Source organism: Ranitomeya variabilis, chromosome 1, assembly GCF_051348905.1.
Source record: "Ranitomeya variabilis isolate aRanVar5 chromosome 1, aRanVar5.hap1, whole genome shotgun sequence".
NCBI classification, from domain to species: Eukaryota; Metazoa; Chordata; class Amphibia; order Anura; family Dendrobatidae; genus Ranitomeya; species Ranitomeya variabilis.
Genome location: NC_135232.1, coordinates 383,093,255 through 383,165,343, shown reverse-complemented (window position 1 = coordinate 383,165,343; position 72,089 = coordinate 383,093,255). Strand labels below are relative to the sequence as shown.

General features: G+C 43.8%; 1 protein-coding gene across 2 annotated transcripts; it reads left to right on the top strand.

Annotated features, from left to right (window-relative positions):
* The first annotated feature begins 20,192 nt into the window (after window positions 1–20,192).
* LOC143760590 (annexin A1-like) lies at window positions 20,193–56,951 on the top strand. Of its 2 annotated transcripts, none has more exons than XM_077249037.1 (13): window positions 20,193–20,303; window positions 25,722–25,802; window positions 25,955–26,042; window positions 27,280–27,374; window positions 28,740–28,853; window positions 29,355–29,445; window positions 36,989–37,068; window positions 37,383–37,439; window positions 42,256–42,349; window positions 46,020–46,115; window positions 49,644–49,702; window positions 52,384–52,506; window positions 56,636–56,951. In XM_077249037.1, the coding sequence occupies exons 2-13, from the start codon at window positions 25,737–25,739 to the stop codon at window positions 56,690–56,692; spliced, it is 1,020 nt and encodes a 339-aa protein (XP_077105152.1). In that variant the 5' UTR covers window positions 20,193–20,303; window positions 25,722–25,736; the 3' UTR covers window positions 56,693–56,951. The 2 variants fall into 2 exon arrangements, with proteins under 2 accessions (XP_077105152.1, XP_077105153.1); XM_077249038.1 differs by lacking the exon at window positions 20,193–20,303 and adding an exon at window positions 25,028–25,135.
* Window positions 56,952–72,089: the final 15,138 nt, after the last annotated feature.

Here is a 72,089-nt window from a genome sequence, read left to right as displayed (position 1 = left end):
TACTTCAAACAGCGGCAGGACAGTCAGTCTAAGGCGGGCTGTCTAACTTAAATCACCTATGCAGTCTTGGGGGGCAACTTGTGGAGAGGGGCGACTCTAGGGTCCCGGAAGAGCTCCGAGCCTACCCGTCAAACGGGTGCCGTCCCAACCAGAACACCAGGGAGGGACGGAGGATTAGCAGAACATCATCTAATTGAGTTGTGAGGGAACTTAAGAAACAGACACAACAGTTGTGGGGACTTTCCGTAAGCACAGCAGGGAAGGACCGCAACACATAGCGCTAGAAGGAAGGCACCGATTTCCACCTGTGAAGAGAACTCTGGAGGTGCCATTGGACCGGCCGGACTTGCGCAGCCTGGTGAACCGTATTCTGGACTGAGGACCCAGAGATCTTCAGTAAAGAGGTAAAGAGACTGCAACCTGGTGTCCTCGTTATTACTGCACTGCACCACTACAGCCTCATCACCATCATCTGTTATACCCATTACACTGTGTGCCCCTCGGCAGGGTCACGGACCGGGCCCAGCCACCGTGACAACCCCGGAGCAGAGACTCAGAGGCCCGGCACCGGGTACCCCTCGGCCCTGCGGCAGTGGGGGCGCTACAAACTTGGCGTCACGAACAGGATCTACTTAAGCCTGAGGAATCAGGTCATGTGTGCCTTGAAACTGTGATTTACTGTACTTTATTGAGAGACTGAGTGCTGCGCCATTTACCGCCAAAATCCGCCGCCATTGCAGCGCTGAGGAGAGTGCAGGAGAGAGGAGGGGCGTGGAGTAGGCGTGGGCAAGCTGGAGAGCGCGAACAGCAATGGCCGCCCAGTCTAAATATTTCTGTGTCCTGCGGACGTGTCCGTCAACAGCCGAGGTCAGCCTCCTGATCCTGTTTGGAGGGTGGAGACCATGGAGACGGGGCCGCCCACGAAAGAGACCGCGGGAAGAAGACACTGGAGAGGAGATAAAGATGGCGACGCTGGAAGCACCGCATGGGAATGATCGGACTCGGAGAGAGGCTGGACAGCCCGATGTGGCCCAGGGTACGCCGTCTGTTGGGAATTTGGTTTTTGGGCTCCCCCGGTGGTCACTGGTGGTACTGGACTTGTGTGCTTCACTTTCTCTGTTCACCTGTTTCCATCAGGATATGGGTGTATCCTATTTAGCCTTGCTGCTCAGTTATTCTAGTGCCGGCCATCAATGTAACCAGAGCCTTTCTGTTGCATGTTCCTGCTCCTAGACTACTATCAGCTAAGTTGGACTCTTAGTCCTAAGTTTGTTTTGCATTTTTGTTCCAGTTCACAGTTATGTTATTTTTCTGTAGCTGGAAGCTCTTGTGGGCCGAAATTGCCACTCCGGTGTCATGAGTTGACACATGAGTCTTAAAGTAATTTCGGGATGGTATTTTAATAGGGTTTTCAGCTGACCGTGAAGTTCCCTATTGTATCTTCTTGTTATCTAGTAAGCGGACCTCGCTTTGCTGAACCTACCTTCATACTGCATATGTCTTTTCCTCTGAACTCACCGTCAATATATGTGGGGGGCTTCTGTCTCCTTTTTGGGGGAATTTCCCTAGAGGTAAGCCAGGTCTGTCTTTTCCTCTATTAGGGTTAGTTAGTCCTCCGGCTGGCGCTAGGCGTCTAGGGATAAAACGTAGGTACGCCACCCGGCCACTGCTAGTTGTGTGGTAGGTTTAGCTCACGGTCAGCTCGAGATTCCATCACCCAAGAGCTAGTCTGTTGTTTAAGTTCTCTGACGTTCCCTTGCCATTGGGAACCATGACAGCCGTCACTGCGGGAGCTGACCCTTGCAGAGCCAACGATGGGCCGACCTCCCCGGCCGCCGTCGGAGGAGTGTATGGCCGCGGCCGAGGCCCGACAAATAGCACGCCGCTTAGAGGCTGATGCCCGCGTGCTCGCTCGGCTGGGCCAGCCCACGGAGATCCGTCTGTCTCCAGTGTCCCCGACTTCTCCCAACCCGGCCGCGGCTGAAGATACGCTGCAAACACAGGGCATGAGGATCCTGCCGGAGGCCGAACACCTGCGGCACCTGATGACGGCGTGGCGGAGCCGGCCCCAGCCTGCAGCTCAGATTGATCTGACCAGCGTTGCGGAGATCCCCTCGTCCCACTGGGGTGTAGTGGTCTCCTTTAACCCCCGATATGGGAGAGGGGTTATCCAGGAGATCGGGGAGCCGCTACAAGTCCACGTGGACCGAGAGGAGGTGGAATCTTGCAGTGGAAGGTTCGATCGCGACCTGGAGCCAGGTGATGCCGTAACTTACACCAGGTGGAGGAGAGCAACCGGCGAAGCTGGCTGGATGGCGCGGGGCGTCCAGCGGTGCGTCGCGCTCCAGGCCGCCGCTGCAACCCCCGAAGATGAACCTCCCGCCGAAAAGACAACGGAACCTGATCCTGCGGAGCAGCGGGGGACCCGGACCCACCATGTACCTTGGGGGCGCGCCGGAGCCTCGGTGAAAAGAACATCCCGGCAAGGGATCCTGTCGTTGTTGGGGCGGGACCCGATCCTTGAACCAACCGGACGACCCGTTGGTCTGGTGAGGCCCAGGAGGAAACCACCTTCTTCCCCGAAGAACGAGTAAGCATGACTGCTTTAAATATGTACATAGTTCTTAACTGTTGGTGTGTTGATTTCTGATGCTGCTAAAACCCGTCCAGGGTTAACTCTTAAGGGGATCCTTCTGTTGACCCGGGATCCCTATTGTTTTGTTTTTGTTTGATTTTTCCAAGTTTTTGCACAAAGTTTCCAGAACTGCTGAAATCATGAACAGTGCATGATCCGAACTGCTTGTACATAGTTTGCACCTTATTAAAGGTGCTCCCTACTGGTTTTACTTAAAGAAGGACTCTTTGTGAAGATACCACACTGGAACCTTTGTTGAGTACGGACTGGTAGCCTGAGAAGGTGTGCTACCTCAAAGAGACTTAGTTCCCTCTTAAAGGGGATGTTCATTTGTCGCACTTAAACGATGATATTGCTTTAAGATAAGTAGCAATAATGTTTTGACGCAAGAAAATGATGATAATGTTTACATGAGTGAGTTATATGTGTTCAACTAGTTAATTGTGAAGAAATGCTGATGATGTTCTCTAAAAGGAAAAGTGAAAGATAGCAGAAGGATGCAGTGGGCCCGTAGGGGTAGACGTAGTGTCCAGCATGCATGTTAGTGAGAAAAATAATGAGAAGGTTTGATGTTGTGTAAAGAAAATGGTTAATTACGTTGATAGATAATTAGGATAGAAGGTAAACCCTGAGTCCTCATAGGAGCCATACAGAGATGGCTCAGCGCTCTTAAACTGAAAGTATGTTATGTTCTATACTGTGTATAGTAGTTGAAAAGACAGAAGGCTCGGGCTGAAAGGAGCGGTCCTGTAAGAAAGGAGAGGCAGTAGGTCTGGCGCCGTTAGGACAGGCGGTCCTGCAGATTTAAAGAAGGAGAATGAAAAAGTTAAATTACCTTATAATGTGATTATAGGAAGGTCTTTAGTGGATTTAGAGTGTATGTCCTTAAAGGCAATGTTAAATTATTGTTCAACAATTTTGCACTTAGTAGAATACTCGGTTGGGTAAGAAAAGTTATTTGTAGCATGTTGCTATGATATTTAACCACGTTTGTAACGTTCAAGTGTCCTTCCACGTTTGTAACGTTCAAGTGTCCTTACCTCCCATAAAGGGAAGCCTGTTTAAATATGCTTATTGTTATTACACTCAACAAAACTGTATGTCTTTTTGCTAACTTGTATTGTTGTTTTCTTCCCAGTCCCAGAGTACTGTGTTTAACCAGGGGGAGTGCAGCGCCCCAGAGTCCTGGTCGTTGCAGTGCTGTGGCTCCGCCACTAAGGGGAGCTATGGTGCGTCTGATGGCACTGAAGGAGTTCATCTGATCAGGTATCACAGACCAATACATTTCACAGTCGGGCCTCCGGGGGGAGCTAAGGGTTCTATTCACTAGGCCACTCCCCACCATAGTGGGTGAACTGGGGGTCAGGCAGGAAGTTAGATCAGAAAGCTGACTGGGTTGGAACCAGGCAACACCTTGTGGCAGAGGGTGTTGTGGGGGAAGAAACAGTAGGGTCTCTGTCAGGGGTGGGATCCTGACAGAGGCTTGGCAACTTGAACGATCGTAACGGGACCGTGCCTGCTCCGGGTAGCGGCGGTGCCCAAGGAAGGACTAGAAAAGAGATAGATTGTGCTGAGTGAGAAACGAGATCACGCAAAATTAGAAATACCAGTAGGGGTCGTGCTGTAAGACCGAGGCAACATCCTACTGAGGCGCACTACCGGTGGCCAGAACGCCGAGGGAGTATAATAACATTCAGCTTCAAGCAATACTTCAAACAGCGGCAGGACAGTCAGTCTAAGGTGGGCTGTCTAACTTAAATCACCTATGCAGTCTTGGGGGGCAACTTGTGGAGAGGGGCGACTCTAGGGTCCCGGAAGAGCTCCGAGCCTACCCGTCAAACGGGTGCCGTCCCAACCAGAACACCAGGGAGGGACGGAGGATTAGCAGAACATCATCTAATTGAGTTGTGAGGGAACTTAAGAAACAGACACAACAGTTGTGGGGACTTTCCGTAAGCACAGCAGGGAAGGACCGCAACACATAGCGCTAGAAGGAAGGCACCGATTTCCACCTGTGAAGAGAACTCTGGAGGTGCCATTGGACCGGCCGGACTTGCGCAGCCTGGTGAACCGTATTCTGGACTGAGGACCCAGAGATCTTCAGTAAAGAGGTAAAGAGACTGCAACCTGGTGTCCTCGTTATTACTGCACTGCACCACTACAGCCTCATCACCATCATCTGTTATACCCATTACACTGTGCGCCCCTCGGCAGGGTCACGGACCGGGCCCAGCCACCGTGACAACCCCGGAGCAGAGACTCAGAGGCCCGGCACCGGGTACCCCTCGGCCCTGCGGCAGTGGGGGCGCTACATATACACACATACAGTTGAAACCAGAAGTTTACATACACTATATAACAAGACACATATGCATGTTTTTCTTAGTATCTGATATCTTAATATCTTAATATCCATTTTAGGTCAATTAGGATTACCATAATTATTAATATTTGCTAGATGCCGGAATAATGAGAGAGAGAGATAATGTTTAAAGACATTTTTATTACTTACTGCAAGTTAAAAGTTTGCATTCACTAAGATTACTTTGCCTTTAAACAATTCTGGACTGCCCATATGATGTCATATGCTTGGAAGCTTCTGATTTTTCTGGGGGTTTTTTGGCAATAGCTAAGTTACCGTATATACTCGTGTATAAGCCGAGTTTTTCAGCACTTTTTTGTGCTGAAAACGCCCCCCTTAGTTTATACCTGAGTCATGGTCCCAGAAAGCCGGTGGGGGAGGGGGAGCAGCAGGTCACAGAGGCCGGAGCTGGCGGCTGTGGCTAAAGCCTGTGCTGCTGCTGTAATAGCGCAAAGTGCCAGTCGCAGCTGTCGGCTTCCAGCACTCATCATACTCATCTACCGGTACACCCTAAGTGCTGGCACTGCATCTGCATTCTGGCCGCCGGCGCCTGCAGCTCTTCCAGCTGAGTGATCACGTGACACAGCTCATTAAAGTAATGAATATGCATGCCTCTCCACTCCAATAGGGGTGGCACGCATATTCATTACCTTAATGAGCTGCTGGAAGCCAAAACAAGATGAAGTGCCACAAAGGGTGCGCAGGCAGGTAAATAAGATGTTTGTTTTTTTTACAGGAATAATACATAGGGATAAGGGGATAAAGCCATGCACACCAGGACAGGTACTGGGGAGCCATGCATAGCAGGACAGGGACTTGAGATCCATGCATGCCAAGACAGGGACTGGGAGCTATGCATACCAGGACAGGGACTGGAGAGCCATCCATACCAGGACAGGGACAGGGGAGTCATGCACAGCAGGACAGGGACTGGGTAGCCATGCACACCAGGACAGGGACTGGGGAGCCATGCACACCAGGACAGGGACTTGGGAGCCATGCATACCAGGACAGGTACTTGGGAGCCATTCATGCCAGGACAGGGACTGGGAGCTATGCACACCAGACAGGGACTGGGGAGCCATGCATATCAGGACAGGGACTGGGGAGCCATGCACACCAGGACAGAAACTGGGGAGCCATGCACACCAGGACAGGGACTGGGGAGCCATGCATACAATGACAGGGACTGGGGAGCCATGCATACAATGACAGGGACTGGGGAGCGATGCATACAAGGGCAGGGATGGGGGAGCCATAAATACCATGATAGGGATGAGGGGACAATGCATACCCGGCTTATACACAAGTCAATAAGCTTACCCAGTTTTCCATGGTAAAAGTAGGTGCCACGGCTTATACTCAGGTCGGCTTATACTTGAGAATATGCAGTAATTAGAGACGCACCTGTGGATGTATTTTAATGCACACCTGAAACATACTACTTCTTTGTGTAGCTGAAAGCATGTTGCGGGATGCAGTGACAGGCAGGAGTGAGAGCAAGAGTTAACAAACTTAACAATTTACTTAAACAGGGTATTAACTCCTCGCAGAGAGATAAATGGTTAAAGAATAGGTAGAAGAAACAACAAGTATGAAATATTAGCAGTCCAGTTATTAAATTTATCATGTTCTTAATGCTCCTCCACCGCAAATGATCCCACAGGGGTTGTAGCACCGGCGACGGCCAGTAAGAAGTCACCAGAGGAAGTCCTTTGAACAATGATCCATCTTCTGGAGGCAGCAGTCAGTCTCCAGTACCTTCCGCTTAGCCCCTAGTCCATCAACTTGTGCGGCCAGAGCAAACCAGGCCGCAGCACTCTCGGGATGGAACGTGGGCTGTCATCCAGCAAATGGCAGAGTAGGCCGCAAACGAATGTCCGATACTTGGCCGTCTCTCCTCCGCACGTGTGCAGTACTCACAGTCTCTGGGTGCACGACACCTCTCTCTTTCTCGGCCCTGCTGGTCATCATGGAAGCCGACAGCCGCAGGCTATCACAGCACCGGTGCTCAGCAGACGGAACACACTGCTCACCCTGCTGCACGCTGTCTGTTTATGCCAAACTCCCGCCACTACATGCGCTTTTTCTTTTATCGCACCCCTCCTACCCGGGTCATGAGGTCGGTACGGTCACTCATTCCTTCCCCCAGGCAACATGGGAAGCAGACTCTGGAACCGGCTCGGTACAGGTACCCACAGCCCGGTCTTCCTCCTTACATAGGATCATGGGAAAGTCTCAATAAATCAGCCAATATGTCAGGAAGAGAATTGTGGACATGCACAAGTCTGGCTCATCCTTGGGTACAATTTCAAGATACCTGAAGGTGCCTGGTTTATCTTTACAAACAATTATATGCAAATACAAAAAAGATGGGAATGTCCAGCCATCATATCACTCAGGAAGGAGACGGGTTCTGTGTCCCAGAGATGAACGTGCTTTGGTCCGACATGTGCATATCATCCCAAGGACATAAGCAAAAGACCTTGCGAAGATGATGGCAGAAGCTGGTAAGATTGTGTCAATATCCAAAGAGAAACGGGTACTGTATTAACATGGGCTGAAATGCCACTCTGCCAGGAAAAAGCCATTACTCCAAAAGAAACATAAAAAAGCCAGATTAATGTTTGCAAATGCACACAGGAACAAAGACTTAAATTTTTGGAGACATGTCTTGTTGTTCTGATGAAACTAAAATTGAACTTTTTGGTTATAATGACTATCATTACGTTTGGAGGAAAAAGGTAGAAGCTTGGAAGCCTATGAACACCATCCCTTGCAACAGGAACAGAATAGCCAGTCTCAGGAGCACAGAAGGAGAACACAGACACCATATTTGTACACCTGAAGAAGACCGCGCACGCCGTTGAAGCGCGTTGTGGTTTTACCCCAACTGGTGTCTGTGTTCTCCTTCTGCGCTCCTGAGACCGACTATTCTGTTCCTGTTGCGTCTTTCTCCCCCATTATGCGGTATCCGGCTGGAGCTGAGGGGACCTGCGCACTTATTTCCACCTCATTGTGACGGCCGCCAGCGCTCCTTCAACAAACTGCCATTTGTTGTTTTACATTCACTATGAACACCATTCCGACTGTGAAACATGGGGGTGGCAGTAAGGCGGGCCCTGGGCAGTGGGGTACTCGGTACCGGGTCCGGTCGCACTTAAAGGGGAAGTCACAGTGGCTGCGACTGGACGCTCACTTAAAAGGGGAAAGGTCTTTTAATGGGAATTTGGTAATAAAATCTATTCATGATGCCACCTGTGGTTCTCGGACAGAGGGGACCGACGCTGCCTAAAGGGGTCCTCTGGGGTGATGCTGTTGCAGCAAGATGGTGACGCTTCCAACAGGTGAAGCGGGGTCCCCAGGGCTCCCAAGGTGTATGGGCAAGGACAGTTTATGCCAGCAAATAAGTGGAGGGCACAGAGTTGTATAGTCTTTACCTGGTTTACTGACAGTAGCAGTCCATAGTCCAGGGTACCAGGAACAGGTGATGGCAAGGTTCAGCCTGCCTGGAGGCAATAGAGAATCCCTCTCCCAAGTGAGGTCCATAAGCCATCCTACTAGTGCTAATATGTGAGGTCCCTGCTGCCTGTAGCTTGCTGGCAAAGTCCTCTCTCTCCTGTCCTGAGACAAGTAACCATCTCTGATGGGCAGCTTGAGCCATTTTATAGGGTCTCTATCACGACCTGGGCTCTTCAGGTGATGCTTCGCCCCCAGGCGTGTGTTGTGAATTTGGTTTTTGGGCTCCCCCGGTGGTCACTGGTGGTACTGGACTTGTGTGCTTCACTTTCTCTGTTCACCTGTTTCCATCAGGATATGGGTGTATCCTATTTAGCCTTGCTGCTCAGTTATTCTAGTGCCGGCCATCAATGTAACCAGAGCCTTTCTGTTGCATGTTCCTGCTTCTAGACTACTATCAGCTAAGTTGGACTCTTAGTCCTAAGTTTGTTTTGCATTTTTGTTCCAGTTCACAATTATGTTATTTTTCTGTAGCTGGAAGCTCTTGTGGGCCGAAATTGCCACTCCGGTGTCATGAGTTGACACATGAGTCTTAAAGGAATTTCGGGATGGTATTTTAATAGGGTTTTCAGCTGACCGTGAAGTTCCCTATTGTATCTTCTTGCTATCTAGTAAGCGGACCTCGCTTTGCTGAACCTACCTTCATACTGCGTATGTCTTTTCCTCTGAACTCACCGTCAATATATGTGGGGGGCTTCTGTCTCCTTTTTGGGGGAATTTCCCTAGAGGTAAGCCAGGTCTGTCTTTTCCTCTATTAGGGTTAGTTAGTCCTCCGGCTGGCGCTAGGCGTCTAGGGATAAAACGTAGGTACGCCACCCGGCCACTGTTAATTGTGTGGTAGGTTTAGCTCACGGTCAGCTCGAGATTCCATCACCCAAGAGCTGTTCTGTTATTTATGTTCTCTGACGTTCCCTTGCCATTGGGAACCATGACAGTATGGCCGGCCAAGGGTTAAAACCGTTGGCAGAAGAAAGGAGAGAAAAAGAAGTCTGCAGATTTTTTTTTTTCCTTCTGAGTTTGCTTTTTAGTTGACTCAGTTGCATTTCTGCTCTAATTGCAGCCTTTGTCTCTCTCTCTCCTTCTAATCCTTGAATGGCTCTGATCTCACCTGATTAAAATGGATTCTCAGAGTTTGGCTACAGGTTTGAATAATCTTGCTACGAAGGTTCAAAATTTACAGGATTTTGTTATTCATGCTCCTATATCTGAACCTAGAATTCCTATACCAGAATTTTTCTCCGGGGATAGATCTCGTTTCCTGAATTTCAAAAATAATTGTAAATTATTTCTTTCTCTGAGATCTCGCTCCGCTGGAGATCCCGCACAGCAGGTTAAGATAGTAATTTCCTTGCTGCGGGGTGACCCTCAAAACTGGGCATTTGCATTGGCACCTGGGGATCCTGCGTTGCTCAATGTGGATGCGTTTTTTCTGGCTTTGGGGTTGCTTTATGAGGAATCTAACTTAGAGATTCAGGCTGAAAAAGCCTTGATGGCCCTATCTCAAGGGCAAGATGAAGCTGAAATATACTGCCAAAAATTTCGTAAATGGTCTGTGCTTACTCAGTGGAATGAGTGCGCCCTGGCGGCGAATTTCAGAGAGGGTCTCTCTGATGCCATTAAAGATGTTATGGTGGGGTTCCCTGCACCTACAGGTCTGAATGAGTCCATGACAATGGCTATTCAGATTGATCGGCGTTTGCGGGAGCGCAAACCTGTGCACCATTTGGCGGTGTCTTCTGAGAAGGCTCCAGAAAATATGCAATGTGATAGAATTCTGTCCAGAAGCGAACGGCAGAATTTTAGGCGAAAAAATGGGTTGTGCTTCTATTGTGGTGATTCAACTCATGTTATATCAGCATGCTCTAAACGTACAAAAAAGGTTGATAAGTCTATTTCAATTTGCACTTTACAGTCTAAGTTTATTCTGTCTGTGACCTTGATTTGTTCATTATCGTCAATTACCGCGGATGCCTATGTCGACTCTGGCGCCGCTTTGAGTCTAATGGATTGGTCCTTTGCCAGGCGCTGTGGGTTTGATCTAGAGCCTCTGGAAGTTCCTATACCTCTGAAGGGTATTGACTCTACACCATTGGCTAGTAATAAACCACAATACTGGACACAAGTGACTATGCGTATGAATCCAGACCATCAGGAGATGATTCGCTTCCTTGTGTTGTACAATCTACATGACGTTTTGGTGCTCGGATTACCATGGTTACAATCTCATAACCCAGTCCTTGACTGGAAAGCAATGTCTGTGTTAAGCTGGGGATGTCAGGGGGCTCATGGGGACGTACCTTTGGTTTCCATTTCGTCATCTATTCCCTCTGAGATTCCGGAATTTTTGTCTGATTATCGTGATGTTTTTGAGGAGCCTAAGCTTGGTTCACTACCTCCTCACAGAGATTGCGATTGTACCATAGATCTGATTCCGGGCAGTAAATTTCCAAAGGGTCGTTTATTTAATCTATCTGTACCTGAACATGCTGCTATGCGAGAATATATTAAGGAGTCCCTGGAAAAGGGACATATTCGTCCTTCTTCATCTCCCTTAGGAGCCGGTTTTTTCTTTGTATCTAAAAAAGATGGCTCTTTGAGGCCGTGTATTGATTATCGACTCTTGAATAAAATTACAGTCAAATATCAGTATCCTCTGCCACTGCTGACTGATTTGTTTGCTCGAATAAAAGGGGCTAAGTGGTTCTCTAAGATTGATCTCCGTGGGGCGTATAATTTGGTGCGAATTAAGCAGGGGGATGAGTGGAAAACTGCATTTAATACGCCCGAGGGCCATTTTGAGTATTTAGTAATGCCTTTTGGTCTTTCAAATGCCCCTTCAGTCTTTCAGTCCTTTATGCATGACATTTTCCGTGAATATTTGGATAAATTTATGATCGTGTATCTGGATGATATTTTGATTTTTTCGGATGACTGGGATTCTCATGTCCAACAGGTCAGGAGGGTTTTTCAGGTTTTGCGGGCTAATTCCTTGTGTGTGAAGGGTTCTAAGTGTATTTTTGGGGTTCAAAAGATTTCTTTTTTGGGGTACATTTTTTCCCCCTCTTCCATTGAGATGGATCCTGTCAAGGTTCGGGCTATTTGTGATTGGACGCAACCTTCTTCTCTTAAGAGCCTTCAGAAATTTTTGGGATTTGCTAATTTTTATCGTCGATTTATAACTGGTTTTTCTGATGTTGCTAAACCTTTGACTGATTTGACCAAAAAGGGTGCTGATGTTGCTGATTGGTCCCCTGCTGCTGTGGAGGCCTTTCGGGAGCTTAAGCGCCGCTTTTCTTCCGCCCCTGTGTTGCGTCAGCCTGATGTTACTCTTCCTTTTCAGGTTGAGGTCGATGCTTCCGAGATCGGAGCTGGGGCGGTCTTGTCGCAGAAAAGTTCCGACTGCTCCGTGATGAGACCTTGTGCGTTCTTTTCTCGAAAATTGTCGCCCGCCGAGCGAAATTATGATATTGGTAATCAGGAGCTTTTGGCTATGAAGTGGGCTTTTGAGGAGTGGCGTCATTGGCTTGAGGGGGCTAGACATCAGGTGGTGGTATTGACCGATCACAAGAATTTGATTTATCTTGAGTCTGCCAGGCGCCTGAATCCTAGACAGGCGCGCTGGTCGTTGTTTTTCTCTCGGTTTAATTTTGTGGTCTCATACTTGCCAGGTTCTAAAAATGTGAAGGCGGATGCCCTTTCTAGGAGTTTTGAGCCTGATTCCCCTGGTGATTCTGAACCTACAGGTATCCTTAAGGATGGGGTGATATTATCTGCTGTTTCCCCAGACCTGCGACGGGCTTTGCAGGAGTTTCAGGCGGATAGACCTGATCGTTGCCCGCCTGGTAGACTGTTTGTTCCCGATGATTGGACCAGTAGAGTCATCTCGGAGGTTCATTCTTCTGTGTTGGCAGGTCATCCCGGGATCTTTGGTACCAGGGATTTGGTGGCTAGGTCCTTCTGGTGGCCTTCCCTGTCTCGAGATGTACGAGTTTTTGTGCAGTCTTGTGATGTTTGTGCTCGGGCCAAACCTTGTTGTTCTCGGGCCAGCGGATTGTTGTTATCTTTGCCTATTCCGAAGAGGCCTTGGACTCACATCTCTATGGATTTTATTTCTGATCTTCCTGTTTCTCAGAAAATGTCTGTCATCTGGGTGGTGTGTGACCGTTTTTCAAAGATGGTTCATTTGGTGCCCTTGCCTAAGTTGCCTTCCTCATCCGAGTTGGTTCCTCTGTTTTTCAAAATGTGGTTCGCTTGCATGGTATTCCGGAGAATATCGTTTCTGACAGGGGGACCCAGTTCGTGTCTAGATTTTGGCGGGCGTTCTGTGCTAGGATGGGCATTGATTTGTCTTTTTCGTCTGCGTTCCATCCTCAGACTAATGGCCAGACTGAGCGAGCTAATCAGACCTTGGAGACTTATTTGAGGTGTTTTGTATCTGCGGATCAGGATGACTGGGTTGCCTTTTTGCCGTTGGCGGAGTTTGCCCTCAATAATCGGGCTAGTTCTGCCACTTTGGTTTCTCCTTTCTTTTGCAATTCGGGGTTTCATCCTCGTTTTTCTTCTGGTCAGGTGGAGTCTTCGGATTGTCCTGGAGTGGATACTGTGGTGGATAGGTTGCATCGGATTTGGGGACAGGTGGTGGACAATTTGGAGTTGTCCCAGGAGAAGACTCAGCATTTTGCTAACCGCCGTCGTCGTGTTGGTCCTCGTCTTCGTGTTGGGGACTTGGTGTGGTTGTCTTCTCGTTTTGTCCCTATGAGGGTTTCTTCTCCTAAGTTTAAGCCTCGGTTCATCGGCCCGTATAAGATTTTGGAGATTCTTAACCCCGTGTCCTTTCGATTGGACCTCCCAGCATCTTTTTCTATCCATAATGTCTTCCGTCGGTCATTATTGCGCAGGTATGAGGTACTGGTTGTGCCTTCCGTTGAGCCTCCCGCTCCGGTGTTGGTTGAGGGTGAATTGGAGTACGTTGTGGAGAAGATCTTGGACTCCCGTGTTTCCAGACGGAAACTTCAGTATCTGGTCAAGTGGAAGGGCTACGGTCAAGAGGATAATTCTTGGGTGACAGCCTCTGATGTTCATGCCTCTGATTTGGTCCGTGCCTTTCATAGGGCTCATCCTGATCGCCCTGGTGGTTCTTGTGAGGGTTCGGTGCCCCCTCCTTGAGGGGGGGGTACTGTTGTGAATTTGGTTTTTGGGCTCCCCCGGTGGTCACTGGTGGTACTGGACTTGTGTGCTTCACTTTCTCTGTTCACCTGTTTCCATCAGGATATGGGTGTATCCTATTTAGCCTTGCTGCTCAGTTATTCTAGTGCCGGCCATCAATGTAACCAGAGCCTTTCTGTTGCATGTTCCTGCTTCTAGACTACTATCAGCTAAGTTGGACTCTTAGTCCTAAGTTTGTTTTGCATTTTTGTTCCAGTTCACAGTTATGTTATTTTTCTGTAGCTGGAAGCTCTTGTGGGCCGAAATTGCCACTCCGGTGTCATGAGTTGACACATGAGTCTTAAAGGAATTTCGGGATGGTATTTTAATAGGGTTTTCAGCTGACCGTGAAGTTCCCTATTGTATCTTCTTGCTATCTAGTAAGCGGACCTCGCTTTGCTGAACCTACCTTCATACTGCGTATGTCTTTTCCTCTGAACTCACCGTCAATATATGTGGGGGGCTTCTGTCTCCTTTTTGGGGGAATTTCCCTAGAGGTAAGCCAGGTCTGTCTTTTCCTCTATTAGGGTTAGTTAGTCCTCCGGCTGGCGCTAGGCGTCTAGGGATAAAACGTAGGTACGCCACCCGGCCACTGTTAATTGTGTGGTAGGTTTAGCTCACGGTCAGCTCGAGATTCCATCACCCAAGAGCTGTTCTGTTATTTATGTTCTCTGACGTTCCCTTGCCATTGGGAACCATGACAGGCGTGGTGCGGGCAAATTACATACAGTGCTATGCCCTCTGGTTCTGCTATGTGTCCTAGAGTACAACACAGGCTCGGGCTCCCAGTGCCCGGTTTTTGGCTCTGATGGTGCCCGGTCACAGTTCCCCTCTGAGCCCCTTGCTTTCTCCACTGTGCTTATTTCCTCAATAGCTCCACTACATTCAACCCCTCGGGTTCATGTCCTTCCCTGGACCTGCAACTCAGTCCTGGCTGCATGGCTCCGCTGTCTGCTCTCTGTTCCAGACTTCCTTCTCTCTCCTCTCCCTCCAATAGACTGCTCTCTTTGGTCTCCCTGGACCAACTGACTAACTCCTCCTCCAGACAAGGATATATCTATCTAAGGGAAGCTCCCCTGAATCCGGGTCCTGAGCTCCCCCTTCTGGCCTGGAGTTAGAATATGTTGTGTGTAGGTGCGTTACCTGGTAAAGAGAATCCTCCTTGCCTCCAAGCATGATATCGCCCTCCCTAAAAGGAAGGCAACATCACTGTAACAACCAGTTACCTGGGGTGTTACACTAGCATCATGTTGTGGGGTTGTTTTGCTTCAGGAGGAACTGTTGCACTTCACAAAATAGATGGCATCATGAGAAAAGTAGATTATGTGGCAATACTGAAGCAACATCTCAAGACATCAGCCAGGAAGTTAAAGCTTGGGCAGAAATGGGTCTTACAATTGGACAATGACCTGAAGCATACTGCCAAAATGGTGACAATGTGCCTTAAGGATAACAAAGTCAATGTTTTTGGAGTGGCCATCACAAAGCCCTCATCTCAATCCTACTGAAAATGTATGGGTAAAGCTGAAAAGGCAGATGCGAGCAAGGCGACCTACAAACCTAGATCAGTTACACCAGTTTTATCTGGAGGAATGGGCCCAAATTCCGACCAACTATTGTGAGAAGCTTGTGGAAGGATATCCCCAGGGCAGTTTCTAGCCCAAAAATGACACAGGGCGAGAGTAGGAAATTTCTCCCCCCCCCCCCCCCCCCCGGCACCGAAAATAATAAACATTATTTTTGTGGGCTTGAGTAATAAATAGAGAGCAGGCTTGTATCTTCCCTTTTTTTAATAAATTATAATTTGCCTTTAACTTATATAGAACTTGGGGAAAAGGGACAAGTATGCTAATTATTAACGGTGAGAACAAAGTTGTAGGTAAATAATATCTATTAATTATTTTGGAAACAGATCCTAAAAATTGTAGGTTGCAGATTTATGAGAAACTGACTCTTCTAGATTTAGCCGCTGCAAAAGCATTAATAGCTTCCGAATAATTCAGCTTTTCTGCCAGTTCATTTTCTAATTCCAGGTCACATTTACTAATCTCTTCTAAAAGGAGATTGGCGAGACTTTCCCCAGATGTATCAGTAGCAGGACGATAGCCAATAAAATGTTCCTTTATTGCTACGTGATCATCATCTATATCAACAAATCTTAAGGTGTATGACAACTGTTCAGTGTGACCTGCATCTTGTGTGCAGTCCAACATTATTGAAAAATACTTAGATCTTTTGGCTTTTTCTAGAATACATTTCTTCACCTGAGAGGCCATCAAGCAGATAATTTCATTTTGAATTAAATTTCCACAGTAATGTGTATGGATTTCCTGGGAAGTAATTCGTTTTAAATGATCTCTCATTACTGGTTCAAATTTTCCAAGAAGCTCTATAAGCCCAAGGAAATGTCCATTATTTGGTGTAAACAATGTATTTGACGATCCTCGAAAAGCTAAATTATTGGTTGCCAGGTATACAGTTACTGCCATAACTCTTTCCAACACTTCTCGCCTGGGTGAGGATGCCACCAGACTGCCAAAGATGAGGTAAGTCAGCTGGGCCCCCTCCCGGGTTTCATGCTGTGGGGCATGCCAAATCAGCATGCCCCAAGGGTGGTTGGGGGGGGGGCAGGTGTGGGGGTCCCCATCCAAAAAAAAAGGCTAGCCCAACCCATCCCATCCCTCAGACCCCCTCACCTGTTCAGTGTGTCAGTGCCCTCTGCCCTCTGAGTCTGAGCGCGCTCAGACTGCTAAATGGGGCTGCTGGGAAGGGAAGGACTAATCCATAGGCAGGGGGTGGGCATTTTTGCTATACTGCTACCACTGTCAGACTAGACTGCAGCCTGTCCTGTCCAGCATTGAAATTGGCAACAGCCAGGCAGCCTAGTCTGACAGTGATAGTGTGTGTGCTTAGCTCTTTGATCACTGTCTCAGGGAGCGCCCGTGCTCAGCCGAGAGCGCGGCGCCCCTGCTATCAGTGTGGGAGTGGCCGAGCTGCCTCATCCTGGCTGTTCATTCTCGCTGTTCATCCAGCGCGGAGCGGAGGTGAGTCATACCTCCCAACTTTTGAAGATGGGAAAGAGGGACAAAGTTTGCGGCGCGCTTTGCGCGCCGCGGCAAATTTTAGGCCACGCCTCTGACCACACCCATTCATAATTAGTCACACCCATATCCACATCCCAACCACACCCATTTAGCACTGCCGATCACACTGTTTCATATACAATAATTATAAACAAAAAAATATGGCCACACAGTGCCCCATACTGTATAATGGCCACACATGATGCTCCATACTGTATAATGAACACACATGACGCTCCATACTGTATAATGGCCACACATGATGCTCCATACTGTATAATGAACACACATGATGCTCCATACTGTATGACCGCACATGATGCTCCATACTGTATAATGACCGCACATGATGCTCCATACTGTATAATGACCCCACATGATGCTCCATACTGTATAATGGCCGCACATGATGCTCCATACTGTATAATGAACACACATGATGCTCCATACTGTATGACCGCAAATGATGCTCCATACTGTATAATGACCGCACATGATGCTCCAGACTGTATAATGACCGCACATGATGCTCCATACTGTATAATGACCCCACATGATGCTCCATACTGTATAATGACCGCACATGATGCTCCATACTGTATAATGACCGCACATGATGCTCCATACTGTATGACCGCAAATGATGCTCCATACTGTATAATGACCGCACATGATGCTCCAGACTGTATAATGACCGCACATGATGCTCCAGACTGTATAATGACCGCACATGATGCTCCAGACTGTATAATGACCGCACATGATGCTCCAGACTGTATAATGACCGCACATGATGCTCCAGACTGTATAATGACCGCACATGATGCTCCAGACTGTATAATGACCGCACATGATGCTCCATACTGTATAATGGCCGCACATGATGCTCCATACTGTATAATGGCCACACATGATGCTCCATACTGTATAATGGCCGCACATGATGCTCCATACTGTATAATGGCCACACATGATGCTCCATACTGTATAATGACCGCACATGATGCTCCATACTGTATAATGACCGCACATGATGCTCCATACTGTACAATGAGCGCACATGATGCTCCATATTGTATAATGACCGCACATGATGCTCCATACTGTATAATGACCGCACATGATGCTCCATACTGTATAATGGCCACACATAATGCTCCATACTGTATAATGACCGCACATGATGCTCCATACTGTATAATGACCGCACATGATGCTCCATATTGTATAATGACCACACATGATGCTCCATACTGTATAATGACATACAGGCACGCAGCTCACACACAGGCACGCAGCTCACACGCACGCAGCTCACAAACACATGCAGCTTTGACACAAATGCATCACACACGCAGCCATCACACACACACGCAGCCATCACACACACACACACGCAGCCATCACACACACACACACGCAGCCATCACACACACACACGCAGCCATCACACACACACACACACGCAGCCATCACACACACATGCAGCCATCACACACACACGCAGACATCACACACGCAGCCATCACACACACACACACACGCAGCCATCACACACACACGCAGCCATCACACACACGCAGCCATCACACACACACAGCCATCACACACACACAGCCATCACACACACACAGCCATCACACACACACAGCCATCACACACACACAGCCATCACACACACGCAGCCATCACACACACACAGCCATCACACACACACGCAGCCATCACACACACGCAGCCATCACACACACGCAGCCATCACACACACGCAGCCATCACACACACGCAGCCATCACACACACACACGCAGCCATCACACACACACGCAGCCATCACACACACAGCCATCACACACACACACGCAGCCATCACACACACACACACACGCGCAGCCATCACACATGCAGCCATCACACACACACGCAGCCATCACACACACACGCAGCCATCACACACACACACGCAGCCATCACACACACACGCAGCCATCACACACACACACGCAGCCATCACACACACACACACGCAGCCATCACACACACACACACGCAGCCATCACACACACACAGCCATCACACACACACACGCAGCCATCACACACACGCAGCCATCACACACACACACACGCAGCCATCACACACACACAGCCATCACACACACACACCCAGCCATCACACACACACACACGCAGCCATCACACACATCACACACACACAATCTCCTCTGTGATGCAGGGGCGGCTGATGTCCATGTGCAGCTCTCTGCTGAAGTCTTCAGTCTCCTGCTCACAGCTCTGCACTATCCCGGCACCTCCCCCGTCTCTCCTTCTCTGCCGGGATAGCAGCTAAGAGCAGAAGCCGGAGCTCCGTGCACACACAGCCAGAGGTAGTGAATCGCTGACCTTTCTTCTTGATTGCTGCAGGCTCTCTCCTTCAGCGTGGCAGCGCCGCACAGGGGGCGGGAGGGGGGGGGGGTGTTGCGCGGGCGGTCAGGAGGCAGCTTTTATATAAAAAAAAAAAAAAACAGGCTCTCTCTACGTCCCGGAAGTGGGCGGGGCTTCACCGGCGGCCGCAAATTCGGGATTTTAAATGCCCGAAGCGGGACAGCGGGACCCCGGTGCCAAAGCGGGACTGTCCCGCTGAAATCGGGACGGTTGGGAGGTATGGGTGAGTGGCGGCGCCGAGGTGGCCGCAACCATTATGTGCGGTGCGGGGGGGGGGGCGCGGCGACGCGAGGCGATGATCTGACCGCTCAGCTGTCAGATTTGCAGCTGAGTTCGGGCAGGGCGCGCCCGCGCTCAGCACTGAGCGCGGCATCCGCGCCCCTGACAGCCCTTAAACAGCAGCAGCAGCGGGCAGGGGACCACCGGGGCCCGAGGCCTCTCCTGCGCCCCCCGGCCCCACGGCGCCCCGTGTGGCCGCCCTGCCCGCCCTGTTGAAGAAACGGCCCTGGATATCCCAAACGTTTGACCAAAGTCATTCAGTTTAAGGGCAATGGTACCAAATACTAATGAATTATATGTAAACTTTAGACTTTGCAGTATGTAATAAAAATGCCTTAAAACATTCTCTCTCTCATTATTCTCGCATTTGGCAAATATTAATAATTATGGTAATCCTGATTGACCTAAAACTGGAAAGGTTTATTATGATTTCATGTCAGATATTGAGAAAAACATGCATATGTGTCTTTTTTTATAGTGTATGTAAACTTCTGGTTTCAGCTGAACATATATAAAGTTTTCCACATGTGAACAACTGTATAAAGTATTTCTAAACCACAGTTAAGTTTGCCAGAGGCAAAGGTGGCATGATGTATTTGGATTTGAGGGAGGTCTTTACATGTCATCTTCACAACCAACAGCCAATCCTGGTGTTACAGAAAATATCCTTGAGTTGCTAGGTGTGGTTTTGAAACGTCCTTATAAAAATCAGAAGCCCAAGGCTGCATTCTTCTGCTTAGCATTTGTGAGTCGGCTCTGCAGACAGTTTCTTCATCCGTAAGTTTTTACTTTGTTTTTCTTTTTATACATCTTTTGTGCTTTTCTTAGCTTTCTTTATGTATAGAGCTAAAAACAGAGTAAGAGCAAAGCTATCTGCGTGTGTTAAACATGTAATGATCTGTGAAATGCACTAGAAGAGTATAACGAGTAGGAATTTAGAATAGTTTAGTACAGTTCATTTCCTATTTCTGTGGTTTCATTCTCACCATGGAAACATATTGGGAAGGAAATCCAAACTGTGAGTCACACGTAACCTCCAGCCTTAAACTGTGCAAAAACATTGTAATGCTTTGTTTCCAGGCATTCTCTAAATCTGTATAATTAGTCTGTATAAAAAGCTGCATGCCTGCATGTATTGAGGTAATGCTATAAAAGCAAACTTTAAAAGGAGACTTTCTTCTATTCTTATGAAACTGGTTTTTCAAGTTCAGGACAACTTTCGTCATGTCTGCATTTGTAATAAGGGTATGGCTAGGAGTGTTTTTCATTGGTATACCATCCTACATTTTACTTATAAAAGTTTGTTTGAAAACAGTGGAAAATGGTAATAATTAAATACATTTCTGAAGGGAATAACCAGAAAGCCTTCTATTATCAAGAGTGTACTACTTCTGGAGGTCAGAAGAGGGTGACGCACAGGATTTCTGCAATTTGAACCCTTAAAACATTCCTCCCTACTTGCCAATACAGTAACAATTCTTTTTCTCAGATTACATGATTACATGCAGCTATAAAGTCAGAAATCAAACTTTTGACTTCTATAGGAGAGTGTTCTGTGCTTGCTGTATGTCCTGTGTATAGAAGGGGCAAGAGGGAAGAGATGACCTGTCTTCTCTTCATCTACTGCTGCTAGGGTGATCCTGTTTTGTCTGTCTCAAAATGTATGTAGGAAGCATTACTTCATTGTAATGTTACCACAGACAGTACAGGGCCCCTGTGCAAGAACAGTATATGGATGGGCCCTTTATAGTCCAACAGCTGACCATAATGCACAAGTCCACCTGCTTTGGAGTTGGAAATGGTCCCTCTTACTTCTTGGTCCCCTGTGTGGCTGCACAGGTTGCACCAATGGTATGTCCTCCCCCAGGCGTGTACATAGAAATCATGATAGCAGAAATACTAATTGGGTCTCCCCCCAAAAAATAAAATAATATTTGGTGGGGTCGCAAAAGATCACACCTCACAACTTTGCTGCCCTTACAAAATAATTTTGTGGTGTACCACCAATGGCAGCAGACCACACGGCCGATTTGCAGCCCATGAACCGAGGGGTGGGGTGCTGTTTTGAAAAACTGTTTTTTTTAATTTGATGTTGCCGTTTTCCCAGCTCCACCAAATTGGACAGAACTGGGATGGGGCACAGAGGGGGCAAAACACTACAGATCATCTAATTCCTGATGAGCTGTGATGTTACCTACACCATAAATCTTACCCCAGTCAGGGGCTGGAGACTGGAGTAAGATTTCTGGTGTTGCACAAGAAAGCATGCACTACTAGCCATAAACTGCAGACTCGTATAGAGCTGTGTGTTGACCCCTTCATAAATTCGGAGCATCTGATGCCACAACCCCCCTACTCCCATCATCAAGACCAGCAAGAAAATCATTCGTCTTCATGAATCGGAGCCTGAATGTTTTTATTATCATACTGTAATACATTTTATCCTCAAAATACTGAAATACAACAATATATAAAAATGAAAATCAAATACACTCTGACATATTTAATACACCCTCTGCCAATCGGGGTGTGGCATCCATTCGCTGGTATAGTGAAATCTCTTCACATTTCTTTTACTCCTGCATAGCATAACAATCTCCTACTACACAGTTGTTTGGGTTGCCAACCATAAATTTATGGACAGTTCATTGAAAACAGGCGTTTTTCTGCAGTAACTTGCAAAAAAAAGAAAACTGTACATGATTAAATTTTTTTTACATACGTATACGTGCTAAAAAGGCTGAGTGATAATAAGTTATCTTCGGCGTGCTCTAATACTATGTTCGAGTCCCCGCGGCTACATGTCTCGTGGCTGTTTGACAGATGCAACACATGCAGGGATTGCCTATTTGTTAGGCAATCTGTGTATGTGTTGCAACTCTCGAATAGGCGTGAGACATGTAGCCGCAGGGACTCGAACATAGTATTAGAGCACACTTAAGATACCCTATTAGCATTCGAGCATGGTCAGATATCACTTTATCCGCCCAAGTTCGCTCATCACTACTGACCACCAATCACTACTGAGTCCGCCATGGGAGTCCACATTTGAAGACTCTGCCTCTCAGTTCCACAGAACCAGGGTTTGTCCTTCTGTATAAGTGAGTGGCAGAGGGTGACTATCTTGCACCGTGCCTGTGTCAGCGTAGACCTGTACCTGTATCTATAGTCTATAGTATAGAGTCTACATTATACACTATTCAGAATAGATTTTTGCAACACTTTTTAAAGAAAAAAGCCAAAGTTAGATGTTAGCTGGTTATCTGACATGTTTTTCTTTACTCTTGATGCATATTTTGAGTCAGTGAGCCTTTTTTCAAAATGCATCATCCTCATGGCCTTCTTGATTTCTTATCCAAAGAAGAGATCTTCTTAATGTCCAAGATGGACTTTTATTTTAGAATAAGCCTATGTATTTAATTAGCTCCTAGCCTGCTGCGGAAAATGTTAGTAACAGGAAATGACTCACTTTATGCATTGCAGCTATATTAGGAGAACGTAACATTTTACTTATGTGGGATGAGAGATTTAGAGCTATCTAGTCACGGTGTATTGCCAGGTTTACAAATGTGGCAACTTTTTAAATCTGTTGGTAAGAGTAATACATTTTCATGTTTGGAGAGTTGCTAATGTTTTAGTAGCGACTAGTGATGAGCGAGTGTACTCGTTGCTCTGGTTTTCCCCAACATGCTCGGGTGACCTCCGAGTATTTATGACTGCTTGGTAGTGTTGAGCATTCCGATACTGCAAATATCAGGTATCGGCCGATATTCGCTGTATCGGAATTCCGATACCGAGTTCCGATATTTTTATGATATCGGAAGTTCATATAAGTTCCCAGTCATCTTCGGCATGTGCGGTGCGTATGGTTCCCAGGGTCTGGAGGAGAGGAGACTCTCCTTCAGGCCCTGGGATCCATATTCATGTAAAAAATAAAGAATAAAAACAAAAAATATGGATATACTCACCCCTCCGACGGCCCCTGGCTCTCAGTGGTGCAACCGGCAGCCTCCGTTCCTAAGAATGCAGTGAGTGTAGGACCTGTGATGACGTCGCTGTCTTGTGATTGGTCGCGTGACCGGCGCGTGACCGCGACATCATCGCAGGTACTTCACTCACTGCATTCTTAGGAACGGAGGCAGACGCTTGCACCGCTGAGAGCCAGGGGCCGTCGGAGGGGTGAGTATATCCATATTTTTTATTTGTATTCTTTATTTTTTACATGAATATGGATCCCAGGGCCTGAAGGAGAGTTTCCTCTCCTTCAGACCCTGGGAACCATCCAGGATAGCTTCCGATATTTGTGTCCCATTGACTTGTATTGGTATCGGGTATCGGTATCGGCGATATCCGATATTTTTTGGATATCGGCCGATCCAGTCCGATACCGATACTTTTGAATATCGGAAGGTATTGCTCAACACTACTGCTCGGAGATTTAGTTTTCATCACGGCAGCTGAATGATTTACAGCTACTAGCCTGCTTGATTACATGTGGGGATTCCCTAGCAACCAGGCAACCCCCACATGTACTCAGCCTGGCTAATAGCTGTAAATCATTTAGCTGCCGTGATGAAAACTAAATCTCCAAGCAGTCATAAATACTCGGAGGTCACCCGAGCGTGTTGGGGAAAACCCGAGCAACGAGTACACTCGCTCATCACTAGTAGCGAAGTACATATTACTAAGATCAGAAAAGCGAAAGTGGTAAGTCAAGGATTCATTTCAAGAAGGGTCTGATTTCCTGTGCATTGAGAATAATATAGTTAAAAAGACCATCACTGCTGAAAAGTATAGCTCATAGGTCTTATCAGATACCTGGATCGCTCCCGATAATCAGGGTCCAGTGCCGCAGCTGCATGTGTCGCGGCTGTGTGACAGTCACAATACATGCATGGAGAGCCTGTGTGTTGTGACTGTCACACAGCCGCGAGACATGCAGCTGCGGTTCAGGTATCCATGTTCCCTCTGTAGCTTATTAGGTAAGGGCTAAAGCTTGCCTAATAAAGGGGATCCAACCATATTCGCTCATCTGTACCCATAACATAACCAATTAAAGTGCACCATTTTACAACAGTGAACACAAGCTACTGGCAAGCCATCTCTAGCTATAACATTGTTAGCTGCGGTGAAACCACATAACGTCCATCCATAACGCCTCTATTATGATGTCAGTCAGTGTCCCCAATGTATTAAGTTCAGAACCAGTTTCTGTATAGTGTGCCTTGAACATTGCTGGACACAACACATTAAAAGACAAATCTGCTATGGAAAGAAGATAAAGTGAGTCTAACAGCACATAATGACTGTTCAAACCAAGTGCAAGGGCTCGGTGCTCTTTTAGTGTTGCCAAAAAGTTCAGTGCTCTTTCCCACCTATCTGTTTTCCATCTATGGCCACCTCCTCTTCCTTGATTGATAGATGGTAAACAAGTACATGGGACGGTGCATTCAACCACTTGCCCATGCCATTCCAATCGTCTTTTAACTGCTTCAGGTTTCCAACGAGGTCAAGCGCTTAAAAGAAGTGACCTGACAATTCTTGATGCATTCTTAGCTCAAGACTCTCTTTACAATAGAAGTCAAAGGAAAGAGTCAAAAGATGTCCGGGTATGTTTTTGATTGTTTTGTCAATGCTTTTGCCTCAAACACCATAATGAGTTCTTCATTGTTGAATGGAGCTTAAAAAAGTGTGCAGAAAACTCCAACACAACAGTCTGCACCCCCCCCCCCAAAAAAAAAAAAAATGCTTGGCAAAAGCTAAGAAATCCCTGCTGATGGTAAAAAATAATGAAGAGTGCTCTGGAAACTACAATAAAGTGCTAAAAAAGACACACTTTGGGTTTACAAAATGCCAAAGAAAAGGAGCGATTCCTGAAGTGTTTTGCTCTAGAAAAACTGATGTTTTTGGCCACCTGGAAAAAATGTTATCAACATAATAATAATAATAATCTTTATTTATTTAGCGCCAACATATTCTGCAGCACTTTATTATTATTTATTATATTATTATTATTGGCCACCTGGAAAAAATGTTGTGTGAACAAACCTTAACAATTATAAGGAAATCACTGCATACTAAGTAAAAGTTTGAATAGTTCCAAAGACCAAAGTAGAATCAGTTCACCATATGTAAGACTTGCATCCAACTATTTTTTTTCATCGCACAATAATTTTTCCTTTTCCTACTTTACAGAGCGTCATCTACACAATGTCTTTTGTGCAAGAGTTCCTTCGTCAGGCCTTTTACCTGGATGAAAATGCTGAGCATGCAAATGTAATTATACTCAAAACATTTTATATAAACCCACACTTCAGTTATTGCTTTTCTGACGTGTAATAAAGAGTAATAGTTGTATTTGCTAACACAATTGTTTGCTTTGTTTTGGCTCAATATGTGTCTTATAATGGATCATTTTTACTTTTTAGCAAAAAGCTAGTGGGGGACTTCAGGCAGCTCCAACATATGACGCTACCGCGGATGCTACAGCCATAGACAGGGCAATCAAAGCTAAAGGTAGACCTGGGGCTTATTACCCTCATTGTTATAGTCGATGTGTAAACATGTAATAATACATTTGTCCTAATGAAAATAAGGATAAATCAAGCGTCTTCAAAACTGTAATTGTGTTATGGTGATTATATTTTGTCATATCAAAACATTATGTTGATTAGTCTTAAAGGGGTCAGCAGTGATTTGTGTGACATTGCTATGTGACCATTGAGTTGCTGCTTTACTCTCCCTTCCTTCAGACAAATCAGACATCAAAGGAAGTGGGAGAGGAGTCGTAGCTCTGCTCTCCTCTGGATGTCAGTTATGTCTAAAGGAGAGGAGAGAGAAGTGAGAGTTGATTAGCCTCAGGGATTGCGTGACATAACATTGTCACACCAGCCCTTAGAGAGCCAGTGCCGACACTGCTGGAATGGTGCTGGCACTGGAGGTAAGTATGAGGGCATGTTCATTGTTTGGTCAGTATTTTACCTCAGTATTTGTGGTGACGTGTTTCTATTATACTTTTCCTCTGATTGTTGCACTCCTGGTTTTGGCTTACAAATACTGAGGTAAAATATTGACCAAATACTGAAAGTATGATTGTCTCCCGAGTGTTATTATTGTACTTCGGTGAAACATAGTGTTTGAGAAAGGGTTATCCAAGTAGTAGACAACCTCTTTGAGAATGCTTGGAAACACAGGTAATATACTACTCTTTAAAACTTGAATTGACCGGTGTAGATTACCTGATTTTTTTTCTCACAAAGTCATATGGCAAAATCTTTTATGCGCCACAGAGACACACAGAGGTGCAGCATAGCTGTACCACAGAATATAGGTGGTGAATTGCATATCCATATAACACACACACACGTCTGTGTGCGCATGTAAACTATTAGTGTAAATCTCCAGTTGCTAAAAATGTTATAAACCAATTACATTAAGTCATTAAGTTAGTTTCACTAAATGATGGGTCATATACATATACTGTATATATCAAAGGTGTCAAACTGCATTCCTGGAGGGCCGCCAACAGGTCATGTTTTCAGGATTTCCTTAGCATTCCACAAGGTGCTGGAATCATTCTGTGCAGGTGATTAAATTATCACCTGTGCAGTACAAGGAAATCCTGAAAACATGACCTGTTGGCGGCCCTCGAGGAAAGCAGTTTGACACCTCTGGTATATATAATGTTTATTAAGGAAGGCGGCAAGTCAAAACTTACTTTAACTTTCATCTTTGGAATTTTTTCATTTGAAAGGTGTCGATGAAGCAACAATAACTAATATTTTGACCAAAAGAAATAACGCCCAGCGCCAGGCCATTAAGACAGCCTACAAGAGCTCCACTGGAAAGGTCAGTACAGTAAGATACCTACAAAAGTCCACCTCTGTGAAAAGGGCATCAATAATAATCTAGATAACATGTTCAGTCAGGAGGATATAAAGGGACTGGAAAATCTATGTATTTTATTTGTGGCGATCACCAAGCTAAAAGACTAGCGCAGCGATTTAGCTGGTTCTCGCTAAGAGATTTCACTATCATATACAGTAGCAGTAAGACTAAGAAATAATTGCATTTATCAGAGTCAGGAATAGTAGTCCGAGTAGCCATCACTGATGCAGAGAGGGAAAAAAATGAAGACACGGCATAATGACAAACGAATGGTGATGTCAATTTGTTAGGATGAATTACAAGTAAAATACAATGGAGTTTTTAGCAAAATTGATTTGTTTTAATTGATATGATAGTAGTCACTAAACAGATATATCAGGAGAGCTGACATGTCCCTGACAAAAATATACTATCCAGCTATATACCGTATCTATTTATACATTGTTATAAAGAAGGATAATTCTTTACTGTTTGACTCTGAAACGAAGTGACATTTCAGAGAAAAACATACTTTAATAGCAGCCATGATGTAGATTAGTCAAATACAAAGGTCCCCGGCAGCTTCTCCCCACCCACTACCCTAGATTGATGGGTATCTGCCTACATGTGTAGCAGAGACCATGTCAGCCCCAGGGGACCCGCCTGTCTCACTAGTTCCCAGTGCTGCTCCATCTCTGGCAGCTATAAAATTATGTTTTTTTCTGAAGTGCCATATAGTTTCAGAGTCAAACATGTATGATCTCAGCCAATGCCTGAAACATGCTGGCCGCCAATGCCTGAAACATGCTGGCCATGGATTGGGCCACATGTATCAACTGTTAAGATCTCTTTAAAGTCAGTGCATTGCTTCATCTGCAGGTAGCTTGTCAAAGGGGGAGCTAAGAAAATTCATATATAGTGGTTAGAAAAAAATATATAGTATACCTAGCAATCTTTTATTTAAATCAGCTTTTTTTTTAAACTAAGAAATCAAGTGAAGTCGGTAGTTCAGTAGGTGGTCCCTCTTAATGACTGACAGTTACCCCTGCAATCTCACATAAGGAAGGCTGTCAATTATTAAATGTCTCCTCCTCCAACCTAAACATTTATGGCATTTTGATAAACGTATGCCATAAATGTCCAATAGGTGTAGATTCCATCTATCATAAGAACAATGAATGAAGTTTGCCACAAACACTCCCATTGAAATGGCCACACATTATCACACTTGCAATTAGTTTCTACAGAAGCTTCAGTAGGAATTAATGGAGAAAGTCACAGATGTAAAAAGTAATTAAAAAAATATGCTAAAACTTGTATGCCATTGTTACTTTTATGTTTTTCAAGCCTCTAGAGGATGCTTTGAAGAAGGCCCTTTCTGGTCACTATGAGGAGGTTGTTTTGGCTTTGCTGAAAACACCAGCTGAATTTGATGCTCAGGAACTTAAACATGCCACCAAGGTACATTACAGATGATACAATATTGACTATTTCTTTTGTTACAGTGTCTTTGTGTATACAGTACAGCAGTGTAGACACTCGCATTCCCGGTGGTCACCTGAGGTTGTTTTGATATGTGAACCCAACGTCCAATCATTGCTGGTGTTACTGTCCTTTCCTTTGGACGTATCAGTAATCAAGAGGGAGTGAGAGCTACGACTGGGAACTCACTTTCCATTGATTACTAATACATCTGAAGGCTGGGAAGGTGACGCCAGCTGTGATTGGACACTGGGCTCACGTGTCATAACAATCTCCGGTGACCACCGGGAATGTGAGTTTCTACAATGCTGCAGCAGGAATGACACTGGCATGCAAAATGAACATAAATGTTTTCAATTTCTTAGAACCAAATATGTGTAATGACATGGGGTTGTCAAATTAGTGGACAACTCCTTTAAAACCATAAGTCATCTAGGTTTGGCATCCACGTAACCAATTGTATACTTGCAATCTCTAAAGGGGCTCGGAACTGATGAGGAGGTTCTTATTGAAATCTTAGCATCAAGAACAAACAAGGAACTCAGAGAAATCAACAGAGTTTACAAAGAATGTAAGTAATGGAAATGATGAACTCAATCCTTAGGGTTCTTTATGATCTTTAATATTTGTTGCTGTCATGCTCCGGGTTATATCCTCCAATTAGATGAATCAATCATTTTCAAAATTCTTCATTGTGTTATGAAGAATAAAGGTCCCAATGTAATATTATCCCTTGAAAAATACTTCATAAGACCACATTTTAAATATAGGAATCATTTTAGGGCTGAATATTTTAAAAAAGATTATTGGAAAGCTAGAAATGGTTCAAAGGTGTGTTTCACTACTATGACATTAATGGCCATTTCATAGGATAGACTGTCAATATTAGATTGGTGCGGTCTGATACTCAACACCTGCCCTGATCAGCTCTTCTCATATCCGGTGGTGGATGGAACTATACTGTTGCATTAACTGCTGAGTACTGCAGGCCGTCTCCAAATTCATTTGAATATTAGCTGATATGGTGGTGTTCAGCTGTGCAACTGTTTATATTTGGTCATTGGTGGAGCTCAGAACATCTTATCAGTGAAGGTTCCAGTTGTCAGATCCCTAGTGACCTGATACTGATGGGCATGACCTATAGGTTGAAGACTCATAATACGAATAGGCCAGCAATATTATAGTAGTTAAACACCCTTCTATTGAATGGATTAGCTGGTCTCTCTTATAATGAAAGGCTATCAACATCTATTTAGAAACAGTAGTAGTAGTGAGCATATGGAATGCACTATTACAAAAGACATATACTATATCATAAATTAAAAATGGGCTTGCCGAAATGAAGAATTTTTCAAGGTATTAAATGTAGGCTTTTATTAACCAACATGTCTCTGCACCGGACTGGCACCTCAGAGTAAAAAACAAATCTGCAGCAAAGAAAAAGTGGTTGCATCAAAACCCCTACACCAAGTAAGTTAAGTAGAGGAAAAGTAGCAGTCAAAAATAATATAATAATAATAAATCAAATGGGCTAAAAATAAAAATAGTAATAGCAAGGATATAAGACTGTGCTTGTGCCCAAGTGTAAAAGAGTAAAAGTGAGGAAAAGACCACTACTTAGTAAATGAATGGCAAATCATTCGGTATATGATGCACAAAGAACCCTATGTATGGAGATCAATATATGTATGTTATAAATAATGTACTGGTGTATAGCAGCCAAATTAAGAACAAAGGAAAGACAAAAAAAGTGCAATATAGTAAAATGCCTTTATTAAAATATATATACTGTATAATGGGCAACAAATGGCAACAACAGAAGTGTGCCTGTAACTGGAGGTAAATATCTAAAAAATATTTCAGCAAAAATTAGCAATAATTGAACGGACGCAAAGGAGGCAGTATAAAATAAAAAAAATATTATATATAAATAAGTACAATTCAATGGCTAAAACTAGGGGCACTCAGCATTTGTAATGAGGGGTACACAAAAAATGTACCGTATATATAAAATATATAAAAAGGTATGAAAACCGTGTGTTACACTCAAAGTGCAAAAATGGCAAATAAAGTGCACAAAAAAAGTATTGCGTAAATGGTCCGCAAATAATAATTGATTCTATATCTAAGATATAGATATGTAATGCCAAAGTCACAAGATGCTGAGTGCAGAGATGAACAAAGGCTAATTACCTCCTCCTTAATTAGCCTTTGTTCATCTAACTCTGCACTCAGCATCTTGTGACTTTGGCATTAGCCACACTATTCACATATGCCATTGACACTGTTTACATGCACTCTTCACTGTTTGCCTATGAGCTGGCTTCACATCTATTGTTGCCTGTAATACAGGCTCTGTATACTTTTTTTGTGCACTTTATTTGCCATTTTTGCACTTTGACTGTAACACACGGTTTTCATACCTTTTTATATATTTTATATATACATTTTTTGTGTACCCCTCATTACAAATGCTGAGTGCCCCTAGTTTTAGCCATTGAATTGTACTTATTTATATATAATAATTTTTTTTTATTTTATACTGCCTCCTTTGCGTCCGTTCAATTATTGCTAATTTTTGCTGAAATATTTTTTATATATTTACCTCCAGTTACAGGCACACTTCTGTTGTTGCCATTTGTTGCCCATTATATACGGTATATATTTTAATAAAGGCGTTTTACTATATTGCACTTTTTTTGTCTTTCCTTTGTTCTTAATTTGGCTGCTATACACCAGTACATTATTTATAACATACATATATTGATCTCCATACATAGGGTTCTTTGTTGTACCAAGTAAGCTAAGTATTACATCACTGTAATCAGGGTCTTTGCCATTATATGCCATTATATTATGCTGGCATTTTGGTGCCATATGCAGATGAAGCCAATGGCGCCCCATCCTGCCCAAAATCAAAAGAATGGGTCATAGACTAAGGTAACAGGACCCTTAACGCACCTTCCCCTCGCCCTCCGATGGGTTAGATAACAAGCTCTGATGACCAGTTCCACTAAAATTGTTACCTTTTTCACCCCAAAATACCAGCAAAAGTAAAAAAGTGGTGTATTTTAGGGATGTGACTTACAGAGAGTGCAATTTCAAACTTAGATATAGAATCAATTATTATTTGCGGACCATTTACGCAATGCTGGGGAAAAATATTAAGATTCATCCCTGACGTTCTATATTTTAAATGTCAAGCCCAAGGATAGTCATGGAAACAAATATAGCTTAAGTATAGTGGGGGCCGTTCAGCTTCAATTAAGGTGTTCAGTATTTAGAAGATACCCTAAGAGAAAATAAGCAGATCCCACTACAGATAAAGGGATACATTTGATGTTTTTTGCGTCTGCCATCGGACAAATACATCTTGTATAAAACCGTGGTTTTGGAGATGTTTTCATGTAGTGATGATTGTGATTGTCTAACAGCCACAAGACATGTAGCCAAGGGGACTCAAAAATAGTATTCGAGCACACCGAAGATGGTCATTTTTGGTCATTGTATGATGCTCTTCCTTTGTTCAAATACATGTAAATGCTGTCGATTTAGCGGTCTAGTCTATAAATTCAGAGGATATGGTCCAAGCCTTAAAAAATGGAATTGGTTCTACATGGTATAATATTGTATAATTAAACCAGCCTGGCTTCTAGATACTAAATGGGTAAAAAACCAAAGAATGCAAATATCAAAATAAGCAGGTTTTTTTTAAATAATAAAGACTTAAAACGTAACTTTTACTTTGTTACTGCATTAAAATTTCGGACAAATAGTGTCACACTAAGTGCAGGTGCTGACTTACAATATACACAGAACAAATCACAAAACCTTTAAAAACGTCACTGTTCCTGTTACCACTATGGGCCAAATTAAGTCCCTCTGTGGGTAGTAGTATGCTGTTCACCTCCGTTGGTGACTACCATGCCGGGATGGATATAGATCTCCCTCTTTACACACTCTATTAATTCTTTATGCTGTTTTGTTCCTCCGTAAAAACGGGGACTGTAAGCTTTTACTAGTGTGCCTTGGGGTGCCTATCACGGCTCTCCCACGCGGGAAGTTTGGAGTACAGTGAAAATAGATCCTCCTCTATCAGTGCGCAGATTAAATTACTAAATGCACATGACTGTTTAGGACCTTAACTGCTTTAAATGCTGAGTGGGTTAGACATCCCTGTATCAGTGGCTACCTTGACAGTCACACCGTTTTCCCTCAAGGAAATCCTCTCTAGGTGCGTGTCCTACTAGGCCACTTCTTAGGGTTACATAGCACGTCCACCCATCCCCAGTATACTCATCTGCCTGTACTGCTAATCATCCTGGTCGCAGTCTTCCTGCAGCATGAGTTTCTTAAGGATGCCTTTAGCGGTTTTCTCATGTATCCGCCTCACGGTTTCCTATAACTGCTATGCCTCCCGACGCGTTTCTTCCTGAAAGGGTTCATCAGGGGATTGTTGGCATGATACTGGGCAATCACTGGTCTACTCACATGCAGCCAGTCTTTATAGCAGGATGGTTCCGGTGATCATGCTGGCGCACTTCCGGACGCCAGCACCATTTCCGGTGTAGGTACGCGCGCACTCCTCGGAGTCGCGCATTCATGTGATCGGCCTTGTACATTTCCTGGATCTACGTTAGGGTCCTAGTGTGTCAAGGCGCATGCACCATACTGTGACGCGCATAGTATCCCTAGCAATCGAGACGCTTTTGCTCCCGGCGTAACGTCATTTCCGGTTTTCCGGGTATCTATGCATAACATGCTAAGTAAAACGGAGAGGCACACTTGCGGTCATTCTCTGCAAGTACCACAATCTACTGCACTACTCTCCTTCCTTAGATTACGGGTAAACAAAATACCCTCAAGCCACTAAATAAGTATGTACGGATGGATTAGTATCCACAACTCTTTTATTCCATCATGGACCACGACCTCTCTAAAAAATGTGCTGATCGATCGTAAACATTAAACCCAGAGACCCTATTAAAAATTGGACAAAAAATAAGACGCAAGATAGGTTGGGATATACAGAGATAAATGGGGAGCCCTTGTGCCCCCTCGTATGCAAACCTGCTCCTGGGCTGGTGGGAGGAAAATGTGGTTTTTGGTGAAAGGTCAGGCACAGAAGATAACATCGTCAAGTGGCTACGCTACATTGACGACGTGTTTGTCATTTGGAGGGGAAGTGAAGAAGGCTTTGTTTCCTTTGTAACAGGTCTTAATGTCAGTGACCTGGGCCTACATTTCACTTATGAAATGGACAGAACCAAATTACCATTTCTAGACGTAACTATTGAAAAGGGGAAAGATGGACGAATAGCCACAAGTACTTACAGAAAGCCGACAGCGTCTAACTCCTTGTTACGGTGGGAGTCAAACCACCCCATTTCCCTTAAAAAAGGCATCCCCAAGGGACAGTATCTGAGGGTCCGCAGAAACTGCTCTGAGCCTTATGTATATCACAAACAGGCAGATGACCTCAGAGCACGTTTCCGTGAATGGGGATACCCGGACAATGTACTCAAGGAGGCTTATGGTGCATCCCTAATAAAACAAAGGAAGGATCTCCTGAAACCCACCCCAAAGAAGGAAGGGGACCAACAAATGAGACTGATCACTAAGTACACAAATGAAGCCACAGATATGAGAGAAATTCTAAAAAAGCACTGGCCCATTCTCCAGATGGACAGCGATCTGAAGGGAATACTTACCCCGGCCCCACAAATTACGTTTAGAAAGGGCCGCTCGATTAAAGACAGGGTAGTCCACAGCCATTTTACCCTCCCCCTCCCAAAAGTGAATCCAACATGGCTGGGTGAAAGGGTGAAAGGTTGCTACAAATGTGGCCAATGCAAATACTGTGCGTCCCTAAGCCAAGGGGCGGAATTTGTGAGTAACGTGACGGGAAAAGTATACCGCATAAACCACTTCATAAACTGCAAGACTAAAGGTGTAGTCTATAAGATGACCTGTGAATGTGGAGTGGAGTATGTGGGGAAGACGAGCAGAGAGCTGAGAAGAAGGGTGGGCGAACACCATGGAGATACGATCAAAGGGAGAAACACCCCAGTAGCAAACCACATTAATAGAGTACATCAAGGTAACCTAAAAGTTGTAAAATTCATGGGGATAGACAGAATATACCAGCCGCCAAGAGGCGGTGATTGGGATAAGAATATTCTACAAAGGGAGAGTAAATGGATATTTCGGTTACAAACCACCACACCGCAGGGTCTTAATGACCAACTCAGCTTTTCTTCCTTCCTATAAAAACAGGATGTACTAGGGCATCTAGGCTGTAGGGAGAGCCGCCGTTGAGTGGGGGCGCCAATTCGCAGGATTAGGTGCCAACCTCCGTGTGAGGTAGGGATCAGTTTAGGAAGGGTGGAATAGGGCCAGGACAGCTTTCACCCTAAGTCTATCATTTCTAATATTAAAGGTCTGACGTGTTACTCCATGTGGAGCATTTGGAGTTACCCGGTAATTCATACATCTTAATTTATCTCTGTATATCCCAACCTATCTTGTTGTCCAATTTTTAATAGGGTCTCTGGGTTTAAAGTTTACGATCGATCAGCACATTTTTTAGAGAGGTCGTGGTCCATGATGGTATAAAAGAGTTGTGGATACTAATCCATCCGTACATACTTATTTAGTGGCTTGAGGGTATTTTGTTTACCCGTAATCTAAGGAAGGAGAGTAGTGCAGTAGATTGTGGTACTTGCAGAGAATGACCCCAAGTGTGCCTCTCCGTTTTACTTAGCATGTTATGCATAGATACCCAGAAAACCGGAAATGACGTTACGCCGGAAGCAAAAGCGTCTCGGTTGCTAGGGATACTATGCGCGTCACAGTATGGTGCATGCACCTTGACACACTAGGACCCTAACGTAGATCCAGGAAATGTACAAGGCCGATCACATGAATGCGCGACTCCGAGGAGTGCGCGCGTACCTACACCGGAAATGGTGCTGGCGTCCGGAAGTGCGCCAGCATGATCACCGGAACCATCCTGCTATAAAGACTGGCTGCATGTGAGTAGACCAGCAATTGCCCAGTATCATGCCAACAATCCCCTGATGAACCCTTTCAGGAAGAAACGCATCGGAAGGCATAGCAGTTATAGGAAACCGTGAGGCGGATACATGAGAAAACCGCTAAAGGCATCCTTAAGAAACTCATGCTGCAGGAAGACTGCGACCAGGAAGATTAGCAGTACAGGCAGATGAGTATACTGGGGATGGGTGAACGTGCTATGTAACCCTAAGAAGTGGCCTAGTAGGACACGCACCTAGAGAGGGTTTCCTTGAGGGAAAACGGTGTGACTGTCAAGGTAGCCACTGATATAGGGATGTCTAACCCACTCAGCATTTAAAGCAGTTAAGGTCCTAAACAGTCATGTGCATTTAGTAATTTAATCTGCGCACTGATAGAGGAGGATCTATTTTCACTGTACTCCAAACTTCCCGCGTGGGAGAGCCGTGATAGGCACCCCAAGGCACACTAGTAAAAGCTTACAGTCCCCGTTTTTACGGAGGAACACAACAGCATAAAGAATTAATAGAGTGTGTAAAGAGGGAGATCTATATCCATCCCGGCATGGTAGTCACCAACGGAGGTGAACAGCATACTACTACCCACAGAGGGACTTAATTTGGCCCATAGTGGTAACAGGGACAGTGACGTTTTTAAAGGTTTTGTGATTTGTTCTGTGTATATTGTAAGTCAGCACCTGCACTTAGTGTGACACTGTTTGTCCGAAATTTTAATGCAGTAACAAAGTAAAAGTTACGTTTTAAGTCTTTATTATTTTAAAAAAAACTTATTTTGATATAATATTGTATAGCAGCTTACTAAAAGATCTTGACTTCCATTACTGATAATTGTTTATCAGATTCTTTTTAATGTCTAATTGATATAATTATGATTGGCAAACTTTCCAGATCAACTTATTTCAGTGGCTGATATGTCTCTAATCAGATAAATGTATCATGGCAGGCAACAAGTTCCTCTTTACAATAAAACAGCAAGTCTTTATAGAAAAGTTTATTGTTTTACAAGCTTTTGAAACATTGTGTAGCTCCTAATACCAAATATTCATCTTTATGTTACAGTATACAAGAACGATCTGGCAAAGGATATAACTTCTGATACATCTGGAGATTTCCAAAAAGCATTGCTTGCACTTGCAAAGGTATGTGTGTAGTAAGATCTGCATATCATACAGTATAAGGGCGTACAGACCCTAGATCCAGACTATGTTTCTGCTGTCGGGCCTTTAGAGGGAGGTAGCCCAGCTGTGTACATCTGTTACACTGTATTAGTGTACATCTAAATGGCATGGATACATACAGTATTCAGAAAATGCAGTGTGAACCCAGCCATATCTGGAATCATATACAAATTACTTTTATATGGCAATTTTAGATTTATTAGAGAATGTTTTGATTATTACTGTACCCCTAGTTTAGTTGTAACGCTGGTGTATAATCTGTACATGTATTGTAGGGTGACCGCAGTGAAGATACTCGGGTTAATGATGAGCTGGTGGATAATGATGCCAGGGTAAGTAAATCCTTTTTCGTTTTTCTGTATGTCGGTGCTAATAGGATGTAGCTCTGATAGTTACAGAGGTGGCAATATTATGCCCCGGGTTGTGTCAATAGTAGAAGTTAAATAAAATGAGTTAATTATTGTAGTGATGAGTGAGTATACTCGTTACTCGAGATTTCCGAGTATTCTCAGGTGGTCTACGAGTATTTCGGTGTGCTTGGAGATTTCTTTTGTGCTGACACAGCTGCATGATTTACGGCTGCTAGCCAGCCTGAATACATATGAGGGTTACCTGGTTGCTAGTGAATCCTCACATGTATTCAGACTGTCTAGCAGCCGCAAATCATGCAGCTGTGTCAGTACAAACTAAATCTCCGAGCACGGCCAAATACGCGGGAGGACACCAGAGCACACTCAGGAAGACCCGAGCAACGAGTATACTCGCTCATCACTATTAGTTACAACACCTGAGGAAAGAGGTGTTTTCTTTCAATACACAATGGCGTTAAGGAAAGCTAAAACAGAGCAAATGGATTAACAGAAATATGTAAAAGGGACCAGAAAATGCCTTCCTAAATTCAGCTGAAATGGAATGATAGGGCTAATTCTGCACTCAATCAGTAGACAAAGATGGAAGAGAAGAGTGGTATCCAGGAATGTGGTTTATTTGTCAATGCGATTCCAAGTTCCAAACTTCTTCATCAGAACAAACCACATTTTTCTGATGAAGAAGTTTAGAACTTTGAAACACTTTGACAAATAAATCACATTCCTGGATACCGCTCTTCTCTTCCATCTTTTTCTACTGAAGAATTAACCCTATCATTCCATTTCAGTTATTACATCAGCTGCCTTGAGCCTTTTAGTGGTTGTGGTCACACAACCATTCCAGGTGAGTACCATTGCGATTGGTCTCCCCATTCTCACTCAGATAAAACCCTATAGCGCTTATTGTTCTTCCAGTTTTTTCTACCTCCACCTTGATTCAGCAATGCATACTGTGCTCTAAAGTTCCCACTACATCATACCATGTAATTACACTGCCACCTACAGGACAAACATAAAACATACAAGCCAAAGCAGTGGAGTTGTGTAGTTTTAAAAAAAATTGCATACTTCTACCTTTTTTAAGAACTGATTTATGCACAATAATATGAAAGATGTACTTGCAAGTGCTCATACATTTTCAGACTACTGACACTCTATTGTACACAGTGCTAGATGCGATTTACAGGTCCTCATTTGTTATGTACTATACCAGAATTTGGCAGAAAAATCTCCCATAACATTACATAACCCAATAAAAAAAATTATCAACTTAACCATATTACATAAAAAATGACCCAACACATTACATGTCATGGATAAATAATGGCCAAGACCTTTATTATAATTAAACTTACAACTAAGATATCAAACGGTTTCATTAACCTCTTAGTGACCGAGCCAATTTTGACCTTAATGACCAAGCCAATTTTTACAATTCTGACCAGTGTCACTTCATGAGGTTATAACTCTGGAACGCTTCAGCGGATCCCACTGGTTCTGAGAATGTTTTCTCATGACATATTGTACTTCATGATAGTGGTAAATCTTTTTCGATATGCCTTGCATTTATTTATGAAAGGAATGGAAATTTGGTAAAAAGTTTCAAAATTTTACAATTTTCAAACTTTTAATTTTTGTGCCCTTAAATCAGAGAGTCGTGTCACACAAAATAGTTAATAAATAATATTTCCAACATGTCACCTTTACATCAGCACACTTTTGGAAACATATTTTTTTTATTTTGTTAGGACATTATAAGGGTTAAAAGTTGACCAGCGATTTCTCATTTTTCCAACAAAATTTACAAAGCCATTTATTTTAGGGACCACACCACATTTGAAGTGACTTTGTGGGTCAATATGACAGAAAATTCCCAAAAGTGACACTATTCTAAAAACTGCATCCTTCAAGGTGACCAAAACCACATTCAAGAAGTTTATTAAACATTCAGGAAGGAAAAAATAAACACAACTTTTTCACAAAAAATTAACTTTAGACCCAAACTTTTTTATTTTCACAAGGGTATCAGGACAAAATGGACCACAAAATTTGATGTGCAATTTTTCCTGAGTACAACGATACCCAGAATGTGAGGAAAAGTCACTGTTTGGGCACATGGCAGGGCTCAGAAGGGAGGGAGCACCATTTGACTTTTTGAATGAAAAATTGGCTGGAATCGATGGCGGACATGATGTCGCATTTGGAGACCCCCTGATGTGCCTAAACAGTGGAAACTCCCAATTCTAACCACAACCTTAACCACAACCCTACAGTAAGTAACCCCAACACAACAGTAACCCCAACACCATAACCATAACCCCAATACAACCGTAACTCAAACACAACCGTAACCCCAACTTTAACATCTAACTGCAACACAACCCTAACTCCAACACAACCCCAACCCTAGCCCCAACCCCAACCCCAACTCTAACCCCAACCCACTAACTCCACCCCCAAATATGTCCTGATGTTGGCACTAGCCAGCATCACAACTTAGTCTTTCATTGCACATGCCACAAAGTTCAGTAGAGAACGCTGTGTGCACATGTTCGCAGACTATGAAAACATTTAAGGACTGGCAGCCATTAAAACGCAGCTGCCAGCCCATAGACTAGAGAAAAGGTCATTGTGGGCCGTAAACGGCCAGCGGGCCTGAGGTTTCCCTCTCTTGCCCTAGAGTATGCTAGATAAATATATGCCAAAAAGGATATGTTGGGGTTCCACAATGTACAGTACTTGATAGGTATGAAACATATGCTATATACATAAATAAATAGGCACTCTAGACATGGTAACACAAGCCCCAAACATAAAAACCTTAAAGGTCATTCATTCAATAAATAGCAAACTCCAGAAATGTGGACTGAATAGGCCACCATGTTTATTAACGAGGTAACCCAATAATAAATAACATGAAAAAATATGGACCACTCTTTAATCAATTAAATAATTCAACAACTAAACTATGAATCGATTACCAAGTCCATCCAGCGTAGCTGAGTGACATAACCCCCCTTTAACAAACATCATGGCAATGATGATTAAAAAAAAATTGGTGAGGGATAGCACTAATCTTTCTCCAAGACTGACACGGACACCTGCAGTACCAGATATTTATCAGTAAAATTCTTCCTGCCCATGTCAACTCAGCCAATTAAAAAGCATTTGATAATGACATTACAAAGCTGACATCAACCCCAAACCATTACCTGGTGCATTGACAAGTGATAAGTAGACATCTGTGAGCTGATATTAATAGCCTGGGAAGTTCCATTTTTATTGCCCCCTTCCTAGACTATTAAGACCAGATCTCAGCTGTCTGCTTTCCGTCAGCTACTTAATAAAAATAAGCGGAACCACATGCAATTTTTGTCTTCATTTCATTATTAGCTAAATGCATGTACAGTACGCAACACATACTGCACTAATTTTATTTCTTAGCAACATCTTTTTATCTATCTATTTTATCTATGTATGTATTCTATTATATTGTGACAGTTTACACTGTGAATTTACTGTACTCAGCTGATGAATTGTTGGGTTTGCTATGAGATGACTTTTTTCTTGTCCCCATTGACTTACACTGACAAGTCTCGTCTGATATATGCGGCCACTTGCAGCATGCTATGATTTTTTACTGAGTCCGATCCGACCAGAGAAAAAATCTCAAATAACACTGAATCAGCGAATAACATTAGTCAGAGTGCAATCTGATTTTTTATAGGATTGCCCTAGTCCGATTTAGACACAAATGACTATGAGCCCTAATAGAAACATGTCACCACATTTGCATTTTTCACCCACTCTTTATTTTAGCTTCCAAATACTGATGTAATATACTGAATACACTTCACATGTGGCCTTAGGGTATGTTCACACATTTTTTTCCAAACAGACAAACCTGATGTGGTTTTCAACAAAAATCCATGTGAGGAATCCAGGTGTTTTGGATCAGGTTTTCAAGTCTGAGGCTTTTGAAGTGCTTTCTAATGCAGTCTAGTAGTACGTGCTTACAACATTTTCAATCCGTTAACAGACCCTTTGTTTTCTATCACAAAACCGCTTCAGGAAAAAACTCGAAATGGCTCTGCTACCAAGTTTGCTTACATTTTCATGGTGGCTTTGCCAGCATTTTCTTCCTGTATCTTCTATAAAGAGTTGCTGGCTTCCAAATAAAGCCACCAGATGAATGAACAGGTTACTTCTTTTAACAGCCCCAGGGTTTTCGAACCCTCAGGGTATGTGTCCACCTTCAGGATGGCCGGCGGTTTGGACGGAGCGGCAAACCCGCTCTGCCATAAGCTCCGCCCCCTTCTGTGACGCGATGATGCCGGATGTGTTCATTGCACACATCCGACATCATCGCACCCCACACATAGGGCCCTGTGTTTTACCTTGCGGCGCCGCATGTCCGGAATCGCAGGGCTGCCGGGTGCGTGTTACCACGCATAGTGGAGACGGGATTTCATAAAATCCCCTCCACTATGCTGTAACATCTGGATGCTGCGTGTTTGACGCTGCGGCTCTGCGCAGCATCAAACACGCAGCGTTTCCTGAATGTGGAAACATACCCTAAAGAGGTTAAAAGGAGAGTCATTAGCTGGAACATACGCACAGCAATGTAGTTTTGACATTGCTGTGCATTATGTCCATTTTTTGCAGCAATTCCACCTGAAAAAGACGTGATGTGAACATACCATAGATACTTTGAAGAGGTTTTAAAACTTTTTTTTTTACAAGATTTTGACTTTTTACTTAATTTTCCTACTTTTCCTAGGCCCTGTATGATGCAGGTGAAAAGAAAAAAGGAACAGATGTTTCTGTGTTCATCAATATTCTTACAACCCGCAGTTATGGCCACCTCCAAAAAGGTGAGTTTTCTAGGGTGAAGTAATCTGCTAGCAGACTTTTATATAACTAGTTAATAGTGATGAGCGAGTATACTCGTTACTCGAGATTTCCCGAGCATGCTCGGGTGTCCTCCGAGTACTCGGATGTGCTCGGAGATTTCGTTTCTGTCTCCATTGACGCATGATATTTCCTAACAAACAGTCAACCCCCACATGTGTTCAGGTTGTCTAGCAGCCGCAAATCATGCAGCTATGGTGACACAAACTAAATATCCGAGCATGCCCAAATACTCGGAAATCACGCGAGCATGCTCGGGAAATCTCGAGTAACGAGTATACTCACTCATCACTACTAGTTAACTACAGATCAAATGCAGAAGAAAAAGTTCATTCTTTTTTTCACATAGAAATTTGTGTTTTATGCTGTTTGCCATGAATAAAAGTAGACACTTAGAAGTGTATAGTGTGCGTGTGTTCACATTTAGCAGACCTGATGTCGACTTTATGCTACTTAAAATATATCTCATCATACATGCTAAATGGGCTGTTTCTGCAACAAGCGCATGGATTTTAGTGAATTATAATGAGATGAATAGCACTGGAGTCTCCAAAAAAATCTGCCACTTAAGATCATACCTTAAAGTGATGCAAGTACTGTACATGTAATATAAGAAAATAAGAAAAATGTTCAATGTCAAGGACTTGTAGATCATATTTACACATGTCAAATTCATGACGCTATGGACACAAACCTCCTCAATAATCCCCAATAGCAAGAACCAATTTCTTAAAATACATAGCTGGGATTGCCTTTTATTATGGAGGGTTATTACATATCTCACTATAAAAGCATAAGACAATGAAGGTAGGCAACCCTGGTTATATCTGCAGGAGCCCGTCAAACATGAACCTCTAGGATTTTTTGCTGAAAATCAAGTTACCCTTGATTTTTGGGGTTTTCTCAAGTTTGAAAGTTATCCGTTATGCTTGGGATAAGGGATATCTTACCAACAGTCGTTGCCTCCAACAGCCATGGCCTCCAGCAATCCTAAAAACTGTGGTTCTGAGGAGCCCTGGCTGAAAGGGAATGTGATCGATCATGTTTCCGCAGCTCCATTCACTCTTAGGCTGGAGTCACACACAATGTATAAAAAATCTGTCCGAATTTGTCTGCTGAGAATCGCACAAATGTTCTCCGTATGGTGATCCGTATGTCATTCGTGTGCAATGCCAGGATACGTTTTTTTCTCAAAAAAGTATCCTTGTGTCATCCGTATGGTGAGATTTTCTCACACACTTGCAAAATGAGCAAATAATGGTTGAACCAATTTCCTGTCACCTGCCCAATGCCTGAGAATTTCTCGCAAGTTACATGCGTGGTCCGTGTGCTGTGCGATTTTTTTTTTCTCGCACCCATAGACTTGCATTGGCATTCTCGGCTGAGATACACGGACAATCGCAGCATGCTGCAATTTCACTCGCAAGTATAATACGGATGAGAAAAAAAGAATGATGGGAGCTGCCCCATAGATTAACATTGGTCCGAGTGCTATGCGATTTTTTAGCACTCGTCCGTATTACGCTGTAGTGTGACCCCGGCCTTAATGAGAGCGCATGAAATAGCTGAGCTCTGTGCTTCCATTAGAATGAATGAAGCAGGAGTGCACATAATTAACCACCACTTCATTCAGCCTGGAAGAGCCCTGCTTCTCAGGATCTCAGGAGGGGACGCGGTGGTCAGACTTTCAAACTTGAGAACGTCCTTTAACACTGGATAACTGTATTGCTATATGTCACTTCTATGCAGTATTATCCTCTTTGGGGGAACCAGATTGTATGAGCTCTATTGAAAGGTCATGTGAAAAGCATTTAAGTGGAACATTTCACTTTGCAAACAGTCTTGATTAGGGATGGGCGAACCTGAACGCCTGTACCAAACACCTGGTGTCTGTGCACGGACCCCGAACACAGACTTTTCCATGAAGTCTGTGTTAAGGTATGTGCACACGTTGCGGATTCTCTGCGGATCTGCAGCCTTTTTTTGCATGCAGAAATGCTGCAGATCCGCAATTGATTTACAGTATAATGTAAATCAATGAAAAAAAACAAAACGCTGTGCTGATGGTGCGGAAAATTCCGTGCGAAAACGCTGCGGATTAAAAGAAGTAGCATGTCACTTCTTTTTTGTGGATCTGCAGCGTTTTTGTACCCATTCCATTATAGAAATCCACAGGGGTAAAAAATGCTGAAAATCCGCAGCAAAACCGCACAAATAAACGCTGCGGATCCGCACAAAAAATGCGACAAATCCGCAGCTGTGTTTTCTGCCAAGAGATGCAGAATCCGCACCAGAAATTCCTAAGGCTAATCCGCAACATTTGCACATAGCCTTACTGTTCAGTTTTAGCAGACCGAACTTCTGTCGTTTCCCACGCTGTCATCAGTGTGACAGCTCAGGAAACACTGGCTCTCATCTGCAGTAAGTTCGTTACTGCCGGTGATAGCGCTGCGGTTCCCATGCTGTCACACATATGACAAAGGTTACTGCCGATTACAGGTGTCGGCTGATGAGAGTACTGCTCTCATCATCTTACATCTGGTCTCACTCATAGCAGCGAGAGCAGGCAAGGCTGATGAGAGTACTCACCAGCTGGAGCCTGTGCAGTAAATAAATAAGTAAATAAATGATGTGGGGTCTTTTCTATTCTTGGTAACCAGAGCAGGTAAAACCAACAGCTGCGGGCTACAGCCCCTATCTGTCAGCTTTATCATGGCTGGTTATCAAGAATATAAGTGTCCCACACCGTTTTTTTTTTACAATTTTAAATAAATAATTTTTAGAAATGGCGAGGACCACCATTTTTGACAACCAGCCAAGCTAAAGCAGACTGCTGGGGTCTGGCATTCTCAGACTGGGAAAGGACCATGTATATTGGCCCTCCTCAGCCTAAAAATAAGAGCATGCATCCACCCCAGAAAAGTGCATCATCAGCCTCACCTGCACTCGCTGCTATGACCGAGACCAGGTGTAGGATGATGAGAGTACTACTCTCATCAGCCAACGCCTGTGACCGGCAGTATCCTTTTCACTGCCAGTCATCTTTATGACAGCATGGGAACCACAGCGCCCCTGTCGGCGGTAACTTGAAAGGTTACCACCTATCAGAGCCGGTGTTTTTTGTGCTTTCACACAAATGACAGAATGGGAAACATCGGATGTTCGGGTCCCCCATTCATTTGAATGGCGTTCGGATTCCAGTTCGGGTACTCGAACTGAACACTTTTAAAATGTTTAGCCGAACCCACCGGACCCAAACATCCACGTGTTCACCCATCACTAGTCTTTATAGAAATTTTTAACACTTTTATGTTTATGACCTAAGATCTCCCTCACACATTTGTATATTGGTCAATATTTTATGTCAGTATTTAGCATCAGTATTTGTAAGCCAAAGTCAGGTGGGATCTCAAGGATATGTTATCAGATTAACTGGTTTACCAGAAATGAAATAGAAAATTAAAAAGAATCTCTGATTTGCATTCTGTGGGTTAAATTAATAAAACTAATGTTGAGAGGTTTACATTTTTATTATATTCTGTCTCAATGGAAGATTTTCAATATTTGTTCTCTATATGGTGTTCTTTGATGCATTTCTTTCATCTGTTTCAATTGGGAATGTTTAAATTGCAGTATTTCAGAAGTACACAAAATACAGCAAACATGATGTGAATAAAGCATTGGACCTGGAGCTAAAAGGAGACATTGAAAGCTGCCTTACAGCCGTTGGTATGTACTAAAGGGTGATCTACTAGGATAGAATATTGTAGATCTACTAGGATAGAATATTGTAATCACAATTGATGACTAAATGCGGTTATTCAGCCCTTTACGCATAGCGCATGGTGGGAAAAAGAGCTGGAGTGACAGAGGCTTCAGATCTTCTGCCTCTTTTGCATATCAATTCAAACACTAATTTCATGTCACAGACTAGTATAGATTCCAGATGTACAGTAAACCATACCTGACCCTATACTTTCCTCACAAAAACAACCCTATCTGTAGCCCCAACACAATACTGTGTTCTCAAGTAAAAGTGACCAGACCTAATGATTAACTGTTAATGATTTACTTAATTTTTTCCCCACAGTGATACGCACATAAATCACAAGTACCTGCATAATAGTTACACATTTATGCAATTCTCCATTGAATTTGGTTTCACAAAGTGTGGGCCAAAAATGAGAACCAGTACAGTATAATCATCAATACAGAAATACACATAGAATTATGTCTGCCGCATAGAAGTACCTATAATATTGTACCTACAACCCGCAAAAATGTCTATGCAAATCAGAAGTCACAAGGCAATTACTACTACAACAGTGGCAATATCAAAGTGCTAAGCCGTAGTGCTCAATTATACACAATGTTTATCTCCTTCATGGTCATGCATTGCTGTCTACTCATCTAACATCAGGCTCTGAAAAAATAAAAAGCAATACACTATGCTTTGCTCTTACTTAGACAAACCCGGAAATTGCCCTTTCCAACTTTATTCTGAAACTGGAAATGTTTAAAATACCAGAGTATTTAGGAGTATTTTAGAGTGTCTAAAGCATAGAGCCTACTAGACTAATGGTGCACACGTACTTTACCTATACGTAACTGGCCACTCTTAGACTGCAATTTGGCTGGTAACGTATGCAGCAAGATGTACACTGAAGAATGAAATATCCATTTGTTCTTGTGAACTGAAGAGGTTTTTATAAAAATTACATTGCTGAGTTTCTTATAAGCACTTTGCAATTTTAACCATTGAATAACTTCGGACAACCCCTTTGAACACCATATCATATAAGGCAATGCCATTAACTCCTTCCTGACATGCGCCGTATAAATACTGCTCTGCGGGAGCTAAGTTCCTGCAAAGAGAATTATATAGATGGTGCAGGCTCATGCTGAGTGCCGCCACAATCAAATGCGTATGTCAGCTCTGTATGAGAGCTGACATCTGGCACCAATGCCCACAATTGGTGCTATCACTGATTGCGGGCGTTTTAACCTCTGTGACGCCACTGTCAATAATGATAGCAACATTGTGGGGAACTGCAGAGAGAGGATGCAATTGCATTGTACCGATGGTCTCTGTGGTGACCCCGAGCCGATAGATGGCCGCGGGGTCACCCAGGGACGGTGACCTGTCAGCTCATACTCCTAGCACAAGCTGACATGCCTCCTCCCTGCATGTCAGTCGCTAATCTAATGCTCTGCAATGCAAAAGCATTGCAGAGTAGTAGATCAGCGATCTATCAGTGTGAAAATGTAAAATCTGGGGCTAAAACTAAATTGGTAGTAAAAATATAATTATTTTTTCTTCACTGCCCAAGGGTATAAAATTCAGTGACGCACCTGTGTTGTCAATATGATCATTTCCCCCCTAGATTAATTCATTGAAAGGTGTAGTTTGTAAAATGGTTTCACTTATTGGGCTTCTGCTGTTCTGGCATCTATGAGGCTCTACCAATATGACATGGCCCCCTCAAAACAGTCTTCATTGTATCATTGTACTCTATATTAGCTTTCTGACCGAGCACTCCGCCTTTCAGCATGTGGTGGATTTTAATTGCAGCAGGGTCCTACCTACCCATAAAATCAGACTTGGAAGAGAGGTATTCACATCTACCCAGGATTTCAGACTTCAGTCTTAGAGAGGTATTCACATTAGACACGTTAGGACCCATCAGTTTTGAGACCACTTTGTTGTTGGTTGCTGGGCATGCATGAATTGGCCAAATTATGTGCTAAGCGACTCATTTTTTCCTAGTATCCAGAAGCAGTATTGCTATTCATATTTCATATATTTCACATTGACTTTCTTTACTTTTGACTTTTTTGGTTATTGTATATGAAGGTAGCTGCTCCTAGTTGGCATCTGTTCACATTAGCTTGGAAGTGCCATTCAGCCTTTTTGTCATTGTACAACAAATTTTGGTGTCCACTTTTTTTCTGTTACCCTTGGGAAAATAAAAACATTTGGGTTAAAAGTTAATTTTTTGTCAAAAAAAAGTTAAATGTTCATTTTTTCCTTCCACATTCCACAAAATCCTGTGCAGCAACTGAAGGGCTAATAAACTTCTTGAATGTGGTTTTTAGCACCTTGAAGGGTGAAGTTTTTTGAATGGTGCCACTTTGGGGTATTTTCTGCCATATAGGGCTCTCAAAGTCATCTCAAATGTGATGTTGTCCATAAAAAAAGTGGTTTTGTAAATTTTGTTAAAAAAAATTAGAAATCGCTGGTCAACTTTTAACTCTTATAACTTCCTAACAAAAAAATATGTTTTAAAACTTGTGCTGATGTAAAGTAGAAAGATGTGTGAAATTGTTATTTATTAAATAGTTTGTGTGACACAACTCTCTGGTTTAAGGGCATAAAAATTAAATGCTTAAAAAATTGCTAAATGTTCCACCTTTTTGCCAAATTTCTGATATTTTCACAAATAAATGTAAGTTGTATCAAACAAATTTTACCACTATCATAAAGTTCAATATATCATGAGATATACCACATAAAGTGACACTGGTCAGAATTGTAAAATTTGGCCTGGTCAAGAAGATGTAAACAGGCTTCAAGGTGAAGTGGTTAAAGGGAATCTGTCGGCAGATTTTTGCTACCTCATCTGAGAGCAGCCTGATGTTGGCAATGAAAAGCTGAATCCAACAATGTATCACTTAGAAGTTCTGTGCCCAGTAAACTGATACAATCAGAGCTTTTCGATTTAGCATGAAGCAGAGCTTAGGAAGCTAACCCCGCCCACACCAGGTTCTCAGTGTACAAAGTCCATGGACAGTGAAATGCTCAGCACAGGGTGAGGGGGCGTTGCTGGACTAACCCACTTTGACAAGTGACACATCCTTGAATTTTGTGTTTCAGCCTCTATCTCCTGCTGTCTTCAGCCGAAATAGCAAAAGCTTGCTGACAGATTCCAATTAACAAAATTTAAAGGAAAACATAATATATTAGCAGCAGCTACAGTTGTATACAAAAAATACTTTAACTCGAGGGAGTTAAAGTCATTGTTATACTTTTCTAGACCATATGAAAATGTGTTTTCTCATTGAAGCAACTTTTAAGCACATATAAGCTCATAAATCAATATTGGTGCTTATTGCAACTAAAAAAAACAAATGTTGTTGTTCAGTTTTTGTTCTTGTATTTAGAAAATTTTTGAACACCGACTGCTAATTTCTTGCAATAGCAATGCAATCAAATAATAAAGTATCATAAAATGTATAACCTGTTTCTTTATTTTACAGTGAAATGTGCCACGAGCAGAGCTGCTTTCTTTGCGGAAAAGCTGAACCTATCAATGAAGGTATACCATACCTGTTTTAGACTGTAAAGAAAATATTTATTTTAATCCCTTCACGACAGCCTTACTAGCACATGTCCTGTCCCTCCATTTGATATAGGCTCCAGAGCTGAGCCTACCTCTTTCCTGGCACATGTCAGATGTTTTGAACAGCTGACATGTGCCCCTAACAGCCGCAGGTGGAATCGTGATCCACCTATGGCTGTTAACCTGTTAAATGCCACAGTCAGTCGCTGATAGCAGCATTTATTGTGATCGCGCTGAAAGCGTGTCACTAATCACACCCATTGGCACCCGTGTCACATGACCGCAGGTCGCAAACGTGTTAACATGACAACTTGGCGTCTGCAAGAGACCCCTGTGGTTGTCATTGCTGAATTGTTATGAGCACCGCACAGCTGTTAATGCTCATAGCAAGTAAGAAGCAGGGGCGACCAGACAACTGCAGCTTCTAGTCTTCCATGGAAACTATTTAAGCATGGAAAAAGTAAAAAAAAAATGTTTTTTAAAAATATAAAAAATAAAAAAGATATAAAAGTTCAAATCACCCCCATTTGCCCCATTTAAAATAAAACAATTAAAAAAAAAGAAAAAAATGAACATATTTGGTATTGCCGCATTCAGAACCGCCCTGTCTATAAAACTATAAAAATAATTTATCTGATTAGTAAACGGCGTAGCAAAAAAAAGTCAAAACGCCAGAATTACGTTTTTTTGGTCGCCACAACTTTGCATCTAAATGTAATAATGGGCAATCAAAAGATTGTATCCACACCAAAATGGTTTATTAAAAACATTAGCACGGCATTAGCAAAAAATAAGCCCCATATGACGAAAAATGGAGACGCTACGGGTCTCGGAAAATTACGCAAATTTTGTTTTAACAAATTTTGGATTTTTTTCACCATATAAATAAAAGATAACCTAGACATGTTTGGTGTCTACGAACTCGCACTTTTTTTGTAATTTCACCGAACTTGGAATTTTTTTCCCGTTTTCAAATACACAATATGGTAAAACCAATGGTGTTCAAAAGTACAACTTGTCTCACAAAAAAACAAGCTCTCACATGGCCATATTGGCAAAAAAAAAATTAAAAAGTTATGGCTCTGGGAAGAAGGGGAACGAAAAACGAAACCGCAAAAACCAAAAAGGCGTGAAGGTTTTAATAAACCTATTGAAATATATTGTGAATCTGAATTATACTTGTTCCCATATAGCAGAAATATGAGTGATTACATCTGCATATTCTTTTTGCTGGTCTCTATATTCAAGTGGTTGCCCACCATGCTGTAACAATCAGCAGCCGCTATGGATGCCGCACGCTCACTACGTCTGCTTGTCCACAGTTCACACTTTCATACAAATATCAGACCAGCAGAAGTAGTAAGAGTACAGTAACCCAATAGTGATGGCTGGAAGGTTCACGTAGTATAACTATGTCATATGAGCAACGGGGCAAACTGAAATGCTGAAATGGGAGGTTTGTATATGGTCTTTATACTTTATAAGAGGGATTGCTTCCTTTAAAAATGGTTTGTCCAAGTAGTGGACTACCCTTTCCAGACATACAGCTTGTGAAAATTTAGACTGAGAAGGAGAAAAAAGAAAGGGGGGTGCAGAGGCAGAGCCTACATTGTGCAGAAGTGGCCACGTTCCAAGACCAAGGAGTAGTGATGAGCGAGTAGCATTGTTGATGGTGATCTCCAAGCATTTTGTAGTGCTCGGAGATTTAGTTTTCCTGCCTCAGCTGCATGATTTACGGCTTCTGGACAGGCTGAATACATGTGGGAATTCCCTAAGAAACAGGCATTCCTCACATGTATTCAGCCTTTCTGGCAGCTGAGGCGATGAAAACGAATTCTCCGAGCACATCCAAATACTCGGAGATCACCCGAGCAACGAGTATACTCGCTCATCACTACCAAGGAGTATAGTGGTCTGCATTTCTATGGTGGCAAAAATGGGGGCATGGTTTAGTAGCACCTATTAAAGGCATATTCCAGCTCACTTGTGCATAGGGAGGTGACATGACAGTGATATAACTATTGATATTTTCTGGGTCATATGGGTGGTCGTGTGCACCTGTCTGTCCTGCAGTAGTGAGACTCAAGCCTTAAATTCTAATGAATATGACAAGTGTATGATTCCTGCTGATTGCCCAAGCAACTCACCAGATATCAGTCGATGGGATATGACCAGCCCCCACTCACCTCTGGATGTGCAAGTGAACAATGTGAGAATATCCCTTTAACAACAAAATGTTCTCCTCCTTTGTGTAGCTTGTTAGTGGAGCTCTCCTGTCCTCAAAATGGCAGCTGATGTAGGAGCATGTAATGAGACATGTCCATCCTTTTTCTCCAACTGAAAAACAGCTTTAATGTATGCAGAATATTTTGATTGTTAGGAGGCTGATGGACAGGTCTGGTCACATGCTCCTCCACCAGCAGCCATTTTGAGATCAGGATAGCTGAAGTCAGTGAGAAAGGCTGCAGTAACAAACACAGGAGAAAAATGTGAATTACTTACATATTAGCAAATGAAGCAAAATCATGTTCTCACCATTGTCAAAAAAATAATATAGTGGACAAACCCTTTAAAACTGGATAGAACTTGCATCTATTACATTATATGGTTTGATATTGTGTTCACATGAGAAGTTATATACGTCTTCTTTTCAACAGGGCTCTGGAACTCGGGACAAGGCTTTGATTCGAGTTATGGTTTCTCGTTCAGAAATAGACATGAATGAAATCAAGGCCCACTACAAGAGAATGTATGGGAAAACTCTGCATCAGGCCATTTTGGTAAGTATAAAATGTAAAAAAAGAACTCAACTCTTTGTATGGAGAGATCCCTTAGATACTAAAGATGATAAGAGAATAATGTGGTGTGATTTGCCACTTACTCCTGAACTGTAGACTTACCAGTCTATACACTACAATGGGAGAATCAATTTCTTTTTTCTTTAAATATATTGCAAAATGTATTGTAACAACATTATGAACCTATTTCCAAGTGGGTAGAGATCTATAGTGCTTTACCCATACATTTTAAAGCTGTTTAAGATTTGTCTCTTTCAGATGTCCTGGTGCATTGGCAATTGGGGTAATGGTGCTTGAGGTTGATGTTAGCTGTGAAATTGTTCAAAAACTTAGCTTACATCAAGCCCTGGTGTTAGTAATAGAGAGTTGTCTATCAGAAAACCCCATTACTAACCCTGTAATAAAAAAGAAATAGACTAAAAATACTTGTTGGCAGTAAACACTTCCCCACACTTTCCATGGTTCACCTGTTTATTAAAAAAGAAAAAAAAAATCCCACACAGCTCAGATGTAGTCCTTCGAATTCGATATAGTCTGGCAAATCTGTCAAAGTGCAGCAAATCCGCCGTACAAAGCCTATGGAGCCTCGGTCTGAAGCTCCATAGGCTTTGCAAACAACCACTTTCATGTTACGTAGCGCTACTCGAGACTCTGCGACTCTGAAGAGCGATGACATTGGTAACATTACCGCTCTTCAGACGTTCCAGGTCACACTAAACTGTAAGTGATCCGGCGACTGTGAAGAGCGGTAACGTGACTGACGTCACTGCTTTTCAGAGTCGCCTGGTTCCTTGCAGCGTTGCGTGACCCGGAAGTGATTGTTTTCAAAGCCCATGAACAATCAGAACGAGGCTTCATAGGATTTGTATGGCAATTTTGTGGGACTTTGACAGATTTGCAGGACTTTGTCAGGTTCGCAGGACTGCGTCTGACCTGCGTGGTATATTTTTTTCGTTTTTTTAATAAAGTGGTGAACCAGGAAAAGTGTGGGGGAGTATTTATTTCAATAAAGTATTTTTTTGTGTGTGTTTCTTTTTTATTACTGGGTCGGTAATGAGGGGTGTCTGATAGACACTTCTCTGTTACTAGCACCAGGGCTTGATGTCGGCTGTGTTTATGACCACTTCAAAGCTGACATCAGCCCCAAGTCCCATTCCCCCAATTGCCAATGCACCAGGGTGTCAGGAAAAACCAAAGCAAAGTTCCAGTTTGGAGCATGTCATGTGATACTCCACTCCTGAGGCAACTGCAGGCTTGTATTTTAGGGCTGAGAAGGGCGCAATAACCATAGACCTTCCTAACCTATTGATTAGGTTAATATATGTACAATAAGCTCCATATGCAAGGCACAAATATGATATCTATCTATCTATCATGTATTATCTTTGCACATCTTTAACACAAAAAACAGACATATCTTGAATGCATTTTATTCCCATACATGTCACCAAACGGCATACAGATTTCACATGGATGTCACACAGATGGTACACGTGTGGTGCACATGTACTCAAGAATGGTACACATGAATAGTACACATGTACACACAGATGTCCAACAGAAAACCACACAACTAGTAAAAATGGACCGTCTTATGCATGCATTTTTTTAAACGTACGTGTGAAGAGGGCCGAACATACTGTAGTAGCTGTCAATTCTGATGGTCATTTGCTTCTCATGCAACCTGCTGAAAATCAAAACCTACAGGTTGTAATAGAAAAAAACAAGCCTTCTCTTAAAGTTTTATTCTTTTTCTGGACATGTTGCAGAAAAACCTTTTAAATTTGATATTTTTCTGATCTGAAAAATTATTCTGCCAGATTATTTTTTTTACCTTCCAATGAATGCCATAAAAATAAAACCCAAAAAACAGAGACTGAGTTGCATTTTTTTCACCATTTCACACCACTTGTAATTTTTCCACACATTTTCCAAAACATTATATTGTAAAATGAATTGTCATTCACAACTACAGTACAACTCGTCTCACAAAAGTCAAAGCTGTCTTAGAGCTATATTGACAGAATAATAGAAAGTTAAATCTCTTGGAGGAAGGGGAGGAAATAACTAAAGAGCAAAATTGAAAAATCACCCAACTCTTTGGGCTCATGCAGATATCCGTAGATCTCTGACCGCAATACAGGAACTAGCCAAGGGTTTCCCGACTGGACCACGGCAGCTTAATGTATTTTTTTGAGACTGTCACTCTTGGGTTTGGAGACCCGTGGCCTGTCCGTGCGTTGTGGTCTGTGATCGGACTGAGAACCACAGACTTTTGAATGACCCCAATCAGGTAAAAGTGATGTTTTTTAAAAATTGCCCCACAGTGAATGTGTTAAAATAGCAAAATAATAATTACTGAGCTGATAAATACCCTGCCACACCAATGCTTCTTTACTGGTTGTTATTGACTTTAATAATAATAACAAGCCACAAATTCAGACTAGATCACTTCAGTCAATTATTGACCTCACCAGTCTTGTGCCGTACATGCAGGGACCAGCAATGAGGCCAGTGAATGAATGCGGTGGTCTCGTGTGCACATATGACACTTATTCATTGGGGAAGTAAAAAAAGATAGGTGGCACTACCAGATTGGCAGTGTTAGAAAAACAGGAGACAAGTATAAGTTATTTATATGTTATTTTCATATTTTATCACTAGTGATGAGCGAATATACTCATTACTCGAGATTTCTAGAGCACGCTTGGGTGTCCTCCGTGTATTTTTTTAGTGCTCGGAGATTTCGTTTTTCTTGCCGCAGCTGAATGAGTTACATCTGTTAGCCAGCATAAGTACATGTGGGGATTCCCTAGCAACCAGGCAACTATAGGTTGGATGCAGAAATAAGAGCATTGCTGCACAATTGCTGCCAGGTAAATTTTCTTTTAAAGGGAACCTGTCACCCCGTTTTTTGAAGATGAGCTAAAAATAGCGTTAAATAGGGGCAGAGCTGGGCGTTACATTAGTGTCTTTGTGTGCCTTTATTACCCACCTATGCTGCCGAAATACCTTTGTAAAGTCGCCGTTTTCTGCTGTCACTCACGCTGGTCTGGTCCTATGGGCGTGGTGACAGCGCTGTTTCTCCCCCAGAATCCTGCTCTTCATTATGTTGGTGGCGCAGTGGTGTGCGCATGTCCAAAAGGCGAATCCACTGCCCAGGTGATGAAAATGGCCGCCGCGATCTCCATCTGCGCACGCACGGAATCCCGCGGCCATTTTCCTGAAGCCCCGGGCAGCAGAGCGCTCCATCTGCGCACGCGCGGCCACAGGAAAGATGGCCGCGCCCACCGGTAAACGGCTGAATAGCGCAGATCGAGCTGTTTTTCATCACCTGGGCAGTGGATTCGCTTTTTGGACATGCGCACACCACTACGCCACCAACATAATGAAGAGCAGGATTCTGGGGGAGAAACAGCGCTGTCACCAAGCCCATAGGACCAGACCAGCGTGAGTGACAGCAGAATACGGCGACTTTACAAAGGTATTTCGGCAGCATAGGTGAGTAATAAAGGCACACAAAGACACTAATGTAACGTCCAGCTCTGCCCCTATTTAACGCTATTTTTTAGCTCATCTTCAAAAAACGGGGTGACAGGTTGCCTTTAAACACTCCGGCGTGTGAGAGAAAATATAATTGAAAAATCCAGCCCTGGAACATAGCCAGAGATGGGCCTAGTTGGCTCTGCCCTATCAATCACCTCTAGTGGTGCCTGGAAGAGTTGGCCGGGGGCAGAGCTGGACTAGTCTGGTTTCTGGCTATGGTCCAGGGCCGGATCTTTAAAGTATATTTTCTCTGAAACTTCAGAGCTTTTCAGAGAAAAATATACTTGGCTGCAATTGTGCAACAAGGCCCTGATTTAGCCTGTGCATGGTTTGGGCAGCAAGAATCAGGTGACATGTTCACTTCAACCACCAAAATTGAATTTTGGCAATCTCCACTTTATGACTTTATGGCATGATAAAGTGGCACATGGAACCACCATGCAATATAATACATAACTGTAGTAAACTCCATGTGCATGCAGGATGTACATGGCATGTACTTGACACGTCCGTCTGTATTTTTTTTTTATCAATTTGCATTAAATTATTGTCTGTTTATTTGCAGGATGACACCAAAGGAGATTATGAAACCATTTTGTTGGCTCTGTGTGGAGGTGATTAGACAGGATCTAATGACAATTTTAAAGAGTACCAAAAATTAGCTTAAGCCATGCTAGAAAACTATAGGCATCAATATTTCAAAGCAATATGACATTCCAATACAACTGTGTATGAGCTATGTTTTATAACATGGTTTAATATTACAATATTTTGTACCAAACTGCTTTTTGTCAATCCAATAAAAAAAATTGTAAAAAATGAAAAAAGCATATGCAAAGATGTAATTATTTATTAAACTGAATAAAACCGAGCTACAAAAATTCACTGATACATAAAAATATTGAATATTATTAAAAATATGACTTTTTATCTTGATCCAGCTAAATGCAAATAGAAGTAAAGAGGCGACTGTCCACTTTCAGAATAGATTTACCATAAAAAATAACTGTGCTTAAATTATGGTATCCTGCTACTGTCCAGCTCCCCAGAGTCTTGGCCGCTGCTCCGGGTGTAAGTTGTTATCTGCAGTGCTGATATCACACCGACAGGGCTGCAAACAATAACTGACCTCTGTGGCGTAGCCATTGTAGACATGATGCCAGCGCTGCAAACAATAACTGACCTCTGGGGCATAGCCATTGTAGACATGATGCCAGCGCTGCAAAAAATAAATGAGCTCAGTGGCATAGCCGATGTAGACATGATGTCAGCGCTGCAAACAAAACTGAGCTCAGTGGTGTAGTCAATGTAGACATGATTTCAGCACTGCAAACAATAACTGAGCTCGGTGGTGTAGTTGATGTAGACATGATGCCTGCGCCGCAAACAATAACTGAGCTAAGTGGCATAGCCGATGTAAACATGATGCCAGCGCTGCAAACAATCACTGACCTCTGTGGCGTAGCCGATGTAGACATGATGTCAGCGCTGCACACAATAACTGAGCTCAGTGGCATAGCCGATGTAAACATGAAGTCAGTGCTGCACACAATACCTAAGCTCAGTGGCATAGCCGATGTAGACATGATGCCAGCGCTGCAAACAATAACTGACCTCTGTGGCGTAGCCATTGTAGACATGATGCCAGCGCTGCAAACAATAACTGACCTCTGTGGCATAGCCATTGCAGACATGATGCCAGTGCTGCAAACAATAAGTGAGCTCAGTGGCATAGCAGATATAGACAAGATGCCAGTGCTGCAAAAAATAACTGACCTCTGTGGCGTAGCCATTGTAGACATGATGCCAGTGCTGCAAACAATAAATGAGCTCAGTGGAATAGCCGATATAAACATGATGCCAGCGCTGCAAACAGTAACTGAGCTCAGTGGTGTAATTTATGTAGACATGATGCCAGCGCCGTAATCAATAACTGAGCTTAGTGGCATAGCCGAGGTAATCATGATGTCAGCGCTGCAAACAATAACTGAGCTCAGTGGTGTAATTGATGTAGCCATGATGTCAGCGCTGAAAACCATAACTGACCTTTGTGGCGTAGCCAATGTAGACATGATGCCAGTGCTGCAAACAATAACTGACCTCTGTGGCGTAGCCATTGTAGACATGATGCCAGCGCTGCAAACAATAAATGAGCTCAGTGGTATAGCCGATGTAGACATGATACCAGCGCTGCAAACAATAAATGAGCTCAGTGGTATAGCCGATGTAGACATGATACCAGCGCTGCAAACAATAAATGAGCTCAGTGGTATAGCCGATGTAGACATGATGCCAGTGCTGCAAACAATAACTGAGCTCAGTGGTGTAGTCAATGTAGACATGATGTCAGCGCAGCAAACAATAACTGAGCTTAGTGACATAGCCGATGTAAACATGATGCTAGTACTGCAAATAATAACTGAGCTCAGTAGTGTAGTTGATGTAGACATGATGTCAGCTCTGCAAACAATAACTGATCTCTGTGGCGTAGCTGATGTAGACATGATGTCAGCGCTGCACACAATAACTGAGCTCAGTGGCATAGCCGATGTAAACATGATGTCAGTGCTGCACACAATACCTAAGGTCAGTGGTATAGCCGATGTAGACATGATGCCAGTGCTGCAAACAATAACTGAGTTCAGTGGCATAGTCGATGTAGACATGATGCCAGCGCTGCAAACAATACCTGAACTCTGTGGCGCAGCCAATGTAGACATGATACCAGAGCTGCAAACAATAACTGAGCTAAGTAGCGTAGTCGATGTAGACAGGATGTCAGCACCGCAGACAACAGACACCTGAATCTGCGGCAGAGACTCAGCGCTTTACCTGAGCATGGTAAGTAAATACATTTTGCCAAAAAAAAGTAACAAGAAAACTGTGCTTTAGTGTAATTAGCCATTATTAGGCATGAGGTAGTAGTGAAATTTTTGGACTCGCTATGCTCGTACTGAGTATACCGAATACTCGGGTATAAATTGGCATGGGCTCCAGTGCAATTTTCTCCACCAGAGAGGGAAAGCCAGTGACTGAGGGCAGATATTAATAGCCTAGAGAGGGACCATGGTTATTGGCCCCCCCGGCTAAAAACATCTGCCCCCAGCCACCCCAGAAAAGGCACATATGTAAGATGCTCCTATTCTGGCACTTAGCCTCTCTCTTCCCACTGCCCTGTATCATTGGCATATGGGGTAAATAAGGGGTTAATGTCACCTTGCTATTGGAAGGTGACATTAGGCCTGGTTAATAATGGAGAGGTGTCAATAAGACACCTATCCATTATTAACCCAGCAGTATGAAAGGGTTAAAAAATACACACATTAAGAATAAAGTATTTGAATGAAAGAATCAAACACACAGGTTGTAACATCTTTATTGTACTCTCAATCCAAGTGAAGCCCTCTTTCTTCTGTTAAAAAAATACAAGATAAAAAAGCAACAATATCCCATACCTGTCCGCCGTACAGTCAATCCCACGCTGTAATCCATACCTGGGGGAATTTACATTTACAGCTGGGAGCGCTGCTAATGCAGCAGCTCCCAGCTGTAAATGACTGGGGAATGAATGAGATGCAGGGAACGGAGCTTCAGTGACTAGCAGACTAGCAGAGCCATCACCGAAGCTGCGCCTCCTGGTGGCAGGCGTACTTTGTCTTACCTGTTGAGGGCAGAGCAAAGTACTGCAGTGCGCAGGTACCGGGCCTCTCTGACCTTTCCCGGCGCCTGCGCACTGCAGTACTTTGCTCTGCCCTCAATAGCACAGACAAAGTACGCCTTCGCAGTAGCCGCGGCAGGAAGCAAGGAAGAGGACGTCATCGTATGAAGATGGGAGGCACCGGGACCGCCCCTAGGTGAGTATAATCAAACTCGTTTTTCTTGTCTTTCAGGTTACATCTGGGGCTTATCTACAGCATTTCAGAATGCTGTAGATAAGCCCCTGATGCCAGTGGCCTTAGCTTATAGGTGAATTTTGGGGTGACAGATTCCCTTTAAAATACTTTATTCTTAATGTGTATGTTTATTTTTAACCCTTTCATACTATTGGATTAATAATGGATAGGTGTCTTATTGACATCTCTCCGTTATTAACCAGGCTTAATGTCACCTTACAATAGCAAGGTGATATTAACCCCTTATTACCCCATATGCCAATGCTACAGGTCAGAGGGAAGAGAGAGGCTACGTGCTGGAATAGGCATATCTTACAGGATGGCTGGGGGCAGATGTTTTTAGCTGGGGGGGCAATAACTATGGTCCCTCTCTAGGCTATGAATATCTGCCCTTAGTCGCTGGCTTTCCCTCTCTGGTGGAGTAAATTGCCAGTTTTTTAATCCTTTCATTTAACCTTTACAGCTCCCAAATTTTACACACACACACTACTAACATTATTAGTGAGGGACATATAAAATTCTAACTGTTCTGCAATGGTTTACTGTATGTTAAACCATGTCTCATATCCTGTCGTGTTCTGCAATGATTTTACAGAAACAGACAATTGAATTATTGGCTATTCTGCTACCTAACTCTCTATGAAATATAAAGATATATATATATATATATATATATATATATATATATATATATATATATACTGTATATACACCGTATATACTCGAGTATAAGCCGACCTGAGTATAAGCCGAGACCCCTAATTGTGCCACAAAAAAAGGGAAAACTTAATGACTTGAATATAAGCCTAGGGTAGGAAATGCAGCAGCTTTTGGTAAATTTCAAAAATAATATAGATACTAATAAAAGTAAAATAAGTTGAGACATCAGTATGTTAAGTGTTTTTGAATATCCATATTGAATCAGGAGCCTCATATAATGCTCCATACAGTTCATGATGGGCCCCATAAGATGATCCATACAAAATGTGCCACATATAATGCTCCATAAAGTTCATGATGGGCCTCATAAGATGCTTCATACAAAAATATGCCCCATATAATGCTGCACAAAGGTTAATAATGGCCCCATAAGATGCTCCATAGAAACATTTGCCCCATACAATGCTGCTCAAAGGTTGATGACCCTATAAGATGCTCCATAGATTATGCCCCATACAATGCTGCACAAAGGTTGATAGCTTCATAAGATGCTCCATAGATTATGCCCCATATAATATTGCTGTTGCTGCGATTAAAAAAAAATCACATACTCACCTCTCGTCGCTCAGGCCCCCGAAACTTGCGATAATCAACTGTCCCCGTTCCACCGCCGGGTGCCGCTCTGTCTTCTTGCTCTCTGACTGTTCAGGCAGAGGGCGGCTCACACACTAAACACGGCATTGCGCCCTCTGACCTGAACAGTCACAGCCAGAGGACGTGGAAGACGGAGCAGCGTGCAGCGGTGGACTGGGGACAGGTGAATATCGTGCAATGCTCACCATCCCCGTTATACTCACCTGCTCCCGGCGCGGTTCCTGCTTTTCAGTAAAAAGTAGGTAGGAGTATTTAAACCAAGAAAATGATAAGGGTGCCCATACTTATGCACCTGTCAAATTTTGTTTGAATGCAGATTGCACATTTTCTGTTAGTACAATAAACCTCATTTCAAGGCAGAAACATTACTGTGTCCAACAGTTATTAGATATATGAAACTGAAATAGCTGTTGCAAAAAAAAACATTTTTATAAAACATTAAGCTTAAGATTAATAGGGGTGCCCAAACTTTTTCATATGACTGTATATGTATATATATATTGTATATAAATATAAATACACCTATACTATGCTGGGTGGGAGATCCGAATAGTGCTAGGCGAGTAGTGAAATGCACGCTATTTTCCGAGTACCGCGAGTACTTCATTACTCGCCGAGTACCGAATACCCATGATTATACTTGCTCATCCCTAGCAATTATCAAACAAATGTTCGTCATGGTACACTATTACAGTGTAGAACTTTAATACAAATAGTACAAAAGTTCTATGCTAATCATATAAAAGCTGCAATATATCATTTGTTTCTTGTTACATCTATAGCTGCAGCCAGAGAAATGCATGTGTACATGTACAGTATAATGCCTTTTGTCAAAATTGCCTCCACAAATGTGACAACAACTGGGGAGGCAGCTTTCCATTGTAATTTCATATTACAAGGGGCATTGGTTTGTATTAGTAGATTAAATAGGGTACATCAGATTTTTGTGTGTGTGTTTCTACCATCATGCTCCCTGAGGACACCTATTTCAATAATTACACAATGCTACTATGACACAATTACACAATAATCACCTACAAAATGAATGATGAAGCGCACACACCTATAACAATAAATATCAATTATGGAGAGGGCTGGAAATTTAGGACTTGGAGCATTGATCACGAAGTTGTTAAATGAATAATTATTCAGTATTTCGCATAGTAGGCAGAAATTAGAGCCTACGGCTAGTTTCACACAAATAAAATGTCAGTGTATATTTGCACCCATTTTATAGCTGTGATTTCCGGCCCAACCCATGTCTGATGGCAAGGATCTATGAAGCTGTCAGTTAAGGTCTTAACCCAAGGGTTGGGCTGGGATTTTCAGCAATAATATTAGTGGAAAAAATTGCACTTGTATTATGCATGCATGAAACTAGCCTTAAGGTTTCATCCCCCATTGTTTTGCACAAATGCATAAGTATTAAACCCTTAGCGACAAATGATGTACTGACACATCATTGCCGGCTTGCACATCGAGCCCACATCTTTCCACACACGACGGCTGAATTAATCAGCCATTTTTTGCCTCTAATATCCACGGGTGGAGTGACAGTCCACGGCTATTAACTTGTCAAATCCTGGAGCGCATCATTTCTCTCATCCATCTGTGCACCCGTCATGGGATCGTGGGTCGCCAATGGGTTCTCATGACAGTGGGGGGTCTGCTGATCTCCCGCGCCTGTTGTTATGAATCTTCTGAGAACAGTAGTCCGTGGATGGCGTTCATAGGAGCTCATAATTTCAGCAATACATAGCAGTTCTGCATTGCTATGTATAGCACAAGCAATCAGACAATTGCAGCTTAGAGTCGCCTAAGGGGACTATTAATTGCAGCAAAAAAAAGAAGAAAAAGTTTTTAAAAATATGAAAATATGAAAAAAATAAAAAAATCCCCTTTTGCCACATTAAAAATAAAACAATTAAAAAAAACCAAAAACACTTATTTGATATTTCTGCATTCAGAAATATCAGATCTGTCAAAATATAAAATAGATTAATTTTGATCGGTCAACAAAAGAAAGTAAAGGCCGGAGCAGAGCCGTCCTCCACCCCCCACGGTGTGGGCGGAGGCCGGCATGTAATTGGGTTGGAGTAGGTGGGGGCATTGGCTAGTGGGATGGTACCTTATGGGGTCATTTATATGGCCAGGTTATGGATTGGGCCCCCTCAGTTCCCACTCTCTGGAGTCGAGTTTGGTCATCCCACACACACAGCTTATCACCCCACAGACACACTGCTTACCATGTCTGATGTGGAGTAGGTCCTGGAGAGCCTCAGGGCTGCAGCACTGTCGCAGCCTCCTGGCTGGCAGGAGAGGCAGACAGCTGACATCATCAGTAGGGGAGCTGGTACACTGGTGGAGGATTCCCCATGCGAGCGACGTCCCCGTCGGGTGAGGCTTCCAGAGCGGCTAACGCCGGACGCAGCTCCCCACACCCAGTGCAGGCGTAGGAGCCCCCCCAGGGACCCTCCAGGCCGGGCGCCAGTCAGGAAGCACACCAGCAGGCCTCGGTCTGGGAGGAATCCTACTGCCAGGCGGGGTCAGGCGGCGATGAGCAGGCCTTCGCCTCAAAGTGTGTTGGGGCGGAGTTGGCACATGCCAGGCATCGTGGGACGAGTGACATCATGGGGGTTGCCACGGCAATGCTCCTGTGGGGCAGCCCGTCTCTTCTGCACTGATTGACAGGGGGATTAGTAAGGAGGATTCAGCGGTGGGCTTTATGTTTCTGTTTTCAGTATTATCGTACCTTTCATTTCCCTTGGCGAGGTGTTCCCATGCTCTGGCTGGAGCATCTATGGGGGCCTCCCTCCTTTGCTGAGGAGCAGATCAGACAGCGGGCTGTGTGCTGCAGGGTCCACAGCGCAGACACAGCATGCTCATTCTGGATGTCTGACTGGATCCCCCCTTTCCAGCATGTCTCGACTTCCCAGTGTATCAGCATCTACGGGGGGCACCGTGCTTCGGACATCAGGAACATGAAGGTACAGCGAGTTGGGTCAGCACAGTGGACCACGTTGGGTTTCTTAATTTCCAGCTGGAGGAGTCACAGCTCCCTTGCAGCCCAGTGAGTATTACTCCATGTCTTGTCCTTTTCCTCAGATTTTGATGTCTCATGGGTTGGGTGGGGGTCAGGTGGTTGAGCCAGGGGGTGTAGGCGACGGGGGTGGGGTTTGGTCAGATTTGGCTAGTGTGGGAGTTAGGGATATTCTTGAAAATGTAAGGGATTTGCTCACTCATTTGGAATGGGGAGCTGAAGCACCTGGGCATGTAGCGGCGTGGGTTGGTCCGCAGGCTAGTGGGTACGTTTTGCTGAGTAGGGCATCAGAGATGTCTGGTAGGCTTTCTGATCCCGTGTCAGTGTCAGTGCAGATGGAAATGGAGGAGTGTAGGATTCATTTGGATGACAGGGTGCATGGGGAGGTTTATGTCTGTTTTGAGGGTCCGTTGGGGGCTCATCTTAAAAAGGAAGTTAGGGAAAAAATCTTGAAAGATGAATATGTTGAGATTTTTTCCCTACTTCTGCTAGAGAAATTAAATTTAGATAAGAACAAGAAGGATGACAGTAAGGCTGGGGTAACACTTGCGAGTGCAATGTGAGAAACTTGCATGAGTCTCTCGCATCAATACCCAGAGCGTGAAGCTGCATGTATTTCTATGCAGCTGAACGCTCCGGTCTGAGTGCCGGTGGCCATGCCTGGCATTGATGTGAGAGACTCGTGCGAGTTTCTCACATTGCACTCGCAAGTGTGTCCCCAGCCTAGGAAGGAGGATGAGGAGAAGTGCCGGTGTCGCCTGATCCATGAAATGTTTGTCAATTGGCTTCAAGCTTTAGTCATTTTGGCAAGTGTTATACTAGAGAAGGTGCCGGAGAACTGCTCTCCCCTATTTTGTTACATGGACTCCATTGGTGATGCCCATAGGATTTATGAGGGACAAGCATGGCTCCAATATGATGAGCAGTTCCGGCAGAAGAAAGCAGTTAGGCCCGCGATTTGGTGGGTTCAAAAATACATAAGCCTTTGGTTGTGTGTTATGGCTTCAACTAGGTTCGGCCATTCCTATCACGGGGGTGTGTGTTGTGAATTCTGCTCTTGGGCTCCCTCCGGTGGTTATAAGTTGTAGCGCTGCTGTCTCTGGATCGCTGCATTCATCAGGTGTGTCCACTTTTTGCAATTCGGACTGGGCTATTTAGTCTTGCTTGACCCTTTAGTCAGTGCCAGTTGTCCATTGTTCCTGGAGGATTCACATCCCTGCCTGGTCTCTCCTGCTTTGCTGTTCAATTCAACAAAGATAAGTTCTGGCCTTGATTTTTGCTGTCCACATGCTGTGGGCCTTATTGTTCAGTTCTTTTCCATGTTTTTGTCTTGTCCAGCTTGGTCTGTATAAGGATTTGTTTAGCCAAGCTGGTATCTCTGGAGATGCAGATATACCCTCCATATCTTTAGTTAGAAGTGGAGATTTTGTATTTTCTGTGGTGGATATTTTCTAGTGTTTTAATACTGACTGCATAGTACTCTGTCCTATCCTTTCTATTTAGCTAGAAGTGGCCTCCTTTGCTAAATTCTGATTTCAGTCTGTGTATGTTTTTTCCCTCTCCTCTCACAGTCAATATTTGTGGGGGGCTGTCTATCCTTTGGGGATTTTCTCTGAGGCAAGATAGTTTTCCCTTTTCTATCTCTAGGGGTAATTAGTCCTACGGCTGTGTCGAGATGTCTAGGGAGTGAAAGGTACATTCCACGGCTACTTCTAGTTGCGGTGTTAAGTTCAGGGTCTGCGGTCAGTACAGGTACCACCTTCTCCAGAGTACGTCTCATGCTGCTCTTAGGCCACCAGATCATAACAGTACAACTGGCCAACAATGAGTTAACCGCATCCCAGAAGAAGGGAAGGAAAGTGCTGAGCCATTTTTTTTTCTGTAGTCTATTGTGTTTTTTTTTTCCCTCTTTACCTCTGGGTGGCTCAGGAGTTTGGCGCTGGCATGGATGTTCAGGGATTGGCTTCTCGTGTGGATCAACTTGCTGCTAGAGTACAGGGTATTTCCGATTATATCGTTCAGACTCCGGTTTTAGAGCCTAGAATTCCAACTCCTGATTTGTTTTTTGGGGACAGGTCCAAATTTTTTAGCTTTAAAAATAACTGTAAACTGTGTTTTGCTCTGAAACCCCGTTCCTCTGGTGATCCCATCCAGCAGGTTAAAATTGTTATATCTCTGCTGCGTGGTGACCCCCAGAATTGGGCATTTGCCCTGGAACCTGGGAATCCGGCTTTGCTTAATGTAGACACCTTTTTCCAGGTGCTTGGGTTATTGTATGATGAACCTAATTCAGTGGATCATGCTGAGAAGACCTTGTTGGCCCTGTGTCAGGGTCAAGAAGTGGCAGAATCATATTGCCAGAAATTTAGAAAATGGTCTGTGCTGACTAAATGGAATGAGGATGCCTTGGCGGCAATTTTCAGAAAGGGTCTTTCTGAATCCGTTAAAGATGTTATGGTGGGGTTCCCCACGCCTGCTGGTCTGAGTGATTCTATGTCTCTGGCCATTCAGATTGATCGGCGCTTGCGCGAGCGCAGAGTTGTGCACACTATGGCATTGTCTTCCGAGCGGAGTCCTGAGCCTATGCAGTGTGATAGGATTGTGTCTAGAGCTGAACGACAAGGATTCAGACGTCAGAATAGGTTGTGTTTTTACTGCGGCGATTCTGCTCATGTTATTTCTGATTGCCCTAAGCGTACCAAGAGAATCGCTAGTTCTGTTACCATCAGTACTGTACAACCTAAATTTCTGTTATCTGTGACCCTGATCTGCTCATTATCATCATTTTCTGTCATGGCATTTGTGGATTCAGGCGCCACTCTAAACTTAATGGACTTAGAATTTGCCAGACGTTGTGGTTTCCCCTTGCAGCCTTTGCAGAGTCCTATTCCTTTGAGGGGCATTGATGCTACACTGTTGGCTAAAAATAAACCTCAGTTTTGGACACAGCTGACCATGTGCATGGCGCCAGCCCATCAGGAAGATTGTCGTTTTCTGGTGTTGCATAATTTGCATGATGCTATTGTGCTGGGTTTCCCATGGTTACAGGTGCATAATCCGGTATTAGATTGGAAATCTATGTCTGTGACTAGTTGGGGTTGTCAGGGGGTTCATGGTGACGTTCCTTTGATGTCAATTGCCTCCTCCCCCTCTTCTGAAATTCCTGAGTTTTTGTCAGATTTCCAGGATGTATTCAATGAGCCCAAGTCCAGTTCCCTTCCACCGCATAGGGACTGTGATTGTGCTATTGACTTGATTCCAGGCTGTAAGTTCCCTAAGGGCCGACTTTTCAACCTGTCTGTGCCAGAACATACCGCCATGCGGAGCTATGTTAAGGAGTCTTTGGAGAAGGGGCATATTCGGCCATCTTCTTCACCATTGGGAGCAGGGGTTTTTTTTGTTGCCAAGAAGGATGGCTCCTTGAGACCCTGTATTGATTATCGCCTCTTGAATAAGATCACTGTCAAATTCCAATACCCTTTGCCTATGCTTTCTGATCTGTTTGCTAGGATTAAGGGGGCTAGTTGGTTTACTAAGATTGACCTTCGAGGGGCATATAATCTTGTTCGTATTAAGCAGGGTGACGAATGGAAAACTGCGTTTAATATGCCCGAAGGCCATTTTGAATACCTTGTGATGCCATTGGGACTCTCTAATGCTCCATCTGTGTTTCAGTCCTTCATGCATGATATATTTCGGAATTATCTTGATAAATTGATGATTGTATATTTGGATGATATTTTGATTTTTTCAGATGATTCGGAGTCTCATGTGAAACAAGTCAGGATGGTATTTCAGATCCTTCGTGATAATGCCTTGTTTGTGAAGGGGTCTAAGTGCCTCTTTGGAGTACAGAAGATTTCTTTTTTGGGCTTCATTTTTTCTCCCTCATCTATAGAAATGGATCCGGTTAAGGTTCAGGCCATTCATGATTGGATCCAGCCCACATCTGTGAAGAGCCTTCAGAAATTTTTGGGCTTTGCTAATTTTTATCGCCGTTTCATTGCCAACTTCTCCAGTGTGGTTAAACCCCTGACCGATTTGACGAAGAAAGGCGCTGATGTGATGAATTGGTCCTCTGCGGCTGTTTCTGCCTTTCAGGAGCTTAAACGCCGATTTACTTCTGCCCCTGTGTTGCGTCAGCCGGATGTTTCTCTTCCTTTTCAGGTTGAGGTTGACGCTTCTGAGATTGGGGCAGGGGCCGTTTTGTCTCAGAGGAATTCTGATGGTTCCTTGATGAAACCGTGTGCCTTCTTTTCTCGAAAGTTTTCGCCTGCGGAACGCAATTATGATGTCAGCAATCGTGAGTTGTTGGCTATGAAGTGGGCATTTGAGGAGTGGCGACATTGGCTTGAGGGGGCCAAGCACCATATTGTGGTCTTGACCGATCATAAGAATCTGATTTACCTCGAGTCTGCCAAACGGCTGAATCCTAGACAGGCCCGATGGTCCCTTTTTTTCTCCCGTTTTGATTTTGTGGTCTCGTATCTTCCGGGTTCTAAGAATGTTAAGGCTGATGCCCTCTCTAGGAGCTTTTTGCCTGATTCTCCTGGGGTCCTTGAGCCAGTCGGCATTCTGAAGGAAGGGGTGATTCTTTCTGCCATCTCCCCTGATTTACGACGGGTTCTTCAGGAATTTCAGGCTGATAAACCTGACCGCTGTCCAGTGGGGAAACTGTTTGTTCCTGACAGATGGACTAGTAAATTGATTTCTGAGGTTCATTGTTCTGTGTTGGCTGGTCATCCTGGGATTTTTGGTACCAGAGATTTGGTTGGTAGGTCCTTTTGGTGGCCTTCTTTGTCACGGGATGTGCGTTCTTTTGTGCAGTCCTGTGGGACTTGTGCGCGGGCCAAGCCTTGCTGTTCCCGCGCTAGTGGGTTGCTTTTGCCTTTGCCGGTCCCTGAGAGGCCTTGGACGCATATTTCTATGGATTTTATTTTGGATCTTCCGGTTTCCTAGAGGATGTCTGTTATCTGGGTGGTTTGTGACCGGTTTTCTAAGATGGTTCATTTGGTACCTTTGCCTAAATTGCCTTCCTCTTCTGATTTGGTTCCGTTGTTTTTTCAGCATGTGGTTAGTTTGCATGGCATTCCAGAGAATATTGTGTCCGATAGAGGTTCCCAGTTTGTTTCTAGGTTTTGGCGGGCCTTTTGTGCTAGGCTGGGCATTGATTTGTTTTTTTCTTCCGCATTTCATCCTCAGACAAATGGCCAAACTGAGCGAACTAATCAGACTTTGGAAACTTATTTGAGATGCTTTGTGTCTGCTGATCAGGATGATTGGGTGGCTTTCTTGCCATTGGCCGAGTTTGCCCTTAATAATCGGGCTAGTTCTGCTACCTTGGTTTCATCCTTCTTTTGTAACTCTGGTTTTCATCCTCGTTTTTCTTCATGGCAGGTTGAGCCTTCTGATTGTCCTGGGGTGGACTCTGTGGTTGACAAGTTGCAGCAAATTTGGGCTCATGTTGTTGACAATTTGGTGTTGTCTCAGGAGGGGGCTCAGCGTTTTGCTAACCGTCGTCGGTGTGTTGGTTCCCGGCTTCGGTTTGGGGATTTGGTCTGGTTGTCTTCCCGTCATGTTCCTATGAAGGTTTCTTCCCCTAAGTTTAAGCCTCGGTTTATTGGCCCTTATAGGATTTCTGAGATTATCAATCCAGTGTCTTTTCATTTGGCCCTTCCAGCCTCTTTTTCCATCCATAATGTTTTTCATAGATCTTTGTGGCGGAAATATGTGGTGCCCGTTGTTCCCTCTGTTGATCCTCCTGCCCCGGTGTTGATTGATGGGGAGTTGGAGTATGTGGTTGAGAAGATTTTGGATTCTCGTTTTTCGAGGCGGAAGCTTCAGTATCATGTCAAATGGAAGGGTTATGGCCAGGAGGATTATTCTTGGGTTGTTGCCTCCGATGTTCATGCTGAGGACTTGGTTCGTGCCTTTCATTTGGCTCGTCCGGATCGGCCTGGGGGCTCTGGTGAGGGTTCGGTGACCCCTCCTCAAGGGGGGTACTGTTGTGAATTCTGCTCTTGGGCTCCCTCCGGTGGTTATAAGTGGTAGCGCTGCTGTCTCTGGATCGCAGCATTCATCAGGTGTGTCCACTTTTTGCAATTCGGACTGGGCTATTTAGTCTTGCTTGACCCTTCAGTCAGTGCCAGTTGTCCATTGTTCCTGGAGGATTCACATCCCTGCCTGGTCTCTCCTGCTTTGCTGTTCAATTCAACAAAGGTAAGTTCTGGCCTTGATTTTTGCTGTCCACATGCTGTGGGCCTTATTGTTCAGTTCTTTTCCATGTTTTTGTCTTGTCCAGCTTGGTCTGTATAAGGATTTGTTTAGCCAAGCTGGTATCTCTGGAGATGCAGATATACCCTCCATATCTTTAGTTAGATGTGGAGATTTTGTATTTTCTGTGGTGGATATTTTCTAGTGTTTTAATACTGACCGCATAGTACTCTGTCCTATCCTTTCTATTTAGCTAGAAGTGGCCTCCTTTGCTAAATTCTGATTTCAGTCTGTGTATGTTTTTTCCCTCTCCTCTCACAGTCAATATTTGTGGGGGGCTGTCTATCCTTTGGGGATTTTCTCTGAGGCAAGATAGTTTTCCCTTTTCTATCTCTAGGGGTAATTAGTCCTCCAGCTGTGTCGAGATGTCTAGGGAGTGAAAGGTACATTCCACGGCTACTTCTAGTTGTGGTGTTAAGTTCAGGGTCTGCGGTCAGTACAGGTACCACCTTCTCCAGAGTACGTCTCATGCTGCTCTTAGTCCACCAGATCATAACAGGTGTGGGGGCATCGGCCAATTCAATAGTCAGTCCAGTACACTAGGGACTGTGGGACAATCAGATCAGTCGGGTGTACAAAAAAACAGGCTTATGCTGGCAGTTTAATGACAGCCAGTGTACGTTTGGAGCCAACTGTAAATTCAAGCATCTCTGCTCGAATTGCAGTGGCTCCTCACATGGGGGAAACAATACCCAAGGGGGAGACACCAGTGAAACTGGTAGAGATGGTCCCTTATCTAAATAGATATCTGGACAGAAGCAAGGTGGAGTTGTTGTTATTGGGTTTTGAGGACGGTTTTGTTATTCCTACTCCTCCGTTTGTCATCCCCGGGTTCTTAAAAATCTCCGGTCGGCAAAGATATATAGGGACGAGTTTTCGGAAAAGTTGAGTAAGGAGGTCGCTTTGGGCCATATGGAGCGTCCATTTAGTGACCCTCTATTTGAGGATTTGGTCATTTCTCCCCTGGGAGTTGTGCCTAAGAAGGAGCCAAATAAGTTTCAGCTCATTTATCATTTGTTGTATCCCTGGGGCAGGGCCGTATTTGTCACTAGGCACTTGAGGGCAGGTGCCTGGGGTGGCAGGATGCGGGGGGCAGCACCTGAGCAAGGTTTTTTTTTTATAATTATAAGGACCAGGGTCACAGCGAGCCGCCCGCCTAACTCTCTGCCTCCCCATCTCCTTGAACTCATCATATCACCCTTCTCGGTTCCAGCGGTGCCTGCAACTCCAATGGTCTCAGCGCCGGCAGCTTCTTCCTGTGCTGAATGGTCACATGGTACTGCTTATTTAGGTCATGAATATGGATGCATATTCATGACCTTAATGAGCGGTACCATGTGACTGTTTACTCAGCGCTGGGACCAAGATGCAGGGACTTTCGGCACTGTGTGCCAGTGTGAGAAAGGTGAGCATGACAGGGGAGGAGGATGAGGGAGGATGGGGGCTGCAGAGGCACGCATACAAGATGGGAGAGGGGGGCTGCAGAGCCACGCATACAA

Excerpts from the sequence above, each read along its gene's own strand:
- LOC143760590 (XM_077249037.1), top strand. The coding sequence starts at position 25,737 with ATGTCTTTTGTGCAAGAGTTCCTTCGTCAGGCCTTTTACCTGGATGAA. Across the intron at positions 25,803-25,954 it reads AAAATGCTGAGCATGCAAAT|CAAAAAGCTAGTGGGGGACT; the intron begins GTAATTATACTC and ends TTTACTTTTTAG. Across the intron at positions 29,446-36,988 it reads CAACAGAGTTTACAAAGAAT|TATACAAGAACGATCTGGCA; the intron begins GTAAGTAATGGA and ends TTTATGTTACAG.